General features: G+C 42.7%; 2 protein-coding genes across 2 annotated transcripts in view; both read left to right on the top strand.

The window, feature by feature from the left end:
- The first annotated feature begins 1,714 nt into the window (after positions 1-1,714).
- Positions 1,715-45,241, top strand: RLF (RLF zinc finger). The gene is made up of 8 exons (XM_033080669.1): positions 1,715-1,867; positions 6,933-7,087; positions 12,242-12,323; positions 22,227-22,359; positions 29,847-30,049; positions 34,743-34,879; positions 39,834-39,975; positions 40,146-45,241. The coding sequence occupies exons 1-8, from the start codon at positions 1,715-1,717 to the stop codon at positions 44,826-44,828; spliced, it is 5,688 nt and encodes a 1,895-aa protein (XP_032936560.1). The 3' UTR covers positions 44,829-45,241.
- A 2,236-nt stretch (positions 45,242-47,477) lies between these two features.
- The window catches only part of ZMPSTE24 (zinc metallopeptidase STE24), a 15,861-nt gene continuing 2,390 nt past the window's right edge, over positions 47,478-60,948 (top strand). The window contains exons 1-8 of the mRNA XM_033080913.1: positions 47,478-47,634; positions 48,891-49,037; positions 53,105-53,191; positions 53,758-53,874; positions 54,176-54,328; positions 56,250-56,391; positions 58,724-58,884; positions 60,254-60,358. Of these exons, the coding sequence (XP_032936804.1) occupies positions 47,518-47,634; positions 48,891-49,037; positions 53,105-53,191; positions 53,758-53,874; positions 54,176-54,328; positions 56,250-56,391; positions 58,724-58,884; positions 60,254-60,358 (1,029 nt within the window). The 5' untranslated portion in view covers positions 47,478-47,517. The remainder of the gene's footprint in view (positions 47,635-48,890; positions 49,038-53,104; positions 53,192-53,757; positions 53,875-54,175; positions 54,329-56,249; positions 56,392-58,723; positions 58,885-60,253; positions 60,359-60,948) is intronic.

The following is a 60,948-nucleotide window of genomic DNA, read 5'->3' as shown; positions in this document are numbered from 1 at the left end:
ATTAGTTCTGATGCATATATGATGATGTTATAATGACTTAGCAATATTAAGCAATCCTTACTGTATAAATAAACAATACATGACAAGGGTGGGTGGGTTAGATGGAGCTATTCCCCTCACACCAGCACTGCAATAAACAGATACCTGCTCTATAGGCACTGCTCTATGGGGGTTATTTCCAGCCTTTCTCAGGCATCACAGGGCAAGGCAAGGGAAGGGCAAGGGAAGGGAAGGCCAGGCAATGCAAGGGGGGTGTAGACTATTCCAGGCAAGGCAAGAAAGGGGTAGGCCAGGCAAAGAAAGGACATGTAAGGCTTAGTAAGGCAAGGTACATCAAAAAGGGGCAATTAGGCAAGGCCAAAAAAAAAAAGCAAGTAGGCAGCCCAAGCTGGAATATGGGCAGACAAAGCAAGGGAGGACTAGGCCATTTAGAGCAAGGAAATTCGGGGATACTCAAGGCAAGGCAAGGGAGAAAGAAGGAAAGGGGAGGAAGACAAAACTAGTCCTGGGAGGGGTAGGCAAGGCAAGGATAAAGAAGAGCAGGCAGAGCATGGCAAGGCAAGACTGGGAAAGGAAAGGATAGGCAACTCAAGGCAGTAGCATACCTGGGAGTGGTATGCAAGGCAAGGCAAGGCAAGGCAAGGCAAGGCAAAGGAGGGATAGGAAAGACAAGGCAAGGAAATTATAGACTACAGCAAGGCAAGGCAGTTGTACACAGGGCAAGGCAAGAAGGGGCAGTTAAGACAAAGGAAGAATCCTTGTATTGCTTTGCATAGTCCTGCCTTGCCTTGTCGTACCTGCAGCTTGCCTTGCCTTGGCCTTGCCTTTCCTGCCCCCCCTTTCTCTTCACTTGCCTTGCCCACACATGCATTTGCTTGCCTTGACTTGCACACGTTCCCTCGCCTGCCTTGCCTAGCACTTCACTGACCTGTCAAGCCATGCCTACGCCTTCCTTTCCATGTCTTGCCAAACAGTTCCTTGCCATACCTTGCCTGCCCCTGCCCTGACTTTGCTCACCCCCTCTTGCTTTCTCTTACCTGCCCCTCATTGCCGTGCCTTGCCTTCCCTTCCCACCTGTACTGGAGTGACCCAGCCTGGATACCAGGCTCCCACCAAAGCCTGTCCGTCACTCCCCTATAAATGTAAAGTGAAGAGAAAATATATCGTTCATGAGGTGAGGACAGATTACTGCGATCCACGGGCCCAGCATCTCACCTCACCAGACACACTGCAGATTCTTGCCAAATTTACCATCCCCGTTCCGTGTCTGCGCAACAGCCGCTCCAGGGCTATCCCAGAGACACGAACGTTCTGCTTTCAACAGCGTGTTGCTAAACGGGAAATTAAACCAACGGCAATCTAAGTCACAAAGCGGGCTGTGGCCGGCGCCCATGATCATCTCTCAGGTCCTTTAGCCCTGCAGTCAGTCCCCTTTGCGGCAGAGGGGCTCAGAGGGGCTCACACTGCCAGCCCGTGCCGCTGTCCCTGCCCCGGACCCGCCGAGCCCTCACGGCCCCGGGGGGGGCGGGGCTTCAGCGCCCTCCGGCCCCGCCCCCTCCGCGCTGAGGGCCGCGCGCGCCTCCGCCCGGTCACGTGGGGCTCGCGCGGGCACAGCGACCCGTCACGTGTGCGGATCACGTGACGCCGTCCCAGGCCGATGAGGTCAGCGCCTGGTCACGTGACCGGTGCCTACGCGCAGTAGGGCCGGGTGCAGATGGCGGACGCGGAGGCCGAGGCGGCGGCGCGGCCGGAGGTGTCGCGGGTGGTGCCGGCGCTCCGCGCTCGCCTCTGGCAGCTGCAGACGGAGCTGCGCGAGCAGGAGGTGTCGGAGGCCTCTTCCCGAGCCTACTGCCGGGGCTTCTGCCAGGTAGGAGCCGGGCGGGGCGGGCCGCGGCGCGGGTCGCGGGCCGGGTACGGGCAGCGAGGATGCGGCCGGGGCAGGCGCGGGGCTGCCGCTCTGGGCTCTCGCTCTCCCCAGGCTGGCGGCGCGCAGGGCTCGGGGCACCGTGCCCGAGTGCCGAGCAGGGCTGTGCACGCCCTGCCGGGGGCGCCCCGTGGGCTCTGCGCCGCCAGCCCGGAGCCGGGGCCGAGGGGGCTGCTCGCCTTTGGGCTCTGGCATTGCTTCGGCCCGGGACGTCCTGTGGCTCTCGGGTGGCTCTCTGGGGCAGGCGGCCCGCACCGCATTTTCTCGGTGCAGTCTTGGCTCGGTTCCGAGACCTCTGGCTGGCTGTGTTTCACCTCTCTCGGGATTAAACCTGCGTATTCCGCCTTGCTTGAGATCTGCCGTGGCGTGCAAGGAGTGCTTGCTGGCCTGTAAGGGCCTACAGTGCCCTTAAGACACGGAATGAACTGTGGTTTGGATATCTTGAATACTTGCTGACTGCAACGCAGAGGAACATCGCAATTTCTGAATCGGGGCCCTAATTTCTAGAAAAGCTGATCTTGATTAAAACTGTAGTGATGGAGATAAGTCATTCTTAAGTAAACTCTTCCAATGGCTAATTATTTTTTGCTACCCTCAGAGCATCATTTACTGTGAGCACTAAGGTTGAAAAATTTTTACGATGTTGGGTTGGAGAGCTGTCCCTGTTGACTCTGAAGAAATGGTGGGTTTTAAAGGAAGAAATAAAAAATCTGTTTTCTAAACTAGTTTACAACACCTCAGCTGATGAAGCTAGAGTATTTGAATGGCAAAATAAGAGAAAAAAGCTTAGTGTGTCACGAATTATATATAAGTGGTGTTACCCTTCACAGCCTTTCATTTTGCATCCACAGGTTGTGTGCTTTGCCCTACCATTCTGGGAGGCTGTTTAGCTCATCACTTACTGAAACAAGAGAATAAGTTTATTTGCTAGGTTTCAAAACTCTTCCCTCTCAAACTGCGGGGTGCAGCTGCATCCTGCTGTGTTTGTCCCAAGTTCAGTATATGGTGAAGATCAGTGACCTTGCATTGACATGGAGCCTGCAAAAAGTGGGACTCTGTCCATGGTCAGGTTTTGCTAAAATTATTTCCAGTGGCAGGCATTGTAGCAGAACATTGATACAAATATTCAGCTAGCACCTAGTAGTGATTGTCAAAATGGTCTCTCTATATACAGGTCCAGTTTCCCAGATTAGTTTGGTATAGAAGAAGCTTTAGAGAAACCTGATCAGTGGAATGTGGTGAAAGACCATTCTGCTACTAAAAAAATCCAAAAAACAAAGAAACCCAAAACCATGTCCCACAAATAACATAGTCCTCTAGGTCCTTATGCTGTTACTGTAGTCTGATTTTTAAAATACTGTGATAGCACAGATTAAAATGGAGAAGACTGGTTTTGAGTTGCCATTGGTCTGGGACCTTTTGGATTTTCTTGCCTGTACTTCAGGAGATGCCATGGGGGACATGGAACTGCTGGTGTGTCCTGCAGCAGCTTCAACAGAGGATGAATTTGTGATGTCGTTGTGCAGTCAGACACTGTGGGTGGGGTGTAATTTTATGTCTGGGTTTCTCCTGACAGGGGATGTTTGTGATAGCTTAAATAACTTAAGGTCTGCCTATAAGTGAAATTTAGGGAGCTCAATTTTGTAGTAATTACTTGGAAGGTGCCACTGATAGATGTCATAAAGTTATGAAGCTACAGCAGAATGTGTCTAGAAGGAAGCTGAATTTATCTGGGCTTAAGTTAGATTTTGGGAAGTAGCTGACATAAGGAGAGCTGAGATGTTTTTTATGTTTGCCATCCTGTGAGTTCAGCTGAGGTAGGGGCCTGGAAGATGTTCTGTTTTGCTGTGGAAATTACCATGGTTGTCAGGCAAACTTTGAACCACATAAGTGCATTTCCTATGCTTTGAGCTGTCTGAATGCTGTTTTACTGCTTGTAAACGTGTGCTGCTGTGTGCAGCTTTGCAGTAGCTCTTACAAGGAGTGATGCTGATGTTACCATTTCCTTGAAGATCTCTATTTTTAAGCAGAAAAACAGTACTATTGTCCAGGATAACAAAGAAACTGTTGATGCCTAAATAATGGGTTGACTCTGCGACTTTATATTGTATAGGCATAATTGCTTTGCACGTTCACCTTGGGAAAATCACATTTTTTGTGGAGAGCTGTGTGTACCCAAACAGCCAGATAGAATGACTAAGGGAAGTGTTTGAGGCTGTGCTGTCATGAGAAGGAAGAACAGTTATCAGTGAAGAGGAGGTTGTAGGATGTCAAAGCATCCCATCTGCCAGCAGCTGTTGGCTTTCTGCAATTTTTGAAGGTGATGTGCTGAGTGCAATCAGATGTGGTTCAGAAGACAAGGAAGTATTTCTCTTAAAGAGTCTCAAAGCTGTAACAATAGGTCAGGAAACTTTGAGATGTTTGTCTTTAAATTGAGTCTGAGCAAAAAAAAATGATGCTTCAGAGTTAGTGCAGGTGTTGTGTCATTGCAGAACATGAGAATCTGCAGTGTGGAGCCCTGGGCTGAGCTCTGTGTCACACATCAGGTGCATGTGGCCTCTGCACTTGCCCATGTGTAACTGGAATCAGAGAGGGTGGATGGAGTGTTAAGTGGGCACGTCCATGAATGCTCTGGTCAGGTAATTACTCTGTAAGGTGTTAATTGCTTCTACATTGTTGCTTGAGAATCCCTTAAACGTGTAGATTATCTAATTCTGTCAAGTTACTTTTCCGTAGTAGTTTTTGTAGTTTTGCCAAGAGAAATCTGTAGTGGACAACTAAACAACTATTACTAGTGAAATAGCACAAGGGCTTTGAAGAACTTCTTTCATACAATTATTACATTTGGCTTATTTGTCAGTATGCTAATACTAACAGCATCAAAATGATCACAACTACAGATCATTGAAGTTGGAGCTATTAATAAGTCTGTCACCTTGAATCTGTTTTTTACACTGAAACCATTGTTTATGTTTTGACAAGAAGTTTCTCATAAATGGTTACTCAGTGAATTCCTAATGCTAGCTTTAAGGCTTTGGTCCCAGTGCTCAAATTGCACTTGAGCAAGGGTGCAGTGTTTTCTAGAATATTCATTTAATCTTAGAAAGTATTCTGCTGTGTTTTATGGGTTACACAGAACAGGTAGTTTATGATGAAAGTGTCTGTCAAAATAATTGAGTACTAAATTTGGCTTTTAAAATAGATTAGTTTTAATGGATATGTGTTTAGAAATGTGTGGGGATTGGTGTGTTTGACCTGTTTCTGTAGTCACTGTAATGGCAGTGTCACTGCTGACTTTACTGAACAGCTGATTTATGATAGTCATCAGTTGACTCTCTAGGGATTGCATCTTGGCAGTCCTTGAATGTGATTTAATACTACAAAGCAATATATGATTTGAGTTATATTATCATATCCTTCATTAATCTGTTAAATAAGCTTGAAACTGGTATTACTCACCATTCACTACTGCAGCTAATGATCTCTGTGCTGTGCTTAAGGATGATTTCTTCAAACTTCCAATGCCCAGCCCCTCACTTTTGTCTTATAACTACTGATATTATGTGGGATTTTGGGAAAGTTTGTAACTTCCATTCACCCAGAAGTTCTATTAATGAATTGCTGGAGAATAATCTACACAACAGTGGATTATTGATTCTTAGACGGGTTTTTTTATAGATTGCTTAAACATAGCACATGATTTGCTGGTCTGCATTGTTTTTAGGCTAGGAGTAGTATACTATAGTTGTACAGTGATGTAACATTGGCTACTGGCCACTTATTTCTTGCTGTGATGGTTTTGTCTAAGAAATTTCTGGTCATTATTATGGCCGCATTTGGTTTTAGCAAGCTTGTTGTAGGGTTTGTTCCATAGTGTCCTCCTTCCATCCACCATCTGATAGCTTCATATGGGTTTTTTAAGTTACAAACTTTGAAATAAGTTTGTTCTGTCAGAGTCCCAACTTTAAGTGATTTGAAAAATGATACAGCATCACCATCCTTCTAGAACAATTTGACTTTTTTCCAATGGTAGGGTGAAGCACTCTGAACTTTTTATTTTTTCCCCTGTAGTCTTGGCTCTAAGGATTCCAAAAAGCACAGCCTCTTTCATTGGTTTTGTTGTCTTTGCAGCTGGCTTTAATCAAGATTGTTCCCTTGTTTAGTCTAGGGGGGTACCAGAAGGCAGAGGGAGCTGGGAAGTGTGCAAGTATCCCTGCTCTGGAGGTGCAGGAGGGTGTTCAGGGAAGGGTATTCTGAGTTGTCCTCAGCTCAGTGCCCTATTGCTCCCAAATTGCTCTTTATAGCTTATCAGGGCACAGCATGGTAGTGTAGGTATGTTTAAAAAAGTTTGGGATGTACTGGTGTTGTCCCTGTGTTGATGTGATTTCTATTAGAACTGGCTGAATTTCATATTGCTGCTTTAGTCCTGTGCCCAGGGAATGTGGGATTGTGGTCAAGGAGTGAATTTAGGGGAATTTTGCATTTGAAAAATACCTACCTAATGATTGGATCTGGGTTTTGTATCCCTTTCTGGTGGCTTCATGTTTGCTGTGTGGGTAATGCATGTATCTTTAAAACACTGCACCTGTAGTGATGTTCCTAATCTTGAGTTTCTTCCTATTTTTCCTGCATTCTCACTAGTAGTAAAGATTGCAGTGTTACATACATGGTTCTGTCTCCATGGTAGTTGTACAAAAGGAGCTAAGTGCAGGACTTCTGCCTGAATTTTCTGCTTAATAACTCCCATTTCTGCCAATTGCATTCTACCACCCTTCCCAGTTGAAATTCTGATAACTTTGTCAAAATAATAAAGTAAATAAAAATGTATTTCAATAAAAGGGAGCATTTCTGTTGAGGTGAAAAGCTGCCACTTCAAATTCTCCTTCAGAGTAAAAATTTCTCACTTCCAGAATTATTCCACTGTGTGTGTTTGGTATTGTATATTGATATTTGTTTTTAAGCAAAAGTGTGTTATGAGAACTTCTAATGATAACTCATTTTGTTTCAGACACTGCTCCAGTATGCTGGCAGTCGGGGTGCATCAGAACATATTTTACCTTTTTTGGAAGTGTATCGAATCTCCATCCAAAGCTTTGCTAATGCAAGACCTTACTTGACTACAGAATGCGAAGATGTTCTTTTGGTACTTGGCAGGCTAGTGCTGTAAGTTTTAAGTTGGTATATTAATTTTTTTTGTTTTGTTTTAAATAGAACCATGCTTTATAAATTAAAGTACAAGCTGTTGAAATAGTTTATTGCTTAATTTGACAACTGTATTTGCAATTTATCTAGCAAATGTCTTTAGTATCTTTTTAATCATACCACAAAAATGTGTTTGAGCATTTAATTAATGTGGACAAGTTTTAAGGCTTTGTTCTTCTGTATTTGGATAATCATGTAGGTATTAGGAAAGTTCTTTCTGTAAACATTCTGCAAGTATTATTTTCTGTAGAAGAAGCTTAGTGTAGTACTCATTAAACAGAGGCTTCAATATTTGACCTTGATGCATGGATTGATAAACCTGTATCCCTTGCTCTGCAGTTCCAGCTTTGTGTGTCCTGTCCCCTTCAGTGCAGGGGCATTCTGAATGTGTCCCTTGTTGGAAAGGACAAGCTGATTTGTGTTTGTGGCACCCTGAGTTGTGCTATAAGACTGCAAAGCAGCCTAGACATGATTTAAAGCACAGCAGTTCCTGGAACAGAATAGGGAACCATTTTACAGTCCATCAGCTGAATTGGGATATCTTGTAGTTCCTCAAAGTCTGTCCTCAGTGCAGAGCAGCTTTTTGGGTTTGAAGAGTAGCCTGAGAGCTTTAATGTGCAATGGGTACAATCAGTATAACCTGAAGTGATGTGCTGCTCATTCCTTGCTGGTGAGGTTTCATCTGAGGAGGGAGGATGAGGATCTAGAACCTTCAATATGAAGATCATTGGAGAATAAAAGTGGTTCTGTGAGAGATTTGGGGTTTTTTATCAGTCTCTTGTTTTGTGGTCTGAACTCAGGTATTCTCTTTAATATGGACTTTAGCAGTGAACTCCTTGGTCAAATGTTTATTTTGTAATGGACTGACTTGAAATATAAATGAACAACTCAGAACCAGATTATCTCCAAATGGTGCCTTGAATTACTTTCTTTTTAATTGTGAGAAATATGTGAACTAGGAGTGGTTTTGGGTTTTTTGAACACATGTGAAATCAGGAGAAGTGTGTCTTAGCTTGTCACTATGGAAACCTAAAACTTTACTGCTAAATCATTTACCTGGTACAGGATACACATTTTTGGCAGACTATTTTCATTGCTTTTGCAGACTGGCCCCTTAAGGATAAAGTATTACTGTTCTCATCACACTGTTGTTAATTAGCTTGTGTATTTTGTTTTTTCATATTTACAGTAATTTCACGAATACAAGCCGCACCAATTTGACTAAGATTTTGCTCCTAAACCGGAAATGCGGCTAATAATCAGGAGCGGCTAATACAACCTCAGAAGTGCCTGCCAGAGTGCTGAGCCGAGCAGCTGCAAAGTCGGCATTTTGCGATTGTTACAAATCGCTACTTTGTTGCACCGTGGGTGGAGCCTAGCTCCCTGTAGGCAGCACGGGGGGCGGGGAGAGAGGCGGGAGAGCTCTCTTTCCTCCTCTGCCACAGCCCAGGGGAGAGACGGGGGGGGGCCCGGCGCCGCCATTGCCGCAGCCCGGGGAGGAGAGGGGGGACCCGGGCCGCCCCTACCGCGGCCCAGGGAGGGGGGGGGGAAGCCGGCGCCGCCATTGCCGTGGCCCGGGGAGGGGGGGGGGAAGCCGGCGCCGCCATTGCCGCGGCTCGGGGAGCCGACGGGGTGCTTTGTCCCCGCCCGCCGCCGCCGCGGCAGGAGCGGGGAAACTCCGTCCCTGCCCGCCGCCGGCGCCACGGGCGCGGGAAAGCTCCATCCCCGCCCGCCGCCGCTGCCGTAGGAGCAGGGGAAGCTCCGTCCCTGCCTGCCACCGCGGGGCAGCGCCGACCCGGGGTGACCGAGCCCAGAGGCAGCGGCGGCCGGCCCCGAGCTGCAGCACCGTGCTGGACCACCTGGCCCTGTCAGCGGCCCCTAGCGGGCCGAGCCTGCACAGCCTTAGCTCAGCCAGTAAACCCCGCCCTCCCGCGGTTCTGTTACTAATTGCACGCAGGGTCCTCGCTGCGAACGACAAAGCGGCTTATATTCGTGTGCGGCTTATCTATGGACAAAAACCAAAATGTTTGCCAACACCCAGAGATGCGGCTTATATTCAGTGCGGCTTGTATTCGTGAATTTACTGTACATAATTTTAAAAGTTTGTCTTTTAGTGTCTGTTTGCTGTGTATCTCTACTTGGAGTTTTTTCTATATATTTTGCTACTGTTAGATATGTTGGGGTGTAAATCACAATTCTGTATCATAATTGCTTTTCTCTTGTTAAGAAATATCAGAATATTCTGCTTTTGCTAATATGTTTTTTTCCAGCTTTCAGTGTGAGAAGTTTGCTGTAGTTTGCAAATTCAGAAAACATTGTGTTAGAAAAGCTGACTTGTTGGATCTCCTCTTTCTTATAATGATCACTTTTGAAAGGAATCTAAAGAATGAGGAACAGAAAGGGTGAGGTAAATGGCATACCCAAGTTAACTCTCCCACGTTTTTTCTTTTTCATAAGTCTCCAAGGGAGTGAGAGGTTAGAGCAGGGAATTAGAGATAAAAGTTGAGGTTCCATGAGGGAAGAAGACTGTTTCCTAGTTAGGGACACAAAGACATGCTGTTCCCATGTAATTGTGATTTTTGGGGAGTCAGTTGGGTTACCCACAGCTGTCATACACCACATGTTTTCCGACTTGAACCCTGATTGGCAGTGAAATGAGTAAATTTGCTGTTTGAAAGCAGAAGTGCTCTACTTCCTACTGAAATCCTCCTTCCCTTTCAACATTTCTTCTGGAGAGAAGGAAAAGAACATCTTTCTCAGCAGGGTGAGCCAGGAACAACAAAACTCAGTATCTGTGCTCTTCCCTGCTGCCTGCTGAGGTCCCCTGTGCATTCACAGTACAGCTGACATGATCTAGGGGCTGTGCCTCCCATAAGGAACATGATGTTCATGCAGTGTGGGATATTGTAGGTGCACTGTCCAACCTCAGGAAACAAAAACAAAGCTTGGAGTGGTTGTTCTTGCAACCCAGCATCTTGCAATCTTGCTTCTAGATTGCAGATGTGACAATTGGTGTGTGTGGATGGGACACAGGAATGTTCTTTTTGGCTATGAAGTGGCTTAGCTGCTTTGCTCAGGTGGAACTTGGGCAGGTTATTCTCACAGCCCCAAAGCACAGTGCACTCCCCTCCCCCCAGTATTAATGTTTCAAAGGTACTGACTCTGCAGAAGAATTAATAAAGAATTAGCCAGATCAGAGATGTCTTTCACTGGCTATCAGTCCTGTGTTACTGTAACAGACAATAACTCTGGAGGCATAAATTAAATCCTGTTGTCTTCCTAGACTGTCTCACTCTGTGTATACAATTATTTAAAAACATAATTGCAGATTTTTTCACTGTCCAAGTAGCAACTTAATGCTTAACTTTAAAAAATCATGCTTAAAAGCTTGCTTTGTAATTTTCTTCAAGTCTGTTATATTACATAACCAATATCCTATACATGGAAAAGGAATCTTCTAGAAAAAGTAATTCTAGAAGTGGGAAGTGGACATAGGTAGGACTTTACAAAAGCACATTGACCTTGAAGTTTGCAAATGTGTTACTGGGTGCAGAGTCTGTGTGAAATGGATGAAAACAGAGCACATACCTAGGGATTTTCTTGGTTGGTTGGTTTGTTGTTGGTTTTGAGAAGTTTTTGTTGGTTTTCTTGTAGTTGTTTTGTTGGGTTTTTTATGTTAAAATAGGGTTCAGGTGTTTCTTAAAGTTGGTTTTGATAGTCTGTTAGTAACCACCTGGGTCTAAACATTTGGGCTGGTGAATTAACTTGTACTACCAAGCTGGAGTGCAAGGCAAAACAAAGTCCTGATTATTTTGTTAAACCTGTGACAGCTGGAATATCTGCTGCTCCTGTTGCCAGCTTTTTCATCATCTGCAGTCTTGTGCCTAATGCTGTGAATAATGATGGAATAACAGTAGTGAAGGCTGTTGTATTTTCTGCCAATCTAATGGAAGTGCTTAGAGCTTTTTTCATCCATTTCATCTTCTTGATGTATATGATGCTGAATCTGGATAAAAACTGAGTAGGCATAGCATTTGGTAGGTAACTTCAATGCATTTATCAGAAGTCAGGAGGAAAATGGACATTCTTTTTGAATACTAAGCAAATGTGAAACTTGTGCTTGCTTTATGGTCATCTTTTCCTTTTCCACTTCCCCAAGCTCAGTTCTTCTGTCTGTCTATCATAAGACTGAATATGTTGCCCTGTCATTCTTCTTTTTAATGTTTGAGAGAGAATGTTTTGAAGAAAAAATAGCAAGAGTTGGAATTATCTAACAGTGTAGATGTAGTTTCTAGCAGCGATTCAGTGCTTTTTTATAGGTGGTGTCCTAGATCTGTTTTCTTTCCTTGTATTGTCACCATTTATAAAAATGCTTCTGCTGTGTGTAAGTCTTGTGAATCTCCAGGCAGTGTCATGGTTAACACTTTGAGTGTGACTACATCTAATTGTTCAGTGGGGTTTTAGGCTATCCATGTGTTCTGTACAAGGTTGTATCTCTGTTTGAGAACAAGACAGGCAGCAGTGATGGCACCAAGGCAGGTTGCAGTGTGTGCTGTAGATATTGGAATGCTCCCCCCATGGGTATCAAAGGCTCATAAAGTGTCTCTAGGTGCTGATGCTCCTCGGGACATATTTGTCCAGATTTTTATGCTGATGCATGTGTCTTCTGTCAGGCTGTTTCTTGGGTTTTGTCCTTATGTATGTCAGGGCTGAAATGTTGAGTTTGGTGAAGCTGGCTTTCATTCTCCCCCTAGGCAGAGCGTGCTGGACTCCAGTGAGCTTTGTTTAGAATGGTTATTAGGTTTCCTTTGAGAAGAAAGAATAGAATTCTGTGATGCAATGTTCCTGAGCCGTGTTGAATGGACTATTTTATAAGAGTAGCTGTAATCTTTTATTAGAGAGATTGTGTGTAGTAAAAAGGAGCACTGTTTCCATATGATGAATCATGCCTGAAACAGCCTTTAATTGATTTTCACCATCTAACATGTTTCAGTGTTACTGTCATTGCTTATCTAATAAGCATTAGAATACTAAGTAGTGTGTGCCAGAAATGTTATTCAATGTAACAAGAGAATGTGTTCAGGTAGCTTGTTTACTTGCCTTTTGCTTTTCCAGGAGTTGTTTTGAGCTACTGCTTTCAATTCCTGAAAGTGAATTGCCACATGAGGTGTGGTTAGGATTCCACCAATCCATTCAGGTAAGTGTTCTGAATTTCTTTTTTGCAATTTACATATTTAAAATAATAAAAAACTGTAGTTGTATTCCTTCTCTTCTACCCTTCCCCTGAGTTCAATTTGTCCTGCATTGCTGTTACCTAGGCAGCAAAATTTCTGAGCAGCAGAAGTCTAACTGCAGCAAATGTATTGGGAGTCTTAAGGCCCAACAGCTTATTTATAGCCACATGGTTGATGTCAGCTAAAGCAAGAGAGCCTTAGTAAGTCTTGATTGAATGATTTCTGTGAGAGACAGAGTTAAATGAAGTGATTTACCAGCTCTGAAGCATTGCTTTGATGATAAAAGAGCTTTTGTGGAGGTCTTGAGTGGCAGGTTAGTGTCTGTACCTGATTTGAGAGGGATGGAAATGGTAGAACAGGTCTTTAGTTCATGTGGTTCCTGAAGTGTTTCTTTACAGTGGAGCTGAAATAAGCTCATACTACAACATTCCTACACTCAAATCAAGATGACTAATGTAGGCTGTGTAGGAAGAAGAGATGTTTTCTGAGTTCTGGTCTGGAGGTTGTGCCTAGCTGTCTGCAAGAACTGGTGTTCCTCATGGAGCTGAAAGACAGGAGTGGTATTACTGTGTTCATATTGATGGGCCCTTCCAGGAGCAGGGACTGCTCTGATTCTGCTGTTGCCTGTTCTGGCTTTAACTGGGTCTGGTGAAGCTGGAAGCCAATCTCACTTGTAAGTTACTGAAGTGAAGACCCTGGCAGGAAATAGTTGGAAGTGAGCTTAGACAATGCAGCTGTCTTTATCTCAAGACCTTATACCCCTTTGGGGATTTTCTCAGTCCCTGAGGCTTGGCTACTGCTGTACTAGCTCTGAAGATGCTGATACTGAGTTTCTGCATTTGTTTTCCCTGCAGTCAAGGAAACAGGAGGTGTGAAAACTTCAGTAGACTGAAGATGAGTAAACCTGTCACTTTGAGAGGAGCAGTCTAGCAGAGCTCTGTAGCCTGCTGGTATTAGAAGGGACAGAGATGGAATGTGCTTGAGTGATGCCAGGTGTAGAGAAACCTCATTTTCCTGAAATACCTGAATGTTGATTATCCTGGAAACTCTAGAAACAGTTTGGTGTGGCATGTACTTGCTACTAGAAAGAAATGCAGTAGGTACAGTTTAAATCCTGTGGCCTTAGTGGAGACAGGAGCTGTCCTTTATTTTGAGTGCAGAGGTCCTGCAACTCCCTTGGTGGCTGTAACAGAGCACAATGGACATTGCAGCACTCCAGAGCCAGGTTTGGAGGTGTAGCAGGTCATTTTGACAATGCCCAACTGTGACTTCCTTTTTGGTCCCTGGTAGTTGTTTTACCAGGACCTGAGAGTGCTGATATCCATCAGCCATCTCTCAGGAGCTCACATCAGCCAGCAGAGAAAGACCAGAGGCCTTGCTTGTGTTCCACAAGAATCTTTATTTCATGCCAAGGGTGGGCAAGCAGGATTCTCTCAGAGACAAAGGGCAGTCAGTCATGTTTATAGGTTCAGGGGGAATTCAAACTACAGCTAATAAAAATTTATACAAAGAACAGCATCCAATCTAAGTGAGAAGTTCTAAAGGTGAACTGACCAATTACACAAACTAATTTCTAACCAATTATCTTCCAAGGTGTTAGAGAGTGACCAAATTCTCAAAGAATTTGTCTCAACCTTGGTATCTAGGATACCTTATCTATTATAGCAAGTGCCAGGGGAAGATGGCTTTGGAGGAATTGTATCATCCACACCCAGCTATGCTGTCTGTTTGGCTCTTTGCCAAAGGCTGGGTCTGTGCTCCCAACCCCTTCATTTGTGGGGGTGCCACAGATGAGGGTGGTCAGCCACAGTTTAATCTTTTATGTTAGGCCTGATGTAAGATGTTGAAACTTAGTGTTTCCAAAGTAGCTCCTCTTTAATTTACTAATACAGTCATTTAGGGTAAAGAGGAGTGAATCAGAATCACAGTTCCAGGTTGAAAGCACCTCAAGGATCATCTGGTCCAACCTTTCTTGGACAAAAGAAGGGTCAAGACAAGATAGCCATCACCCTGCCCAGCTAAATTGTCCAGTGTTGGAGAATACACCACTTTCCTGGGGAGATTATTCCAGAGGCTGAATCTTCTCATTATGAAAAATTTTCCTTGGTTGTCTAATCAGAATTTCCCCAGGAGTAACTTGTACTCACTACCCCATGTCTTTTCCATGTGAGTTCTTGTAAAGGGGAGTATCTATTGATTGTTCTAGCTACCCACTAAATACTGGAAGATGGTGATTAGGTCTCCCCTAAGCCTTGTGATTTAACCCTAAACTAAAATGCAAGTGTGTTTGTAACTGAGATGGCCTAGACCTGAAACAAGATATTCTCTCATATTTGAAATATGGGAGAACATATCCAGGCTTTTGCTCATTGTAGCAGAGTTACAGTGCAGCTCTAAAAGTTGCTAGCTTGTAACTGGAGGGATCTGCAAGGAGAATTCTTGTTACCAAGTTTAGTAATTTATAATATGTAAATCTGTGCATTTGTAGGATTTTGAAACAAGTGATGGAACTTTGATACTTTTGTCAATAGAGAGCAGGTTTTTAGTTCAGTTAGATGCTCTGGTTATGCTGAATATGTTGGGAGGGAGCTCTTAAATTCCATTGGTAGAAGGGTGTGATGTCCCACTCTTAAGAGGGATGGAGCATCCAAGATTTGTAAATGCTTGTGGCCTTAAGAATCTACAGAAGAGGATATGCAAAAACTCACCAAGTTTTATTATTAGCAAATTACATGCTTGGTGTGGAAATTGGTATGTTGGTGCTTGACCTACTATGTAGGCACACAGCAGGGGAATTGGATAAAGGGGTAAGGTAAGAATGAGGAGAGAGAGCAAGAGAGAAAAAGAGATCACCAGTCTTGGTTCCAGTGTTGGTCCAGCTGATGGGATGTCTGGGATCCTGGAGCTAGCACTAAGGCTTATTGGAGGTGCTGTTCTATGGATAGATTTTCCTGCCCTGAAGACAGGTTTCTCACTTTTAATGCAAATTAGCTATGCAGTTAAGTGCAGTCCAGTTTTTCAGACCCTCTGGAAATGGGTCAGAGAGCTTTGGAGATCTTGGGTGGTCTTGATCACCCTGCTACCATCCATCCCCACTTCACAACCTCGTGCCTGAGCTTGTGCTGGGTTGTGCTGTGGTTATCTCCAGGAACAAGGATGTTTTTCACAGGAAAGTGCTGCCCTAGGTCCACATGGCCCCTTCTCCAGCCACATTTTGTTATTTCTCACAGTGTTATTACCAACAGTCCTTGGTTATTAGCAACAATCCTTGTGTGTTATTACCAGCAATCCTTGCTTGGGTCCTCAGCATCTCAGTGTTGGTGTTTGAGACACACATGTCAGCCCTTATCTTCTGGGGTTCTACAAAGGGTGGCACAAGCTCAGACCTCTCATGTCAACTTTTAGAAGCAAGGGAAAATTCAAGATGTGCTGCTGCCAGGAGTAGTAATACATACTTGGCTTTTATAGTGACTTTTTGAAGCTACAGTTTCCAAGTTCAACACTCACCTAATGTTCCCCATAGTTCAGACAGTGAATTGATAAACAAGGTGGTATTCTTAAAACTTGCTGAAGAGGTTTGTGGACTATTACAAACAGGTGTTTTTAAGAAGATTTTGAAGTAGCTCTCTGGCAACAGTATGAGAATGAGAATGCTTGTACCCTGCCTTGGAGTTCAGTAGGAAGCCACTTGTCACCACAGGAGGAGTATGTAAGTCATGAAGGACTACAGAGACCTTCAGACACGAATCACTTGTAGGCTGTCTTGTAGGTTTAAAGCCCCTGTGTGACTGTGTTGCTGTGCAGATCTCCAGTAGGAAAACCCCACAGAATATTAAGTTACCTCATGCCCAAGACTGATGGATGTAAATGTGCTTATTGCTTTCCTAACAAAACAGACCAGTGTGACTTCAGAGGGCTATAACTCCTAATATGGGAGATATTTTTCTGACCTGCCTGCAGTAATTGTTGCTCTGTGATAATCTAGGTGGGTAATGGGAGTCAGTGAAACCTCAAATAAATTTTCATTCCAGGAAGTGAAAGGTGAGTGAAGGTTTGCATTTCAAAGCATCAAGGTGGGGGAGTGTCCTAGACCTGAAAGTGGAGTGTCACTGATGTCCAGCTTATATACAAAATGCAGTCAACATCTTTATTTGGTGTCTGAACCTATTTGTTCTGATATCCTCACAGCAGTTATGTCCTGAGTCCAGTTTTCCTCATCCCTAAGCAAGATCAGAGGCAGCTTGGGCAAAATGAAAGCAAGGTGCAAGATTGTATGGCAGGAGTCTCAGCGTGGATTTATTCAGTGGCAGCAAGCAGAAGGATGCAGACAAGTGAGGAAGTGCTGTAAAACACAAGTTTAAGGATTGTGGCAGAGTCACAGCAGGGCTCTTGATACAAATAAACCCTGTTAATCTGGGGGAGGAACTCGGTGGAGAGGTACTGTGTGCATTGATATAATCCAGTCAGGTGAAGAAGGTAAAACCATGTGCTCCAAGACATCTTTAGTGGGAGTAGAGATGTGATGTTCTGGGTATTGGATATGGGTTGTGGAACAGGGTTCCCTTCAAGCCTTACAAAGAACATCAGTGCTTTATTTAGAAAAACTGAGTTGAGGGTGAGCATAAGACAAAAGCTTTTGTGGAGCTGTATCACTCTAAACTGCCAGGACTGAAAAATCCTGACATCTTCAGTAAGCTGTTCCAAGGCTTGTCTTTTCTTTGAACTTTGTCCATAGGCTCTTACTATGCTGTTCCTTCCTGACTTCATCTAGAATGAAATGTTTTATGTCCTGCTATTTAGAACCTGTTTATGGTGTTGTTCTAATTTAAGGAGATCTCTATACATGAATGTTGCATTAAGTTTCTTCAAAGACTTTTGATGTCTTCATAATATATTTTTTGCATCTATTCCCATTAATATTAGCTTTATATTCTTCAGCAGGTCCAATATGGTTCAGCTAAGCACTGTAGTGGAAGGGGAGTGTACTTACAGTAGTTAATAACTTATGCTACATATGTTGGTGAATTTTATATTTGGTATTTTGGTATTGATCCCCTGAATCTCAAACACAGTGCTGACTCAGCAAATCAGTTTTCTTGTATCAAAAGCCCCTTTCTCACCTTCTTAGTCCTTTCAGCCCTTAATCCAGAGGTGCTGAAATGTGATTGATCCCCATAATTGGACTGGGCTCTGCTGGCTCTGTACTGCATTCCAAACCCCTCAGATTAGGGAACAGTTGCTATTGGGAAGGCATTGTTTATGTTGGATGTCTGGATCATTGAATGTTATAATCTGAGAGACAGTGGTACCTCAGTACCTCACTTGTGTCCAGGTTGTGATTTTTAATTCTCTTTTTTGTCAGCCATGTCATTCCAATAGTGCTGGCAGATAAGTGGGCTGCTCTGGCTGTTTGAGGCTGTGGCTTCTAGCTCTTCAGTGCTTTGATTGATAGTTCCACTCCTTTCTGGGGCATAACTCCTGTGCTGAATGCCTTCACAGAGCTCAGTAAAGCTCACTGAGTTAATCTTCCAGGTGAAGTTTGAATGCATAGGCTCTTAAATGCTGATGGTGTTTTGGAGTTACTCTTTGACCTGACCTACACTTGAGACTCAGAGAGATTAATGCTCTAACATTAGTGTGAGGGAAGAGAATGCATCATGGATGTTCTGGCAACCTGTTGATTTGAAAAGATTTAATGCTGTGTAATGTGCAGCTGGAAAGTAGAGGTTGTTAGAATGGGATCCTGTTGATTCTTTAGGAAAGATCCAGTAGTTCTTCTACCTGCTCACCTGTAGCTGTTCTCTCAATCATCCTCAAGTTGATTGATGACTGAAGATAGAATAATGTACATAGACTTCCCATAGGAAGTAACTGCCAGCTACAGAAACTGGGCTGTGTTAGGTATTTCATGGATACAAATTTGGATCAGTTCGTTGTTTTCTAGTGATGTTCTTAAAGCTGTTCTGAGGCTACAACTTGAGCATCTTTTGGCAGTAGCATTGTGTGCCATTCACCTGGCTGATTCTGTTGGCATGCCATTTAGCTCAGTGTCAAGTGGGGATCATGCTTTAGTTTTAAAAAGAAAAACAAAAAAAACCCACTTTGTCCCTGAGGGTCTTTGTGGTGAGTTTTATTCAGTGTTCCAGCTTGCACTGGAAGCAAAGACTTGAGAGGAGGAGCAGGATCCTATGAGAGCCTAAAGATTGCTTAAGTGATGTTCTCAAATGCTCAAACACAGCTTGAAAGCTTTGTGTGTCAATCTCAATGCTGTTTGCTAAGAGCAGTTTGAGCTCTGGTCAAGAGCATGTTAAGTCCCTTGCATCTTTAGGGTCCACCTATGACACTCCAAAATTACTTTTAACTTTGTGAGTAGTGTTTCAAGCTCAAGGCCAGAAATCAGTCACTGCATGCATCCTACTTGGCTATCATTTCATCTGCCAATTAGCACCAACACCTGATTTTTGAGGTGGTCTTACCAATAACTCACTAGTTTTACCTCCTTTAAAATCATTTTTAGAAGTAGTGTGGTCTTCAGTGATTTTGTTTAGCAGGTTGCTATGAGCTAACAGTTGGAACATGATTGCAAGTTACTTAAAAATAAAATTATCTTTGGGGCAATATCTACAGAAAATCTTTGGTACTGTTGAAGAAGATGAGATTGTTGAAGTTATTAAAACTGCTTGGTTGTTCCATTCAGCTGTGAGACTTCTCATTTTATGGTCCTTAGAAAGTGGAAGTCTGCACTGTAGTTCTGCACACACTTCTAATGTGTGCTTTTGTGCTCTCTTCTGATGTTGGTTTGGTTTTGTTCTTGCAGTCAGAAAAATACTGGTGTAGGACAGAAGCCCTGAGTTCCACAAGGAGTGCTGTCAGACAGTTTCAGTTTGCTTTCTGACAGTTTGAAATTTTGGTGTGTTCAATCTGCAGCTCTCTGAAGGTTTCTGTTGTGCCAGAGTCATGAGTTGACTGGAAGAAAGCTCAGTTCCAGCTCTTCAGAGTAAGAGGGCTTTCTTAGATCAGGTTGCTTAGGGTCCTGCCCCACCAAATGTTGTCTCTAAGAAATGGAAAATGCTCAAACTTCAACTAGTCCTCTCAAAATGAGTGTTTTATATATGGAAACATTTCCTGCACACACACTTACAGAATTTCCTTTCACATGACTCCCTTGCTAGACAGCTCCAGCTGCCTTCTGGCAATGTAGTGAAGATAAAGACAGCTCTAAGATTTTCCTTTTCACCTTAAGACAGCTCTAAGATTTTCCTTTTCACTCTCTCTTGTGCTGGTGGTCTTTGCTGGATGTACACCACTATGGCAAATGAATTGTACAGGATGGTTGCACACTAGGTGTTGTGCTGCAGTGGAATTTCAGAAATGCCAAATGGGAATAAACACTTCAGGAATCTCTTGGTTATGCTCTGTTTGACACTGTTCAGCATGGCTAACCTTGTGTGCAGTAAGAACTCATTGCTGACCTACCCTTAAATTTCAGACCCTAGAGACCTGTGGAGCCAAACTGGAATGTAGCCAGCTGGTCAGCAACCTGTTCTGATTCTTGGGGTTGTACCATGTGCAGCACTTTCATTTGCCTGTGTTGAGCTTCACTGAGTCCTGTCAGTGATGTTCTGCAGCCTGTTGGATGTCCTCATGGCTGCCTGCCCAGCAGTGTCAGCTGCTCTCCTGGTTCTGTGTGAGCTGTGGGATGGCAGATAATGAATGTGCTTTGTCCCATGTTCAGACAATAAACGTGTTAAAAATACAGCTCACTGTTGACCCTGAGAAGTGCTACTGGGACACAGCTGCCAGTTGAGTTCTGTACAGTTTGTCACAAGCCTTTTAAAAAAGTCTGGCTGTTGAGCTGGTTTTTTAATCTGTATTTTGTCCACTTTTCCTTATTTTAACAATTTGGTTTTCAAGATTCTGTGGGAGGTTGTCAGAAGCCTTGCCAAGTATGACTAATGTCATCTGTAGCTGCTTACAGAAGGTAGTCAGATTGCTGGATGTAGTTTCCAGGAGAATTTGTCCCATGTTCTTTCTGGGGTCAGGCTATGCTGACTGGCCTGCAGCTCCCCAGGGTTTCTTACTCTTGGTGTATCTTCAAGTCACTGGAAGTGTTTCTCCAGTGGCTGAGACCTTACAGAGCCTAGTACAAGACTTGCAGTGACATCCATAATCACCCTTGGCTTCTGTTTGATATCAAGGATGCTAATGTAATTAAAATCTCCTCTGTCATGCTGATTCATGCCTCTTCCCCACCTTGCCAGGGACCAGGAAGGCCTGCAAGAATGTAATTTAGTGTGAATAAAGCCTCACTCCTTAGTGGGGAGATGCTTTGCCCAGAAGTTAAAATTCAATTTCTCTTGAGCAGAGATTTGTGCAGCACAGTTTGCTGCAGTACTAGAAAGGAAATGCTGTTGTATCCAAATAGTGAAGATGGTCTGAAATTACATCTGATATTGGATACTGAACATCAATATCTCATTTATTAAAATACATCTAATCATTAAATGCTAAGATGCCCTTCACTGTGAATGGTTAGTGGGAAAATCATGGTCATTTTCATAGCAGATTGCCTTGGCTGTAAAAGGTAACTCATGGATTTAAACATGTCCTGTGTGATGCACTGTGGAGAGCAGTTCATTGGTGCTTTTTGGTAGCCCATGTTACAAACTGCTTTGGTTACTCCCATATTTTAGTGGTCATAGCACCAGCTTTGTTTCATTCTGATAATTCAGAACATAGAATTGATTCCAGTTTATCTAAAGCATACAACACAGGCTATCAAAAGCAAACCTGAGGTTAAAGGTTTTGTTAAAAATACAAACAGCTCACCAGAACTAGGGGGCATTGCCATGTATTGAACTTCAGATCTGCTGTGAGAAGCATTTTTACTGAAGGTGTAGCCAGAAATTGCTTACATTTAGTTGGCTTTATTTGTCAGCATTAGGAAATTCTAAAAGGTGATATTTTAATTCTTTCAGTTCAAGGAACGCTTCATTTGGTTTTGTACCAGGGTCATGAAATGCCTGGAATTTGTTTCAAGTTGCTTTCTTTTCTATGTTAGACTCTAGCTTCTTCCTATGTGTAATGTCTTTTTTAAATTCCTCCTATCTTGGATTTCCAGAATTCAAAGCAGCAGGGCCCTGATCACAGCAATGTGCTATGTTTAGAGGTTCATGGGTGAGAGTGTCTGGGTCAGGCTCCACAGCATCAAAGCTGCTGGGATCAGAAATCCCTGGATCTTAGAGTAAATGCACTGGACATAAGGAAATTTCTAAGTTTCTAAAAAATTGCATCTTCATTTCCAGTAGAAGGATGTTTTCATCTTAATGATGAACTCTCCTGTGGCATTCTTCAATTAGTGACTGATGGCTTTCATGCTTCTCAAGGTGAATTGACTGGCTCATCTTTAGTGTTAACACTAAATGTACAGTTTTAGACTTAATATTTTGTTACTCATTTTGAAAACTATTTAGTCTTTCTTCTGAGTATTTCAATAGCATTCTATGCTTTGATACAAAATCATCTTTTGTCTTTTATACAATTCCTTTTATATTTTTTTATAAATACACATGTGCATGGAGAACCATAGAAATTGCAGAAGAGTTACAACTACAGAATAGGCTTTTTGATTTAAACCATTTTAGTAAACTCAGTAGTCTGAGACTGAAAAGTTTTGTGGTAGAATTAGAGAAGTTAAAGGACATTGGACTATTAAAATCCCAATGCAAACTTGTCAAAGCAGTAATGACTGAGAGGAATAGTGTGAAAGTATTAGAATGTAGTGAAATATTAGGATAGATAATGTAAAATTGCATTGGCTTAATTTTTAGCTAAGATTTTTAATGACTTTTTTTTACATTTTATAGGATTCACATGATGCTTTACTGGAATTTGGGAATAACAACCTCCAAATATTGGTGGATATCACAAGGGAAGGGGTATGGAAAAATCCAGTTCTTCTTAAAATTCTGTCCCAGCAACCTGTAGAAACTGAGGAAGGTAAGAGTGTGTTTTTAGAGTGATGTGTGATTGTTCAGAAATTACTTGGGGCAGTTTTGGTGGGTAAGCTGTGATTTGAAGACAGAAGAGAGTTGCATTTTAAGTTGTATTGTGCAGTAGTATTCACATGTGGTTAAATAATATTTATTATGAAACTGTCTCACTGGCATTTTGAATAATGTGTCCATCTCTGCTTGGACTGGACTGTCCATCAGTTTGAATATTCTGAAACTTCATTTTTAAAAAGAATTATTTCTTTTTCCATCACAAAAGTACAGAAATTTTTCTTCCTGAGGTGGTTGGTTTGTTATAACTCTGTGCTTTTAAGTGTTTTCCTGAACCCTTCACAGGGAGGAGTTGAGTATGTCTGTCCTTTTCAGAGGCATAAAAGATTCATGTGCCAGTGTGGAGTGCTATGAGCTCTAGGTTGGGAGGTGCTTTGTGTTTAGACTATGGAAATAAGATCTTGAATCAGAAACTGCTGAGAGGTGAGGAAAAGGAGTCACTTAAAAAAAGAGGTGTCATTTTTATGTAATATAGTCTTTCTAGTATGTTCTGTTAAATTCTTCCTTTAGTGGTACCATTAAGTACTTGTAGGTATTTTCTCTGTTTCATTAGCAGTGCACTAGACTGCAGTTTACCTCTGGTAGTCTAAAGTGAAAAATAATACAGAAGGGAAGAGTTTAAATTAAAGTCTTAAAAATTAAAGGAGAACAAAAATTTATTTTAATTTAAGTTTTCTTCCATAGCAGAATCCTTTGTTCTGACTTTGGGTAGGCTCTCTTTGAGTTGCAGTATGTCAGTATTTTTAATAATTAAATAAAAACATGTTATAGTTATTGAGACAGTATGTTGTTCTTTGTGCTAAAAAAAGAGCAGCCAAGTTGGACTGCAGTCTTCACTAGCCTTGATGGCAGGTATTAATAGCATGGCAGAAACATCTGAACTGTTGTGGTTAAACTCAGCTGGAAACATTAAGCCCCACTCAGCTGCTCCCTTTTCCCCCACCCCCTCTGGTGAGAGGGAGACAAAGACTGAGTTGAAATAGGAGCAGTTTACTTGAAAACAGCAATGAGATGTGTATGATACCATGTGTTAGTAAAATTTGGTTTTGTTGTGCTTCCTTTTCGTTGTTCAGTCCTGTCTTTTCTCTGTGCCGGGGAGTCAAATGCTGCTGGGATTTTATTTTGCTTGCAGAAACTGAGCAGCTGGAATTACTCTCTTGGCCTTGTGTAGGATATGGTTGTGGTTGGTATTGAGCAACTATCTCTAGATGTCTACTAAATAAATGTAATCATTTGTTACCTTCAGAATCATATCAAGTAAATCCTAGTTTCTGTAATGGGTTGTAAGTCACTGATGAGTTAAGAGGTTTGTTTTCCTTCTTTCACTTGTGTCACTCCCTCAGTCCATGTGTTGTTCTGTGCTAGCAGGCTCCAGTTGATGTAAGTAGGAGGAATTAAAATGTACTTCCTGCAGGTCCCAGAGGAGTTCTGCTTTTAGGCTTGGGAGTAGGGGCTGCAGAAGGAGCTTCAGTGCAATGGATTTTCAGTTGCCTTTAGTCAAACTGCCATTTTATCCTTCAGTACAACAACAGCTTCACAAAGTATCTCTTTCAGTCATCTAAAGCTTAGTTTCTTTGAATAGTTTGTATTTCATGCTTTTTGGGTTTTTGTGCTGAGTACCTGAAAAGAATTCCTAGTTTTTATGCTGTGAGCCACTGTAAGGCAGATGTGAGAGCAGCTCAGTGTGCCTGGCTGTGTTTTATCCACTGGTAGTTCATGTTAATGATCATCAGATACCTACCTGAGTGAACAGTCCTGATGGTGTGTCAAGTTCTTGCCTTTCTTGTTTAGAGGTTTTAATTTTAATTTTGTTTTTTAATGCACTGTCCTGGAAAAGGAACTGACATCAAATATAAATATGGTTTGCCTAATTTGTTCCAGCAGAAGTTTCATAGCAGCTTGGGTTCTGTCTGCTGCTTCCTATGGCTTTTAATAAATTGCACTGCATGTGCTAGGCTGGTAATTCCTAATTTTTACTGTCAGCTGGCGAGGATGGTTGTTTGGGGCATTAATATTTGCTTGGGGAAAGGGCTTTTAGGCCTTTTAGGTGACTAAACAGTACCAGCATCCTGATGGGACCATAATTGATGCTGTTCAGCAGTTGTGACATCCCATGTAGTTCTGTGCCTCAGGCACAGCTTTAATGCTGATTCCAAGACTTCCCCCCACACTTTTCCATTAAACATGCCCTGAGGAGCTTGGGGTGAGCTTGTTGCTGAGTGCAGCAGATGAATGCCAACAACTTGCTCTGTCTGTGTTGATGAGAGTTGGTTTGTAGGACAGCTGGGATCACCATCCAACACCCTGCTAGTGTATAATACACAGACCTCAGTGTCATTGTGGGTACTTAACATGTTCCTGCACTTCAGCACCTTGTCTTCTTGTCCTTTCCACAGGGATTTTCAGCAGGAATGCTCACCCAGTGCTGGTTCTCTGCAATGTGTTTCATAGTGACCACAGTCTTTTCATGCTCTAGTGCCATGCATGCTTTATAAAGGTTGTATTCACAATATTGTGGTGTAACTTAAATTATCTTTCACTGCAAGTGTTTTGGGTGAGAGAGGAATTTCTTACTGGTGCTTTGTGGTCCTGGCTTAAGAGAGCTCTTAAGATACATTCAGAGTTTAAAACTGCACTGCCCATTCAGCTAAAGGATTTGGAAGAGGGAGGGATTGCAGGGTGTATGTGCTGATTTTTATAGCGAGCTGTTTGATAGAACACTGTGACAGAAAACATAACAGCAGGAGATCTAGAAAGAGAAGGAACAAGAAAGTCTTATTCATGGACATGTATGGAAATGTAACAGATTTAGGACTGAGTACAAAATTAGTTTCTCTGAGGGAAAACAACTCTTCTCATTTTTTTGTCTGTTCCTCAGGTTTTGTTCCTTTTTCAGGAAAAGAGGAAACTTTCCACTTATAAGTAAAGCAAAGTGCTAAGATGGATGTCTGACTAGTGACTCATTTCTGAATTTTGCTCCTGCCATCATCACTTACATCTGCATGACAGAGGAGCTCAGTTTGTCTTTTGCCTCCTCTGCAAAGTTCACTAAGCACTCCCTTAGGTGTGAAAGGATTGGCCCCAGGGCACAGACCTGCCCCCCTTGGGGACCAGGTGCTTACTGACTACTCTCAAAGGCTGCAGTAAGCTGAGACGATCTTGTGCATCCACCTCCATCAAAGTTCCTCTCATTTATGCTGCAAGATAAAAATGTAACTGTTAAACTGAACGTGTTTAATTTGGCTGGCTGCAGGTAGTCTTAAAATACTTCCCATGTCTTGACTTGCTGGCTCTGACACGTTAGTAAAACTTCATTTAAGTTGCCAAGTGCATGTCTAGCTGTGTAAACAAGAGGAATCTACATTAGAGTATTTTTTTTCTAGTATGTCTTTTATTCCCCTTATGGACCTGAAAAAAGGATTTGCTGAGGCAAGAGGTGTAGAAATAGGGACTTAGAGAATTGCTTTGAATCTTTGAATTGCTTGTGGGCACTAAACCCATTCCTGCTAGGCCCAAGAATAGCTGTTCCACTTGGAGAGGTGACTGATCTGATGCTGGGTAAGCTTTCTTTTCCCTCAACAGTGATCTGGCCATCGTGTCATGGTAGCAGTCTCACATCAAATATCCATCTTGAAGCACTGTTAGCTCTCCTCCATAAGTATTCAAGCAGTGTCATACAGATGCAATTTTTAAGGAAGAGAGGAGGCTTGTTTCCTAGCAACTGGAGATCTTACTGCAAGCTGCCTCCTGGTCAGGCACTTTTTACTTAATCCATTGAAGTTCCTTTAATGTGAAGTGTCAGCTGGGTCAAGAGTTTAATGCTCAGTGGTTTTTCCTGTGAAAAACAGAAATCATTACCATAGACTTGAATCTAAAAATGATTCTCTAAAGGACCACTAAGCTGACTCCTGCAGAATACAAGAAAGTTTCACTACAGCATGTGGTCTGTACCTCACCTGAAATGAATTTTCTGTTCAGGTGCACATTGTGAGTTTTCTGCCAACTAGTGTAATGTCTGTTAGAGCACAGTTGTTTGTTTGGGCAGTATGTTAAGTGCAGCAAGCATGAAAACTTTGTGGTTCTGTGTTATGTACAGTACTCTCTGTGAGAAATTTATATACCATTGATTTCTAAACTACCCATCTTGCATAGCAATAAGATGCTAACATAGTGGAAGAGCCGTTGAACAGAAATATTTTTTAAGTTGTTAGTCTAAAGCAAGCATTCTTTTTTGACTTACCCAGAGTCTCTTACAGAAACCAGAAATAACTGATTGACTACAGTTGCTGCAGAACACCATTTTAATATCTTTTATCAGAATGTCTCATGCATTTCCATGATTCCTTCTACAGTTCACCAGCCAGTTTGTTCCTTGGCTCGTATGCATTACTACATGTAGTATTAGAATGTGATGAACCATCTCTCAATCCACAAGAGTCTTTTGAATGATGTGCAGATCATCAGAGACTCATATCAAGGCTTTGTGTGGATGTTTATGTTAAGCTGGAAATAGCACCACAGCTATTTTGAATCATATGATCTCATCATGTTGGTTTTGCACAGCCTGGTTTTTGATAGTGGGGCTGGAGGTGGCTTCTGTGAGAAGCTGCTGGAAGCTTCTGACATGTCCAGCAGAGCCAGTCCCTGATGGCTCTGAAGATGGACGTGCTGCTGGCCAAAGGCTGGGCCACTTAAAGATGATAATGTGGTAATATTTAAGAAGAAAATTGAAACAAGTGGGAGCAAATTGAATTTCTGCTAGAGGAGGAGGTGCGAACATGTGAGGGAAACAGCATGGAAACACCAAAGGCAGTGGAGAAGGAGGGGGAGGAGGTGCTGGAGCTGAGATTGCTCTGCAGGCTGTGGTGAAACAGCTGTGCCCCTGCAGCCCCTGGGGATCCATGGGACATGCAGAGATCCACCCACAGCCCTTGGAGATCTGCAGGGATCCACCCACAGCCCCTGGGGATCCATGGGACATGCAGAGATCCACTCAGCCCTTGGAGTTCCCCAGGGATGCAGAGATCCACCCACAGCCCCTGGGGATCCATGGGACATGCAGAGATCCACCCCCAGCCCCTGGGGAAGGTGCCCATGCCCGAGCATGCCTGGAGGAGGCTGTGATCCAGTGGAGACCCAGTGGAGAGTGGGACTCTTGCTTCCAGGCTGGAGCAGCCTGTCCTTGGAGGACTGCACCCTGTGCAAGAGTGACCCATGCTGCAGCAGTTTTGGCAGGACTGCTGGTCATGAGATTGGAGCCATTCTGGAGAAGTTAATGGAGAACTGTCTGTGGTGGGAGGGACCCAGCAGCCTCACAGGGGAAGGACTCCTCTCCCTGAGCAGCAGAAGAAAAACCTTGGGTTTTGAACTGACCAAAAGCACTGTTGGTGGGAAGGAGGGAGGAGTTGGGGGAAGAAAAGGTGTTTTAAAGGGCTCATTTTACTTCTCATTATCCTCCTCTGATTTTGTTAGTAATAAACTACTTTGTACCTCTAAGTTGAGCTTGTTTTGCCCTTGCAGTGTTTTCTTACAGTCCTTAAATAATGAAGCCTTCATTAAATTTTTCTCTCCTGTGTCTTGATGGAGCAGGGGAGTGAGAGTGAACAATTTTCCTGGGTACCTGGTGTTTGGCCAGTGTCACACCATGACAATCAGCCAAGGCAAAGTACATGTACTTTATCACAGCTTTTGATGCTGTCTCTCACAGCATCCCTGGATTAAATGCCCAGGACACAGCTTGCTAAGTCCATAGTAGGTTGGGTGAGAAGTGAGCTGATAGGTCAGGTGCAAAGAGTTACAGTGAATGGGATTGTCAGGCTGGTGAGCAGTCAGTGGTGGGGATTCTTTAATGGCTTTGTAAATTATGTTGGTGCAGAAGTTGAATGTAGATGAAATAAATTTGCTGATGGTACTATGTTGGGATCTGTGATCTTCTTTGAGAGCCTTAGAGAGAGACCCACATAGAGCTGAGCAGTCACCAACCATATGAACTTTAACAAGAGTAAGTCATGAATTCTCCACCAGGACATGGTAATCCTGTTTACATGGACAAACCAGGAGATGGAGGATTTGGGCTGATGTAAGCAGTGTGCCCTGGCAGCCAGAGGGGCCAGCTGTGTCTGGGGTGCACCAGGCACAGCATCCCCAGCCAGTCACGGGGAGGTGACTGTCCAGCTCCTTGCTGTGCTGAAGGGGCTTCACTTGAGTCTTGTTTTGGGTGCTCCAATGCAGAAAGGACATCAGACTACTAGGTTGTGACCAAGGTGGAGGGAGGTCTGGAGGCTCCTCACGAGGAGCAGCTGAGGCTGCTTGGCTTGTTGAGCCTGGAGAAGAGAATGCTGCAGGGTGACTCCATCACAGTCTGCACCTTGCTCAAGAAGGCCTGAGCAGCTGGTGCTGATCCCCTGTCTCTGGTGACAGCAGCAGGACAGGGGGACATGGGCTGAGGCTGTGTCAGGGTAAGCACAGGTTGGACATGAGGAAAATGTTCTTCACCCTAAGGGTGATTGGATACTGGAACTTGTTCCTAAAAAGTGGTCACAGCACCAAACCCACCAGAGTTCAGGGAGCATTTGGCCAATGCTCTTAGTCATACAGTTTAATTTGAGGTAGTCCTTTGAGGAGCAGGACTTGTGCATCCCTTCCAGCTGAATTCTGTTTCTGATAAACACCTGGGAAGAGAATGTAACTAAATCTGAGAGGTATTTAATCCAAATAAGTACAGTAATTTCACGATTATAAGCTGCGCCATTTTGACTAAAATTTTGGTCTGAACCCAAAGTGCAGCTTATAATAATGAAATTACTGTAAATTGTGCTTGCTATTTACAAAAATAATCTGAAGTGGCATTTTTACTATTGAATTAGTTCATCAAGTCTCATAATGATTAGGAGTATCTGCTTGTTGAAGAGCATAAACCTAACATGTCTTAAAGGCAATTCTGAAGTCCCACAAAGATATTTTCACCCTCAACTTCATTTTACATATTTTGGCATTACATGGGGTATTAGTGGCTTGAGTGGAAATCTTTACTGCTAAAATGTATCTAATGAATGGATTGAAATTTTTTAAATTTATTTTTGGAATATAAAGCTACAGTTGAAAGGTGATGATTCTGAAGCTCAGTAAAACTGCTGGTGTCTCTGGTGTGCTCAGTGTCCTTTAGCCATTGCTGTGGCATACCTGTTAATGGTGCTGGCTTTGGGGGGTGGCTGAGTGTGGGGATCTGTTTTCTGTAGCTCAGCATTCTCTTCCTGCAGAGTTTGGGAGAGGAGTCCATTCCTGTCACTTGTAATTATGCCTAGAGTTTCCTAAGAACTGTGTCCTTACACAGATTTGTGAAGAAGTGTGAATGCAGTGAGACAATTTCATTTGTGTCATCTGTGACTTGGTCTATTCTCAAAGGATTTTTTCTTTTCCTAGCTAATAAATTGATTACACGAGAAGGGCCTTCCTTTCTGCAGATGCGAATAAAACATTTGATGAAGTCCAACTGCATCCCCCAAGCCACTTCCTTGTCAAAACTGTGTGCAGATTCTCCAGAAATTGCAAATGTTTCATCGTTTCGCCAAGCCTACATCACATGTGTGTGTTCAATGCTGCCTAATGAAGACTCCATTAAGGAGGTTAGTAACCTATATTCCCTTTGAAATTAATATAATATTTATGATGCATTTTAGAATTTATTTATGTAATATTAAGAACTGAAGCTGAAGAGTGAAACTTGCAGCAGAGTTCCAAAAGAGGAATAATCTATTGCAGACTGCAGTAGGAAAGAACATTTGTGTGAACTGCTTCTGTGGATAAGTATGCCTGCATGTATGCTTGATTAGATGTATTTGAAAGTTTAAAAATTGTAACTTCAGTTCCAATAATAAGCAAAGTGTAATCAGAAAGCTGTCTTTTCTGACTCAAACACTGGTACCAGAGCAATTACTTTTCATCTAGTCATTCTGACCTAAGAAAAGTTTCAAGAAAAATAATTGCTAAACAAACAAAACACACTTTGGAGTTGTTCTTCCTGAACTCTAAACTGGTTTTTAGCAGTCTGCCTGTTACAGTAACAATCCTAGAACGGTTTGTGTTCACACATAACTGCTGTAACACAGCTGACTCTTGCCTCTGTTGCCTTTTGCTGTCACATACCTATGTGGGATCAGTCTCACTTGGCTGTGTCTGGTATGGTTACAAATGTGAGACTTGGACATTGTGAGTAAGCCTCAGTGAAACTGGGGGAAGCTTAAGATCCTAAAAACACCTCTCATGTCTGCACTTCCTGCGTAAGTGGCAGAGTGATCATGTTGTACAGATAAACTATTTTTCAAACCCTTCCTTTAAAAATACTTATTGTGCAAAATAAATATTTGTATGGGTGTCTCTGCAGTCTGCACTTTGAGCCAGATTGCCTTTAGTGTGCTGTAGGAGCAGGAATGTGTTTAACAGCTCACTGCAGATGTGATTGTGCTTTGGAGCTGATGGGCAGTTTACAGCATGTTCTCTGATTGGATTGGCTGCTAATGAGGAATGGTGGAGAAATCCCATTAAATTCTGCTCCTGTTTCAGTTTAATTTAAGGGCTATGAAGTATGGCTGTAGCTGTTTTACCTTGGTACTGGGAACAGTTTTTTCTTGCTAGTCAAGTATAAAAGGAACACAGATTGATGAATTGATTCAAGTTAATTGCTTAATTAAACTTTTAATGGGAAAACAAAGCCTCAAAACAGTGTCTTAAAGCAGTGCAGTTTATTGACTTAACTGGACCTGTGGCCCAGACTGTGAAAGTATAAAGTCAGTGGTGTTCCAGTGCCAGAGAGTTAACTTTAATAAGTGGCAGTATGAAGATTTGCATGGCATGTTTCTTTGCTTGCTTTGTCACAGGTATGGTATAATTGGCACTCTTACAGAATTGCTGAAGTCTGAGACTTCTAAAACACTTTCATTTACACCTTTGTTTTTAAGAGCCAAGAAATGTGTTGCATCATTATATTACCTATTATCTTCCTCAGGTGGAAAGTTGTCAGGTCTAATGAGAAGTGGGAAAAAGGGATGAGGAAAGATGAAAAACTAAGAATTCAAACAATGGCAGCTGTTGGGGAATGATAGGTGGCAATAACTGAAACCCCAGCAGGGGGAAGAGGGAATAAACTTTAATAAAAGGAGCAAGAGTTAGATGAAATTTGAAATTTAGAGTAGGATGGGGTAGGTAGAGGATAGCTTGGCTAAGAATGTAAATATTACAGAAAGCTTGAATAGGAATGAAGATAGCTGGGGAGGACTGAAGGAAAAGAATTGGTTTTGGAAGATGAGACAGTGTGTGGTCATCCCTTTCCAGGAATTGGATGTGGTTGGGCTGGCTGAGTCTGGTGTGGAAGTGAAATTGCTGAGCTTCTGCAAATTAAACTACTTGTATCTGTATCTATAAGCAATAGCATGTATATACACACACAAATGTACATGTGTATCTATAAGTGCACACTTCTCTAGGGGTATATAAGCACACATACATTATGTCTGTGTGTAACTCCGTGTACACACACACTGTTACCAAGTTGTCCCTTGCATTTCTGCTGCCTCCTGGTGCCTTGAGTTGATTGAGGCACACATGTAATAAGAACTGTGACTCTAGAGTTGTTTGTTCACTGCTGCTCTCTGTGATGTAGAAAGTGGAATTAAGGGTCACTGTCAGGCTTCCAATGTTTAGCTTGAATTTGCCAATTTATTAAAGTACTAATTAAAGCAGTTCTCCTACACAGTAATTAACTGCTGCAAAAGCATGAAGCCCCAAATGTTCTGTGATGTAAGACAGTTTTCTCTGAGACACTAGTGCCAGCCACATTTAACAACTGAAAAGGATTTTGAAATGCAACAACCAGTTACAATTAAAGCCATATTGAGTGCTTTAATCATAACTGGTTGTCCCTGCCAAATGTCAGTGTGACACATAGGAGCTTCATATACCCAACTCATAGTGTCAAAGTAGGTTTTGTTTAATTTGGAATTCCTTTGGGAAAGACTGATCCAAAGTCAGCAAGTAAAGCTCTTCAGGGAGTCAATTTAAGCAAATGCCCCTCATACCATTCATAAAAAATTCAGTTGTGAATCAAGCAGTCATCTTTTGGAGGCCTTCTCCAAATAAAGGGTATCAGCATGGTGTCCTACTAAAAATGATGGAAGCTAGGTTAGTGGTAGAATATTTTTATGATGCAATAAAAAATAAAGTATCACTGTAATGTTACAACTTTTTTTCCTTCAAAATAAAATACCATGGAAAACAAAGGCAAGTTAAGTCTTGCTTTATAACATACACTGATTGAAATTGTTACCTGTAAGGAATAGTTGAGTGAAGAGAGGTGGTAGAACACTGTGGGAAGGCTGGAGTTGCCCAGCTGTCAGACTGAGACTTCCCACCCAAGCTGCAGGGCCTGTGTAGCTGTAGGTGCCAATGACAATGTAAGAAAGGTGCTGCTGGCAGGGAGTATTGGGGAAGGTGGCACACAGCAGTGTCCTGTTACATACAGGAGCCCCTTTCCTGGGCAGTGAGCAGCATTTTCACAATGCTGTTGTGTGGTCATTGGTATGGGCTCTCTTCTCAACCCTCCCCAGCTGCTGGAGGAATTTGGTATTTACAGATACTCTGTGGGCTTGTTATCTTTGACATGCAAGGAACAATGATGTCTGCTCCCTTAGATAGCAAAGCACTGTCACCTAAATCATTTTCTGAGGTTTCTCTGTGGGTAGGGCTGAGTCAGTGTCGACTCCTTCCCTCCCCTTCCCCACCCCCCAAAACCTGCTTATTTTACTTTATCAAATGCAAAGCTGACATCTGCAAGGCCTTGTGGGTTATGAATTGCTCTGGAAATGTCTGCTGCAGGAGGTCAGTTCTGGGTCTCAAGTTGAGCACCAAAAGTCAGTGGAGCCTAGAAAATGTTGGCATTGCTCAATGGACTCCAGTGTCACGCCTGAACAGGAAACTGGGTTAATACTCCTGCTTCTGCTCTTCCTGCTGAATGAGATGTATGCAAAAATTAGTGAAACTTCCTGTTGTTTGTTCTCTCTCATTGTTATTAGTGATGAACAAGAAGTTTGAAATGTTTATAGTATCAACAGCTGTTTAAAGTACATATTGCTCGAACACTGTTTTGTGAAGTGGAATAGATCCAGTGGAAAAATGTATTAAAACCTAGTGTTGTATTCATAGTAAACACTCTTCATAAGTACTGTTTGTGGCTTGTATCCAAACTGATACCCTGGTTTGATACACAGCTGGGTACAACCTTAAGGAGACATTCCAGAACATCCTTGGGATTTGCCTCCTTGTTGTGATTTAACCCTGGCTAGACCCAGACCCTTCATGACTGCTTGCTCAAGTCCCCTACCAGTGGTAGCAGGGACATAAGTGGAAGGGTAGAAGTAAGAAAACTTGTAGGTAGAGGTGAAGAGAATATAATAGGTGAAGCAAAAGCCTTGCACACAAGCAAAGCAAAACCAGGAATTAATTCACTTTTCCCATGGGCAGGCACCTCCAGCAGAGCAAGGCACAGTCATGCATAACAGAGACTTGAGATGACAAATGCCATCTCAAAATTCTCTCAAAAGACAATCTCTCCCAACACACTCCCCTTTCTCCTTCCCCTCACTGTATATAAGGAGCATGATGTCATGGTCTGGAACATCTCTTTGGTCAGCTGGGGTCACCTGTCCTGGCTGTGTCAGCTTCCAACCTCCTGTGCACTCCCAGCTTCCTTTGCTTTGTGTAAGCACTGCTCAGCAATAACAAAAACATCTCTGTGTTATCAACCCTGTGTCCAGCAGAAATCCCAAACACAGCCCCATACCAGCCACAGGGAAGAAAATTAACCCTACCTCAGCTAAAAGCAGCACACTGCTCTATAAACACTCTTGTTTCTGTCATCATGCTTTGAAATGTGGTTGTTCAGTATCAGCACCGAAGGATGAAGAGATGAGTTGTGATTTTTCACAGCTCTTGATCTTTTTGGAGCTGGGTTCTAATTTTCAAAAGTAGCACAAGAATCCCTGTAAGTGCAGAGAGGCACAATGGGAAGTTTTAGATAGATGGTTGCAAGTATTTAGCTAAGCTGCCCAAAATGGAAGATTGTCCCAAAGAAAAGTAATATTGAGAAGGGGTCAGAACTAACAGGTGGACTTTTCATACCACACCTGTGAAAGGAGTGGCCTGATCTCTGGGTATGGCAGACACAGTGTTTTGTTTGTGAGGCTTTGATGCAGTAAATGTGCATTTCTTTTGTAAACGTACTGAGAATAAAGTGCCTTTTCTTTTTTAATTTTCCTTTTCTTTAAGATTGCAAAGGTGGATTGCAAAGAGGTACTAGACATCATATGTAACCTGGAATCTGAGGGACAAGAAAATACTGCATTTATTCTTTGTACAACATATCTTACCCATCAGCTTCAAACAGCAAATGTGTATTGCTCTTGGTAAGTATAAGCTGCTTCTGCTAACTGTTCCTCACTGGCTAGAGTGAATATAGTACAAAATATGTAGAGAAGGTGGATTTATCCTTTACATGACAAGTGCATCAGACTGAAGCACTTCCTAGATAATTGCTTATTTTGTCACAAGTTGTTTAGCTAATAGAACAGTTAGACCAAAGCAATGTTTAAACAATTTAAAACTGAAAGAACACTCACACTGTTGGCATGAACACTGATACTTCTGTGGGGTCAATGGATCTGTCAGTGGTGGTGGGTCAGTGTTCTCAGGGTTGGTGTTAAACCCTCAGCTTTGTGGTTCCACAAACTGTGTTGTCAACCTGTTCTTCCCTTGGGAGTACTTGGCCCCATGAAAGTCTGGTGCATTTTTTTCATCTATTCCACAGAGATGTCAGTGCTAGGAATGAGTGGAAGTTCTTTCCACTTCCCCCCCGAGAGCCTTTTTATATTTTTGTAATTTCTATAACTCCAAGAATTGTAGTACTGGACTGATAAATTACTGTGACTGTAAAACTCTGCCCTTTTAACTGTCTGGAGATGCAGAACCTTCTGCACCTCTGGTTGAGCAGTGGTAAACTTGTAGAGCCAAAGCAGAGGGGCTGGTTTCTGTCCTTCAGGAAATGGGTTTGTAGTTTTGACTTTCAAGGCATGGCTAAATATGTACTTTTCTCCCATTTAAATTTCCACCTGAATAAAGCTTTACATGGCCAGAGATATCAAGAACACGTTGGGAATTTGGATTCTGTGAGCTGTGGTATTGTTCAGTTAGTCCATATTTTAAAGCCATTTTAAAAAGCTTTTACAGCACTTCAGTGTCTGCAGAGTGATTGACAGTTCAGCCTAGTCCAGTCATGTGTACAAATAGACAGAAATGTCCTTTTGAGTGTGGAAAGAAATGAACCTTTTGGAAGACTCTGGAGGGGAGACTTCATCACAGTTAAAATTCTTGAGGATGTTTTTCACTGTAGAATTTTGTCATTAGAGATTAGAGTAGAATTAAGTCCAGAGAGACAAAAGGCTAGAGTCACCCCCACGTTCTCTTTTCAAAGAGAGAAACACAACAAAGATTCTTCTAGACTGAGTTATATTACTTGCTTTTGTCCAAGAAGACATGTTATTTTTTAAGAACTCTGTCCCTTGGGTGCAGATGAAAAGGGTCAGACTTTGTGTTGTTGGGACTGAGAACAAGCTTGAAGACGTAACATTTATTATTACAGAATAACATTTCTTTTTGTGACAGCAAATGTGGGTAGGTTTTTTGCTTATAGTATGAAGTCTGAACTGAAACTCTTTAGCATTGGAATGCAATTTTCAGGTCTTGCAGCTGTAATTCAGAGCTGTAGATTTCTCATCTCAGTGTCAGTCTGACTCCCTGGTGATACCCACAAAGCTAAGGCTCCACAAAACATGGTGCAGCTGTAACATGCAACTCAGCTTTAAACTTGGCTGCCCTAGCTGACAGGCAGTGATGGCTTGAAGATCCAAGTGGTAACACAGTCCAGCAACAGAAATATGTCCCTACTTAGAGAAGGTTTATGTCACATCATTGTGTCTACACTGGTTTTAGTCATGCTGAGGAGAGGTCTGGCTCAGACTGTGCTGCCCTGTCCATACATAGCACAGTTCCCTCTCTGCTGCTGTCCTGACAGACTTCTCAAATTCCAGCTGCCTCCCTGGGGATAAGATGGGAGAATGAAGCCTTCTGTCTGATGGCAGTGCTGGCATTGCAGAGATGTGTAAATTGAAATTCTAGTACTGTGCCTAGCAGCCCTTGTACACTGCACTAGACACAGCTAATACCCCCTGGACCCACTGAAGAGCAAAGGTTCTGGGATGCTGGGGCACAGATGGAAGTTCACTTTCTGATGGACTCCTGCCTGGTGAAGCTGGTGTAATTCTTGTTGACCATCAGACTGCTTTCTCACTTTGAGGCTGTATGAGTCTGTTTTAAAAAGTCAGGATGCCTGGCTGTTGGTGGAGTGGCCTTTTCACTGACCTCCACTGTGTTCCTGGGGACAGATGTGGATTGAACAATTATTTAGCCATGAAGCAGATGAATTTAAGTGACTGATATGACATAAAACTTCTAATGTGGAGGATTGCTTTTGTCAGCTCAGCCAGCTGGACTGATATTCCATGATATTTCATGTTACAGATGCAGTGGGATGCATTATGGCTAATGAAAATGAGGAGCTCTGCTCCATACAAACTGTGACACCCACTGAAATCATTGTAGGGCTGATTTTGAGCAGTTATCTGGAAAGGAGATTAGGTAATAGTCTCTGGTGTACTGAGCTCCACTGATAGTGTGACAGATGTTAGAGCTGACTAGAAAGGAAATGTGAAGATGGACTCACTGCAATATGGGTATTTGGTATCCTGCAGCTAAAGCTTCTGTAGAGGAATGACATGCTAGCAGGTGCTTGTGAGCCATTATATAGGCTTAAATACAACACAGTTAAAATAATGAGTTAAACTGGAAACATAAAGGGAGATATTCTTTCTGTGACCTGCTGGTTTTAAAGGGGCAGAAATTGCTTAATTCACTTTTGTCTTGGTTTAAGACAATTTAAGGGGTAGATGCTCCAAAATCTATTACCTGCCTTTTTAGTTTTAAAAACTTCCTTTTTCACCAATAAGGAAAGATGAATGCAAGAAGATAAAAGTGAAAAGAGTTTACTAAAAAAAATGAAACATCAACAAATACAGAAAGACAGTACATACCAAATAACAGTGAATAACAAAATAACAACAATCACTAGATTCAGAGTCACTGAATCTCAGAGTTCACTCTGAAACAAGTTTGGGTTGCAAAGTGCAACTTTGTGAGTTGGTACTGTTGTACTCAGAGACCTGAAGCAACTCCCTGCAAAGCCCAGAGAGAAACAAAGGAAGGATTCTGCCTTGTGCTGTCCCAGCTTCCCCACGAGAAGGAGAAGGAAGGAGAGTTTGTGTGAGTGACCCCAGCTTTAACACCCCTGACCTCTGCAGTTCCACTTCCAGATGCCAGGTCTTAGAGTAACAATTTGGGGCAGATTGGTGTAGCACAGATATGGAATAAAATACCTTTTTTGAGGGTTTCCCAGGACCACTTCAAAGAAGGTCCTCTCTGGTTCAAAAAGGATTGTAGTTGAACAGTTATTTTACTCTGCTTGATATGCTGATTTGGATTCTACTTCAATTTTTTCTGGCAATGTCATTAACACCTTTTGGATTTTGATTGCTGTAAGAAAATGTAACTTTTTTGTAGTTAATCATAAACCTGCATAATGGTGTTTCAAGTCAATAAATTATTTAAGCTTTAATCACCTTTCATAGTGTTCTACTGGTGTATTATGTAGTTAGATAGACCAGAACTGAGTGGTGGCTAAAACATTTACCTATCATTCAGAGGAGAGCAGAGAGTGAGAAAAGCTAAGACCATCTGGTACAAAGTCATTGCAGAGCAGCTGCCCTTTGTACTCTTATGGATTAGGGTCAACAGGCAAGCCCTAGCAATTCTGTTTAGTGGGAAATGTTCTGTTCACCTGGAGTATCCTTAAATTACTGCTTTCCTGCAATCATATCCCTCTTGATTTTTAGAGTAGCAGTGTGTTGGTGAAAGATTTCCTTGCTAACTCCTGGCTGGCCTGGGCAGTGCTGCTGGCTGCCAGCCAGTCCTCCCAGTCCCTTTGCTCTGCTCCATATCCTGCTTTATGCAGTGTCAGAGAGAACCAGGATAAATTATGCAAATTTGAAGTATTTTGGTGTAAACAAAGGAAAAGACCTGTTGAACAGCTGTGAACTGCAGATGAAAAAGAAAATGTGTTTAGCACTCTGTCCTTGTGGATTGCATAGTGATAAAGCTAAAGCTTTGGTACCATACTCCTACTTAACCCAATCCTGACACTTTGCTGCTGCTGGAAAACAGAAGGTCCATTCTTGTTGTGGTGCTTTGTTGTCCTGACTGACCCTTCTAACCTGCAGTAAGCACATTATCTTACCCAGCCAGAACTAGATAGCTTTCTGCAGATTAGTGTGATTACCCAGTGGTCAGACAAGTTCCAGGGAAAGTGCAACTCTGGGGTGTCTGGAAAATGTTAAACCTCTTCATCTGTAACATCACTTTTAATCTAGGAAGGGGAAATCTACCTCCCTTTGCTCCTGTCTTCAGTGCTCCACCATCTCCCTGATGGTTCTCAAAGTGTGGCTGACCTTGCAGTCAGAAGCCTCTGTGTGTAGTTGATATACACACAGTGGATATGTTAGCAAAAGTGAAGTTTACCAAAGGAATGGTAGAGTAAAACCTATGGCTCTGCTACTTTTGGGCAGTCCATGTGCTGGCAGAACAACAGCAAGTGACAGGTTGTATCCTTAAGTGACTGTGCTGCCTTGGGTACAATAAATCGCTCAATAGATGGCTTTGTGTTCTCATGGTGGGAGTGGAGAAGCAGAGACAGCAGCCAGCCTTCACCTTACAGATCTTACAGCATGCTGTGCAAAGGGTGGTTCTGTTCCCTTTAGTGGCAGCCACATCACCTGGCTGCAGGTGTCAGCAGCTGAGTTGCTTGCTTGTTGGAAGAGAAGTGGCAACTTTCCATTATCCATTATCATCTTACCCATTTTAAATTTCTGTGTGAGAGATAAAGACTCTGGAGGTGTGGGACCTAGAAAGAAAGTCTGTGCAGCTAGAGATGTGTGCATGAAGTGAGATGAATCCCAGTGCCAGTGTCTTTCCCCAGTAAGTATCAGGAGATACACTGGGGTTTGATGTGATGCTGGAGTGGGCTACAGGAACAGGTCTCTTCAGTGTCACTTGGAGATCAGGACCTAATTGAAGTGTCTGTTGTCCTTGAATAACACTTAAATTTTTCGTGGCATTAACTCTGAACTGACACACTGACTACACAAATTCTGTGTATCTGCAATGTTCTTACATTCTGCTTTCAACTCTTCACAGGGAATTGACACTTTTCTGGAGCAAACTGCAGAGGAGAATAGATCCTTCTTTAGACTCCTTTTTGGAGAGATGTCGTCAGTTTGGCATCATTGCTAAGACACTACAGCATCTATTTTTCTTGATAAGAGTCATACAATCTGAAGTAAGTAAGATACAATCCTGGATCTTTGGACACAGCTAGAGCTGTTTACATGAATTTATTATTTTCTTAATAATTCTATTGAACAGAAAAAAATATAGCTTATTTCATTAGTCATACTTTCTGATTAAGTGCCTAACAACATACTAATAAAAATCTGTTTCTTTAAACAGGCAGAGGAAGCAGGACTCGCTGTGTCTGTGTTGTTATGTGTGAGAGCCCTTCAGATCAGGACCAATGGAAGTGATGAGATGAAGACATCAGTGTGTAAAACAATTGCATGCCTTTTACCAGAAGACCTTGAAGTTAGAAGAGCCTGCCAGCTCACAGAATTCTTACTTGAACCAACTTTGGGTGGATTTAATGCCTTGGAAGAGCTCTATATGCAGCCAGACCAAAAATATGATGAAGAAAATGCACTGGTTCCAAATTCACTCCGCTGTGAACTGCTGTTAGCTTTGAAAGCATATTGGCCATTTGATCCTGAATTTTGGGACTGGAAGACTTTGAAGAGGCATTGTCATAAACTCTTAGGGAAGGCAGCTTCTGATTCTGAGGATGATGCAGGTTGTCATCTGTCACTCCATGAAACTGACCTGTTTGAAAATTCCTTTAGTGACTATGATGAGACAAAAGAACACAGATATTATGATGGGAAAGACACAATGAACCACCCTAAGGAAAAAGCAAGAGTAAAAAAACCAATTGGTTCTTCAGAAAGATACCAGAGATGGCTTCAATACAAGTTTTTTTGTGTGCTCTGCAAAAGGGAGTGTATAGAGGCCAGGATACTGCATCATTCTAAGATGCACATGGAAGATGGTATTTATACATGTCCTGTTTGCACAAAAAAGTTCAAGAGAAAGGAATTTTTTGTACCACATGTAATGGAACATGTTAAGATGCCACCTAGCAGAACACACAGACCTAAAAAGAAAATAATTCTGAAAAAAGACAGATCACCACAAAAGGCAACAGCTTCCAGCAGCCCACCCCCCACGTTTCCAGAAAGGCCTCACCAGGTACAGCTCCCTGAAAGCTTTGACGATGACACACAGGAATACGTCACGTTCAGCCAGCTGGAAAATTGCCAGTTGCAAGACAGAGACATCTACCCCTGCCCTGGGACAGATTGTTCTAGAGTATTTAAGCAGTTTAAGTACTTAAGCGTGCACCTGAAAGCTGAACACCAGAACAACGATGAGAACGCAAAACACTACTTGGATATGAAGAACAGGAGGGAGAAGTGCGCGTTCTGCCGCCGGCACTTCATGACGTCCTTCCACCTGCGGGAGCACGAGCGCGTGCACTGCGGGCCGCAGCCCTACATGTGTGTGTCCATGGACTGCTACGCCAGGTTTGGCTCAGTGAACGAGCTCCTCAACCACAAACAAACCCACGACGATCTTCGCTATAAATGTGAGCTAAATGGATGTAATATTGTTTTCAGTGACTTAGGGCAGCTTTACCATCACGAGGCGCAGCACTTCAGAGATGCGTCGTACACCTGCAACTACTTTGGTTGCAAGAAGTTTTATTATTCAAAAACTGAATTCCAGAATCACCTTGCAGCACATGATATCCAAGTGTCAAATGGGGAAGGGAAGCAAACGCTGAACCTCGAAGGGTTGGTTTCGGAAGAAAAATCCAGGTATCTCCCAGAGTCTCAGCTGCTTGAACAGTCTGAAAATTCCAATCTGAATGATAACTTGGATCCCTCAGGCTCTCAGGAAATTTCCCAGGTGAAGGAAGAATCTCTGTCTGACAGTGAAGATCTAATCAGTGAAAGGAATTGCAGCCTGCATTGTGGGGAGCACAGGGCAGTAAGCCCAGGTCAGACATCCCCACAGCTGCTTGGAACAGTGGCTCACAACCAGTCAGTTCCAGGTTTTGTTGTGTCCCAGGAAGGAGTCTTCCATCCAGCAAATATGAAACAACAGTGTTCCAATGTGGCAGTTTGCTTTGATGAAAAGAACCTTTCCTGTGGTTTTGAAGGCTGCTGTTCCACCCACAAAAATTCCAGAAGTATGCAAAAACACCTTCGAAGAGCCCATCCATACAATTTTAAAGGTAAAAGAAATATGGAAATGAAAACTAAATACTTTCTTGATCTGTTGAATGATGCTCAGGACAGTAAATCCCCTACAGATATGAGTCCAGGTCATAATTCTGATACAAATGCTGACTCTCCAGAAAGCCTGGGTGGTTCTGTAGATGCTAAAGGAAGTAGTGGCCTGAAGGAAGAAACTTATCCTTCTTCCCCAGAAACATCTTTTTATGACAGTTTTAGAGAACCAGATATTGAAGATAACATGTTGGAACTAATGTTAGGCTTGAAACATCTAAGCTTAAAAAATAGCATTCAGAATTCTTCAAGACAGAAGTCTTTCCTGGGTTATTCATCTAGGGATGCCAAGTGCCCTGAGTCAGTTGATGAAGCTACCTCAAAATTTCACCTTCAAGAGCAAGATGATAACTTACCCAGCCAGTACCTTACTCAACTGGCAGCTAAACCATTTTTCTGTGAGTGTCATGGATGTACATGTGAGTTTGTGACCAGAGAAGCTCTATTAATGCATTATGTTAAAAAGCATAACTATTCAAAGGAAATGGTTCTTCAACTAAATATGTTCCAGCATCGGTATTCACCGTTTAAGTGTCACATTTGCCAAAGATCATTTACAAGAAAAACACATCTTCGAATTCACTATAGAAACAAACATCAAATTGGCTGTGAGAGGGTGGCTCACAAGGTGTGTCCTAGTGAAAAATTTGATCACGTGGGTTTATGTACAGAAGACATGCACAAGAACAGCACTGCTGCAGTGCCTACAGACTCTGAACAGCTGTGTCACACAAAAAAGGAAGAGTGTTGTTCTGAGACTGATTTGGAGTCCAATGAAGAGACAGATAATGATGTAACAAGAAAAACATCTAATATAACTTCTCTGGACAGTCATAGGGAAGAACTGGAAGCAAGACAGGGAAGAGGAAGCAAAAGAACAGTTGCTAAAGGGAACTTATGTTACATATTGCATAAGTACCACAAACCATTTCATTGTATACATAAAAGCTGCAACTCGGCATTCACAAACCAGAAAGGTTTGATTCGCCATTACAGAACTGTTCACCAGTATAATAAGGAACAGCTCTGCTTAGAAAAAGACAAAGCAAGAACAAAAAGGGAACTTGTCAAATGTAAAAAAATATTTGCATGCAAACACAAAGAGTGTGGTAAGCGTTTTCTGTGTTCTAAAGCTCTTTCTAAACATTGTAGTGACTTCCACAATGAAATCTTAGAGGATCAAAAACTGCTTTCTGAAGCTGAGTCTGCCAGATTTGCTTGTAACCAAGCCCACTGCCATGCTGTATTTTGTACATTTAATAAGCTTAAACGGCACCTAATAGAAGAACATGCCAATGAAGAAAAATTAAACAAAGATTTTGAAATCCATTGTGACCTTAATGGCTGCAATCGAATTTTCGCAAATTACAGTCACTATTCTCAACATGTGTATTTCAGACACAGTGAATATTATGATAGCCTCTTTGGAAATCAGAGAGAGGAGGAAGATAATGAAGATAAAAATGAGGAAAATTATTTGAAAGACGGCTTTGACACAAGCAAGCAGAATGGGAAGCAATTAAAAGAAAAAGCTAAAGGAATTAACAAAAGCAAAGAAAAGCAATTGCTGAATTTCAGAACAAAAGAGGAAGCCCTACAAATGTGCAAAGAGAAGTGTAACCAGACCCAGTACCCCTGCATGGTGCAGGGGTGCCTGTCTGTTGTCAAACTGGAAAGCAGCATCGTGAGGCACTATAAGCGCACACACCAGATGACCAACGTGTACATCGAGCAGCACCTTCACAAACTCGTTCTTTGTGTTAAATGTGGCATCATGATTGAAAAGCAGGCTCAGTCTTGCTCTGACACAGCTTCAGACTTGGATAAAAAAGATGTAGAAGTTAACGAGGATAGATCAGCCGATTCTGAGCCTGTGCAGGAAGATGATGACAAACCCCTCGATCCAAAGCCTGCCTGTGATCCTCCAGATGTGAGCAATGAAGACCTGAAACAGTGCTCACCGAGTAGTGTGAATTGTGATGCCAGTGCCTTTGTGTGTTCAGGCACTTTAAAATATAACCACAATTCCAAGAACGCCTGTTTTGAAGAGCCTAACACCACGGAGACAGCTGTGTGTAAAACTGAAGATCTTTCTGAAAGCAGTGAAAGAGAGAATAGCTCTTCTTTCTCCACTTTACAGTTAGAGTTGCCCAGAGAGAAAGACCCAGAAGGATGTCAACAGAGTGCAGCTAATCAGAATGCAAAAAGAAATGTACTTTGTGCTACAAAAGACAAATTTCAAAAGCCTCCTGTGTCCAAACCGTTTGATTTAAAGACATATAAACCAATGGGATTTGAGTCTTCATTTTTAAAATTTATTCAGGAAAGTGAGGGAAAAGATGATGATGATGATGATGATTGTGATGAGGTAGTAGAATGGGAGTCTCCTGAGCAGTTGCCAGTAGACGAAACATTGCAAAATGAGGGAGACAGCCAAGGGGATACACCAGTAAATAACTTTGTAAGTGATGAAAATGTAATCATAACCCCAAATAATCCTGGGCAGCTAACAGAGATCCAGCCCTTGCTGTCAGAGTCCTCATCTGCCCCTTCTTTAGAAAATCTGAGGGCAATCTTGGACAAGGCCCTAACGGACTGTGGAGACCTTGCCTTAAAACAGCTGCATTACTTACGACCAGTAGTTGTTCTTGAAAGATCCAAGTTTTCCACACCTCTCATAGATTTATTTCCAACAAAAAAGGCAGATGAGCTGTGTGTAGGAAGTACATAAGTAGCTTTGCTTAGAGCAGTTAGCCTCCACTACTGCTGTACGGGGAGAACTTCAAATTAGAACAGTAATTGTTACAGTACACACTTTTTAGGTTAGTTTTGACTGTTTAATTCCATGAATGTATAATATCTGTCAAAAGTAATGGCCAAGTTAATTTAGCTCCCCATTTTTTTCAATGAACAGTGCTGATTTTGGTGCTATTTAACACATCAGAATACTGGGGGCTTCCTCTTGAAGAGTAAATGTGCATGATTGTATATGGAACAAGTACTGGGGTACCAGGGTTTGGGGGGCGATGGAGTTATTACTTGACTTGAATGTGCACCCCAGGGTGCTTTGTGTAACATATTGTACACTACAGCATCTTATATTTTTTGAGTTATGAGTTTCAATAAATTACAGTTTTTCACCCATTTGTTTACTGTACAGTAAATCTTTAATGTGCTTTACTTGTAATTGAGTTTGGGACCATTCTGAGTGCATTGGACAGTGTTGCTTAAGTTTTATGCATTTGTAGATAATTTATCAGACTGATAAAATAGATACAGAAAAGTAAAGTATTACATTTTATTTTACAACATTCTCTGTGCTTTTTTCAGACTTGAAAGAACTATAATTAGTACAGGCTTACTAATTATACTTATGCATGAGAAAGTCTTTGTTCCTTTAAAGGCAGAGGGTGCTTTCCCAGACTGTCTGGCACCACCTGAGTGTGTGAGGGGTGTTGCCAGACTTCCAGCAGGTTGTGTCACATGAAAGTACCAGTATACATTTAGGGTTCCCCAGTTAGCTCTTTTGACAATGAAACCTAGCTGGATGATTCACCAGAAGAGTCAGCTAATATTTTAAGTTCTGTTTCTTGTTCTGTATCACATTTCTTGCCACAGCTGGCTGCATCACAAGGCCCAGAATTGCTGTCCCCTGTAGGGGGCATTTCCCCATCTCCAGGGGGATTCTAATGAGCAATCACAGCTTCTTACTGACTGAGGGCTTGGGTGTGGCTGGGGCCTCTGGCTTTTTATACTGTGATCTGAAAAGCAGCAGTGGAAAGGAAATGGAAAATACCTTGGGAAATGTTTAAAACAAAGCATGAGTATTGGCTGGGTGCTGGAATGATGTCTAGTGAACTGTGGTATGATCAAAATTAGGCAGAAATGGCATCTTTGTACTTCGTTTAGGAAAAGAAAGTTATTTGGGCATCCTTAAAAGTTAGGTTAAAAATCATACACCAGGCAAGAGAACTGTAGCTTACTGCCTAGCATTTAATGTAATTTCCTCTCTAAACTATTAAGTGTCTTTTAATGAAAGAAATATGGTGCATCAATCTTCTCACAAAGTCCTAAAAATGGAAGTAAGTTGTGTCAGAAGGTTAAATACTGCAACAGCATCAGACAGCCTTCAATGTGTTCCAAAGTAATTTCTCTCTCTAAAATAACAAAGTACCTTTGAATGTCAAGTTTGAGTCATGTTTTAATATACTTGAATCTTTAAGATCTCAAAACAGGAGAAGAGTTTAATAGCAAACTTAATAGCCATGTGATGACTGCTTCAGGTATTGGGCCAGAGAGACCCCCTTACCTTCTCAGGGTTTGAGTATCCCACAGAGGAACCTGTCCCTTCGTGGTCAGCATGAATAGTAAATGCCTTCAGATTTGGAGACTTCAGTTTCAAGTCAATGAGAGACCTTCCAGACTTGCTTCTCTCTTCTCTCAGCAGAGCCAACAGCACTTCTTCATCTCCCCTGTTCTTCTGCAGGGATGTATTAGGTTACAGAAAACGCTGGGCTTCAATATGTTTGACAGGTCATTCTTTTACAGAGTTTAAAAAAAAGGTAACTGATAGATAACAAGAACATTAAGTTGGCATTGTTTTATTAAAAGTTAATGACTAAAAATCCACAGGCGTGTTCTGTTATACTTTAGAGTGGTAGAAATTAGATAAATGACTAAAACTCTCTATCTAGAAGTGACTAAACGTTAAAGCATGCCATGCTTGTCCCCAGTGCTGCCGGCGAGCTCTGGTTCAGCAGCACCGTGCTGTCTTCACGGAGCAGTACAGACACCAAAAATCGAGTGCGTGTTTCGGCTTTAAATGTATCAGCAAGTACTGCAGTAGTCAGTGTTAATTTTTGTACTTCTCTTACTGTTTCTGTAAGAGGTTTTTGAATAAGTACTAACGAGCCTTTATATGCATTACTGTACGCAGTCTCAGTAACTTATACTGAAGAAAAATAATTTAAACATCTGCCCCCATCCTTGCCGTGCTGTTCCCCACCTACACACGTGGCTGAGGGCTTGACTGGGGCGGCCGAGCCGTGCCGAGCGGAGCCGTGAGGGGCAGAGCAGACCCCGAGCCCGCCACGGCCCGGCCCTCACGGAGCCTGCCCCTCACGGCAGCCCTGCCGCGACCCGCCCCTCATGGAGCCCGCTACAGCAGCCCTGCAGGGAGCTCGCCCCTCACGGCTCCACCACAGCGGCCCGGCCCGTCACGGCCGCCCGCCCCTCAGGGTGCCCGGCCCCTTACGGAGCCCGGCCCGTCACGGAACTCGGCCCCTCACGGAGCCCGACCCGTCACGGTGCCCTCCCGTCACGGAACTCGGCCCCTCACGGAGCCCGGCCCCCACGGCCGCCCCGCCCTCTGTTCCTCCGGCCGCCAGGCGGCGCCGCAGCGTGCGGCGGGTGGAGCCGCCATGGCGCTGTCCGGCGACCTGTGGGCAGAGCTGCCGGCTGAGCGCCGCATCTTCTGCTCCGTCCTGCTTTTCTCATGGGCTGTCTACCTCTGGGAGGCTTTTCTGGCGCACCGGCAGGTCAGTGGGGCTCTGGCGGGGACGGTCGCTGGCGGGAACGGTCGCTGTTGGGCCGGGGCTGTGCCGGGCCCGGCCCGGCCTCACGTGGAGAGTGGCCGGGGATGGGCTGGATCCCGAGCTGGAGCCGGAGCGGAGGAACGCGGGGCCTGTCACCTCCCTGTGGAGGGCTCGAGCCGGAGCCGAGGGACACGGGGCCTGTCACTTCCCTGTGGAGGGCTCGGCCTGTCCCTCGCTCGGCCTCAGCGCGCTGTGGCGGATGGTGGGAGCGCTCACAGCCTGAGCTGGGTGAGTGCGGTGGGGTCACCGGCGGCTCAGCACCCCCAGAGCTCGGTGCTGCTCCCCGGGACGGCTGAGAGTGTGAGCAGAAATAAGGAAACGCGTGATTGAAATAACGACAGCGTAGCCGGTGAAGGAAGGAGGAAGGAAGCGCCGTAAGTGCTGCACAGGCCGTCGTTCAGCGCCTCCCCGAGCGGGCGATGCCTGGGCAGTGTCCGAGCGATTGCCACCCTGCAGGGCACTGCACATCCCAGCCCCCGCTCCTTACTGCACACCAACACAGCGGACGCAGTGTCCTTTTGGTCCTGGCTGTCACCTGCCAGCCGCATCTCCACCCCAGCCTGCCCACCTGGCAGCTTTAGCAGCACCCACGCACCGGAGTGTTTGAACCCTGGGGACAGGTGCAGCCTGATGCCCCGGACAGGGCAAAATGTGTGTTGAAGTGACAAAGTGACAGCTTTTCCTTAAAGAATGGGTAAGCATACTGAAAGGAGACAGCTGAGGGAAAAGACTTTTGGTCTTAAAGAAATTTAAAGTGGCAAGTTCTTTACTGAAAATGAAGAAGCATCTCGTGGTGCTATAGCAGCCCCTCTGTAGGTCTTTATTCTGGTGAAGTCACATGGTTTGCACAGGAGGATCTGGTGTTTAGTTTCAAAATCAGCTTGGTCGTTGACTGGTGCAGTAAGTAACATCCTGTGGAAAAATCAGTTTGTGATCTGTGTTTGAACTATTCTTAATAAGTTATTGAGCCAGCAGTTCGGTTCCTGGTTACAACATAATAATTATACTTCAGTTTTATATTTAGAACTTGATAGAAAACCAGAATTTAGGAATATTTATTCCTTTGTGTGTTGTTATTTCTTTTTTTTTTTTTAACTTTTGAGGTGGTCTGTGGATCATTTTATGTGTTACTTTTAAGTTTTATTTATTTCCTTTAAAATATCAGGTGTAGACTCTAAGTTTTGTCTTCAATTTTGCAGAGGCGGGTGTACAGAACAACAACACATGTACCACAGGAGCTGGGACAGATCATGGACTCGGAAACGTTTGAAAAATCTCGTCTCTATCAGCTGGACAAAAGTACTTTCAGCTTTTGGTCAGGCCTCTATTCAGAGGTTGAGGGCACTGTGAGTACCTTTTATTTGATATTTTTCATGTATTCAAACTGAAGTACTTTGGTTCTCAGTGATCCCATGCAGCTGCACCATTGGAATTCTGGTGTTGTATGGCAAACACTGACATTTATATGCTGGTTTTGTTTGTGGCTGGTTTTGCTACACAAAAAGAAGTAATTATTCAGAAAGCATGTAATTTCTGTCTGTAGTGCTGAGTCATACTGCACAACTACAGTGTTAGCTTACATTTTAATTATATTCTATAATAGTTTCAGTCGCAGAATAATTAAGCAGCATGAGAGTTATTTTAAATCGTTAAAATACAGACCTTTTCCTGTGTTTGGAGGAATGCAACTACTTTCATTTTTAGACCAAATTTAAGTAGAAGGTTAAAAAAAAAGGGAAGTGTACCAATGGACACTTTTGAAGAAAAATTACACTGGGCAAGTAACATTCATATATATGAAAAAACAGAACCATTAAGTTAGAACAAAATATTTATGTGTGTGATTTATGGTCTTGGGAGGAGAGAAACCTCTTCTAACTCACTGCTGAAATGCATTGCTTATCAGTAGCACAAAAAGGAATCGTGAAGTGCCTGGCATTGCAAAGTAAAATTGAAATATGATCCTACTCTGTGATGAACCTAAGGAAGCATAAATGTCAGTTATAAAAGAAAATGTAAATAGGATTGTAAAACAGAGTCACTCATGTACCTGTAGAATAATGATGCAAACCTAGTACTCAGAGATTTATGATACCTCTTAACTTCACATGTCCTGATCTCCTTTTTGCTACTTGACCTGTACTTCATTTCCTTTTGTATGAACTTGTAAGAAGGATGTTTTCTCTGTGCAATCTGTTATATTCCTCTTGTTGGGATTTTCAGTAGAACTCGAAACAATTTTTATATGAGTTTGAAAAGCTTTTATACTTCTGTCTGATTTTAGAGACAGTATTTAATTTGGAAATCAAAGCTGTTCTCTGGCAGTGGGTTGGTGGATAAGGTAGAACCACCTGGAAAGTGGCCCAGTGGGTAAGGAGCTCATGAGCATGAGCTGGCATGTGCCCAGGTGGCCAAGAAAACCAGGGGCATCCTGGCAAGTAGGGGGCCAGTTTATCTCCCATATAACAAGTGAGTGCACCAGAGTGAACAGCCTCAGATTGTGACAGGTTTAGAGGATATTACACAGGTTTAGATTGGATATTATATTTCTTAATTGAAAGGGTGGCCAAGCATTGGAACAAAGAGGAAATGGCCTCAAGTTAAGCCCTCCTCCAAGGGAGGTTTGTGGGATGAAAAATTTCTCCAGTCTGCCCAGGGCAGAGGTGGAGTCCTGGAGGCATTCAAAAGGCATGAGGCATGAGTTAGTGGAGGGCTTGGCAGTGCTTGGTTGGACTCAGTGATCTTAGAGTGATTTTCCAGCCTAAAAGTGTCTATGATTGTATTCTGCAAAGTGGAAATCCCCCCTGGTGTAGGGTACGTACAGCTTCTTCTCTCCATGTCTGTGATGATGAATTATTGCTCCTGTCTCTGATACTGAGGTGTGTCTTTCTCAGCATTTGTCCTGCATTTATCAGATTTCCTTTGAAGTGAAGTGGCCTTCACTGTCTGGGTTTGTTACTTTTTTAGAGCATAAAATACATGCTTTATTGGGTTTGGGAACTGCGTGAACTTGAAAGAGTCTAGAAGTATGATTCATTTACCCAGCAAGTTAATTGAAGGGAGATGCTGTGTTAGAATTACTAGAATGCTTTATTCCAACCATTAATTATTCTATTTTCTTTTTAACTAATTAGTATCAACAACATGCTAATAGCTATCTTTGTTCAGGGGTTGGTACTTTTGGGACTTCAGTTCTAAAATTTACAGGAAGTCTGTGTGGGAGGAACAAACTTGCTCTTACAGTTACAAAAAAGGGGAGTGGAGCTTCAGTGTTGAATATTCAATACCACCATGTCATGTTGGAAGAGGGGATGGTTTTCAGGAAAGATGAAGTGGAAAGGTTGTGGCTGGGCCTGGTGAGAGGAGAGGGTGCAGGGCCGGGGTTCCTTCAACACCTGCACAGCCGCTGCCATCGCTGCCAGCTCGGATACAGGGAGCCGCTTCGGACTGCGCTGGGGAGAGGGAGCTGCTGGTACTGCCCCCGCTACTGCCCTGTACTGCCCCTCAGTGCCGCCGATACTGCCGCCGGTACTGCCCGGTACTGCCCGGTATTGCCACCCAGTACTGCCCCCGGTACTGCCCTGTACTGCCCCTCAGTGCCGCCAGTACTGCTGCCGCTACTGCCTGGTACTGCCCCCGGTACTGCCCGGTACTGCCCCAGCACTGCCCCCGGTACTGCCCGGTACTGCCCCGCACTGCCGCCGGTACTGCCCCGGTACTGCCCGGTACTGCCCCCGGTACTGCCCGGTGCTGCCCCGCACTGCCGCCCGGTGCTGCCACCAGCACTGCCCTGGTTGTGCCCGGTACTGCCGCCCATGGAGAGGCGCAGCGGGACCCCCGCCCTGCTGAGTGGGGTGCAGTGAGCAGCGTGCCAGTGTGGTTCCCTATTAAAGCCAGCTCTCCAGCTTGTGTTCAGTCCGTGTCCCGGTGCTGGGGAGAGGTGGTCGGGCTGCAACATCCTCTCCAGCGTGCTGCCTTTGTTCTCCTGAGAGCCGCGTGGCAGTGCAGGGACAGGTGGGGTGTAGGGGACAGGCGGTCTGTAGGGGACGGGCGGTGTAGGGGACGGGCAGTGTAGGGACAGGCGGTGTGTAGGGGACGGGCGGTGTAGGACAGGCGGGGTGGGGGACGGGCGGGGTGTAGGGGACGGGCAGTGTAGGAGACGGTCACTGCAGGGGACAGGCGGTGTGTAGGGGACGGGCGGTGTCTAGGGGACGGTCACTGCAGGGGACGGTCACTGTAGGGACTGGCACCGTTATCCTGTCTCCAGGAAGCAGTTTGTTTATTTGGTGGTAAATACCGTTGTGGGTAAAGCATTCTCTCTTTTAGTGATACTGTTGTGTTTGTTCACATTATTTTTTGTTTTCTCAGCCTACAAGGTTCTCTACCACTTTGTTTTTGCCCTAGAGGGGACCAGCAATATCTTACCTTTGTTGATTAAACCAGTTCTCTCTTTTGTTCAGTTTTCTTTTTAGCTTTGTGTTTACTGCTGTTTTCTTTAGTAAATTGTGATTCTAATGTATAATCACTGAATTGGGTTTTTTGATTCTTCCCGTCCACTATTGAAAAGTTTAAGTGGCTTTAATTTCTCTGCTGAGCTTTTAAAACCACCACACTTGCTTTGGTCCTTTCCATCTCTTCCTGATATTGAAAATGTATGCTAAGGGTTAGGTTGTAAGAGTAAGCCTTTTCTAAATAAATAAAGAAATAAATAAACCCCTGGTATTATCAATATTGGAAGGCTGCTTGCTTGAAAACAGATTTTTATATATATAATGATGCATCACTTACTAAGAAAGCAAACATAGAATATGAGGAATGCTGCCAGGCCTGGCTGTGAGCTGCAGTGAGCACTGGTTTGGGCATTTCTGTGGTGGTGGTGTACCCCAAATGTTCACCCCCTGTTCCTTGGCAGCCAGTATGGCAGGAGATGTTGGGAGCAGACACAAGGAGGAGACCATGAAACACTCTTCAAAATGACTGTAGCAACTGCAGTAGTTAAAGTGAAATTTTGGGCAGGGAACACAGGTGAACCTCTGCTCGGGGAGAGGAGGGTGGCTGCAATGTGGGTGTGGTTATACAACCACAGGACACACAAGCTTTAAGGTCTTCTGAAAATGTACTTTATGTGCCAATACAGAGGCAAAGTCTGCAGAAAATAGGCTTGGAAATATGCTAGTATTTCACAGGAAAAGAAAATAATTATCTGCTCTCTACTTCTCTAAAGTAAAAAATTAATTATTGCCAGATATTCCAGGCTTGTTTTATCACTGTTAAGATCAGAGGGGTGGCAAAAAGCTAATTATAAAACTTGTCTTATTCACCCTTAAAAGGTTCTTATCGTGCTGAAATTTTAGTAGACTAAGATGACAGTGTGTTTCATAGTGCCTCTGTGGTATGTGGTTTTGTTTTTAAGATGATTCTCCTTTGTGGAGGAATTCCTTTTCTATGGAAACTCTCTGGTCAGATCTCTGGTCATGCTGGGTTTGGACCAGAATATGAGGTAAGTAGGCTTTACATTTCTGTGAAAATATTTATTACTGCAGTAATAATTTTTATTTTTAAATTGGTATTTAGTTAAAACTGAAATTTAACTAACCTGTAACACAGTAAAAATAACAGATATTTTCTGGTGCACACAATGACTGTGTGATTCTGAGAACGGGTAGCAGTAAATTAGCTTGCTTTTAAATTAACTTACTAATTAAAACAGCCTTATATGTTAAAAGCAAAGTCTGGTATCTGCTTGAGTCAAATGAGATGGTGGGCTGGGGTTTTGGAGCTCTTTATTTGGATGTTTTCTTTTTACTAATCCTAGAATTGATCTACCTGCACACTAAAAGGGTAAAAAATTGAGTCTACTGCTCATGTTACCTTTATGCTGTGGATGAGGCAGGTATCCAAATTTGTGTTCCAAATCTTAGTAAGCTATTACAGTGAGCAATAATTAGTCATCATGAACACGTTAATTCTGTGAATTTATCTAGCATCATCTTCTAAACCTGTTTCAGTTAAACCACTGACCTAAAAGCCATTTTTAGCACCCATTTGTTTTGTTTTGTTTTTCAGATTGTTCAGTCATTGGTATTTCTGCTGCTTGCAACCCTCTTCAGTGCAATGACTGGTCTCCCATGGAGTTTATATAATACATTTGTCATAGAAGAGAAACATGGCTTCAATCAACAGGTATTGCAGAGAGCACTTCTACCGACCAGATTGGTTCAGATTAGAGAGGCTGGTCCTTTAATGGATGTGCAACACAAAATAATGGTTTGGGTCAGGCCTTGCTAAGGAAGAGTGCATCTGCATGGCTTGAGTCCATGTAAGGAACTACTAGGAGAGCTCCTTTTTGTCTGACTGTGATTTTCTTATGACACTGACGTTGTTTTGCCATTTGTCTTTAACTAAAGGGATCATTCACTAACCAGAATGGAATATTAATATTTACATTGACATATCACTGATATAATTTATCCTTTCTTTGCAGACACTGGGATTTTTTTTTAAGGATGCCATCAAGAAGTTTGTTGTGACTCAGTGTATTCTGTTGCCAGTGACATCCCTTCTGCTTTACATTATTAAAATAGGGGGAGACTACTTTTTTATCTATGCCTGGCTCTTCACTTTAGTTGTTTCCTTGGTGAGTATGAGAAGAGTTTGGGTTTCTTCCAGACTTCAGCTTACTGGGCATGGCTTAGCATGCTCAACACAGCTGAAAGGAAATGAAGAAAAATCTAAATCTCCTGTGAATTTTAACGTCTACAAACTTTAACAGAGTGTCTTGCTCTCAGTGTACTTGTTCAGGAATAATAGCTCATATTAGTTGTCCACATTAATGTAATATAAGTGTAATCTGTTTAATACTGGAGTGTCTTCATCAATTGAAAGATAAGCACTGATAAAGCTTTAGAATAGGCATTGGAATTACAGCATGATGTGGTGATTGGTTTTCCTTTCTCCTAAATACAGAGGTGAGAACCAGAACATATGCAGCTGAATCTACATTCCTCTCTCTCACTTTCCTATCACAAACTAGTATTTTATTTTCACTCTGCCTGCACCTTCCTCTTGAGCTGTCCATGTAGATTTTGTCCTGTGCTACAAATACTTTAGAATGTGCTATAATAGAGGTTGGTCTGTCTTTTACACAACAAAAGTTAGAAAATAAAACATCTTGACAGAGCTGCAAACTTCTGTATTGAAAGAACACTTAGCATTCCTGGCTCACTCTCCTCTGGCCTCTCCACCTCTGAGGGTTAAGTGCATGCTTAGACAGTTGGTGTGTTGCCACCTCATTGCAGCTTTTAGGGGCTTCAGGCCTTAATGTGTTTGAACAGCCTTTGACATGCAAAATCATCCTAAGAGGTGTGAGATTTACCCTTTAGAGTCTGGTTTAGGGAAAAATTCCTGTTCCATAACTCTAATCAGTTAGAGTTGCATCCTCATACTAGTCTGTTCTGCCTGCTGATATCAAGGCATTACACAAAGATCTGAGATAAAACCTTAAAATTAGTCCCCACATGCTGTATGGTGTGAAACACCAGTCTAGACAGAAAAGCTGATTTCTACAATATGAAGTACCCTCTTGCACCTTCTGCAAAATATCTGCAGAGTGTTTGAGCCCCTAAAAATTACAAACCAAAAATAACTTATTTTTAGTGGTGCTTCGTATTGATGCCCTTACTTGCTGTGACTTTGCAAAAGTCAGTTTTCCTAATTTTCATTTTCATTTGACTTTTTCAACAGCACACATTGTCAAAAGTCCAGGGACTTGTTTTCAGTGAAATAAAACATACAAGTTAATTTTGAAGTTAATGTTGATGTCCATTTGCCTCTCATGTCCTGTTTCTTTTTTTGCTAACCAGAATTTAAACTTTTAAAATAAATAAATAAAAATAATTTTGTGGTGATCCAAAGTGTGAGGAAAGGGAGTTCAGCTTTCCTTTCCATCACATTATTCTAGTTCTGGCTTTCTTAGCCTGGCTGCAGCTGATGCTAGGTTGAACACATGCAGGTGCACTGTAGTGGTGTTTTTAGGTCAAGGCTGTTAGTCATTGTGGAGAGAGGCATCAGGCAAAAAACTGCCTTAGTCCTGCAGACAGCTGGAGACACAAAACAGGGGACATGACATTTTGTGCCACTTTTTAGGCAGTTGTTTGGCAAGTTAACAGGAATTAGTCCCACTCCTTCTATTTCCTGTGGTTCCTTCGTCCCTGCAGCTGAGTATGAAACACTTCAGAGCTTTCCAGGACTATGAAATGCATGGAAGTGTCAGCTTGTCACTGATGAGCCCCTGCTCCCAACTGCCCAGTGTATTCTGCACTGGTCACACCAGTTCTGCTCAGCTGTGTAGGTGGTTTGTGCTCAGTTTGCTGAACTGTGGACTGGCCACCAGACAAAGCAGCCCATAGAGAGCCTGGCTATAGCTCCCACTTCATACAGGACTCTGCTTTATCAAGTGTTTTTTTCTGAAATTATGCCCTCTTTTTGAACTTTTTGCTGTACCTTTAGTGCTAAACACATTTGCATGCCCTGTTCTTAATATCTGCATGTGTTTGCAGGTGCTTGTTACAATCTATGCAGACTACATTGCACCTTTGTTTGATAAATTCATTCCTCTTCCGGAGGGAGAGCTCAAGCAGCAAATTGAAACAATGGCAAAGAGCATTGACTTCCCATTGACTAAGGTGTATGTTGTTGAAGGTAAGGGTTTTTTTTTTTTTTTTTTTTAATAAAAAGGCTTTGTAATGTTAAATTTGTAGGGGTTTAGCATTGATTGTGGATGCTGTAGTAGGGCAGTTGCTTGCATTGCTCAGATACTGCAATACTTGCCAATGCCTGTAGCATTTTCCTGGTCTTTTTCCCTGAAGCCCAGTGCACTGCCTGAACTCATCCTCTGGTTGGAAGCATTTTCCTGGGTCTGTGGAATGGAAATCCACAGCTCAGTCAGCAGTGGAAGCACAAAAGTAGTCAAGATTGCAATTTTAGAACTGTGAAACAAAGGGAATAACTTTATAATTTTTCTAGTCTCAGTTTAGCCTTAACTGTCTCAAAGTCCTTGGTAAAACAATTGAAAAAGTATTGAAAATTAATAATACCTATTTTTTGAAATGTTCACAGGGATAGTTTCTTATACTGGGTGGGCTCACACCTTCTATTTGAGACTAATTTTTTTCACTTTATAATACTGAATTTCTCATCTTTTTTTCCTCTGGTCAGGGAATATAACATGGAGCATGCCAGCTGCCATGTCACTTCAATCCCATGTTCATGGAGTACTTTACTGTTTGGCATCTCCACTATTATTTATTTTGCTCCTGTCTGAACTTGATTTCAGGGGCTTTCCCAAATTTTGTTTTGGTTTTGTGTCCCACCTATGAGGCTCCAAGGTGTTTTTTATTGACTTTTTGAAAGCAGTATGAGATGGCATAAAGATCTGAAATGATGGAAGTTTGCTGTTGGAGAAGGTGGTAAAGGCTGTATCTAGCCTGGAAACAGTGACTCAAAACTTTGGACTGGTCAAATCCTGCCAGTGTTATGCCTCAGTGCTGCTCAGAACCATGGATACACTTGAGACACATGAAACTCTTCTCTTTTCAAGCTGAGCTAAAGCTTTTCTAGCTTGAGAGTCAGTGCAGAGGTTTGCCAAACAGCTCTAGTTTCCCCAAATGCATTGCTGGCTGTGTCCCAGCTTCTAACAGTGGGGAAAGTACCATGAACCAGTTGTTGGTACTGCAGCCCCTGTGCAGTGCCCTGCACTAACTGCACCATGCCTGCTGAAGTGGCAGGGAGCTGCAGTGGAGGCTGCCAAACCTCCAAACACTGCCCCTCCTCACTGCCCCCCACCTTTTTTTTTTTTTTTTGTAGTGTTCTTAAGTGTTGAGCCAGCACCATTCCCTTTTGACATGGGGGACTGAATGTGGGAACATCTTTTCACTTCTGTTTTTGTGGTTTCCTGCACTCTGTCTTGGCTCTTCCAGCTCCAGAACTGACTTCTTGGTAAAATGTGCAAACAAGTCCTTTACTTTCAGGGTCCATTCTGTAAGAGGCAGATTACAAAAGTTCCAACATTTAGTGAAGGATGAAGATTTTTGTTGCATACAGATGAAAGGAAGCCTTGCTATCCTGTGGCTATTCAGATTCTTTCACTGGTAAAGGACCAGATGCTGAGGTGCCATACTCTGACCAGTCTCTTCCTCTGTAATCTGTTGTGGTTTGGTGCTGAAGGTCACAAAGACCATCTACACATTGGCTTCCAATGGATATTTGTGCCCTAAGGGGTTTATGCAGTTCATACTTTTATACTGAGTGTTTTAAGGCAAGTGCCTTCCAACTTATCCTTTCCTGAAAAAAACCCAGGGGAATCCTCTTCTGCTCTCATAGAAACATCTTTCAGTCCTGATGTTGCAACAGCTTCTGTGCATAACCAAAGATAATCTTTTTAATCAACTGAATCTCTCCACATTCCATGGAAAGTGATGAGTTTCTTGGCCCTAGGTTCACTGACAGCAGAAACAGTCCATGATTAACCTGACCTAGATAAAGGTGGCTGTATAAAATGGCCTATTGCACACAAAAATAGTACTGAGGAACTGTGTTACCTGTAGTTCATCTCTTTTACCTACCTTTTCTCAAGTCTTCATATTTATCTGTTTGCATTTGTCTTTGCTGGCACATTTGAAAGAATTCTACATAATTTGGTTCTTTGCCTGGAGCAGTGCCAACGCAGAATGCTCTTTCTCACTCTAAACCTGAAATTGCAATAGAATTTGCTTTTCTCCTTGGACATTAGATGTTCATGACTGCTCTTATGGTTTTAGTGCTTTTAGTGATTACATGCTATATTTCTCTATTGGAGTCATCATTACTTAGATTTTAGAATATGCTTCAGCTGCCAAACAGATCTGCTTGAGTTTGTCTTCTGTTCATTTGAGGACTTGGAGAATTCCTCTGGAAGAATCTGGTCTGTGTCATGCTGTACAGGATTCAGTGCATGGGATTATTCACATCATGGTCTTTACATTTTCCCCATCAGGTTCTAAACGTTCTTCCCATAGCAATGCTTATTTCTATGGATTCTTCAAGAATAAGAGGATAGTGCTCTTTGACACACTCCTGGAAGAATATTCTGCTTTGAACAAAGAACCAGCAGAAGGAGAAGATGGTGAGAATGAAGAAACAAAGTCTAAAACCAAAGTGAGTTTGTCTTTCATTGTGTTGTTTATATTAACTTCTTGGTGAGATAATCCTTGTGTTCTCTAATGTATTTTAAAGGTCCTGGGTAAGTTACTAAAACCCAACCCCTAATGATTTCAACACCAAAGTATGCCTGGTTTGCTAATTGGAATTTCTGGGGCTGTGTGAGTTGTGCAGCTAGCACCAGAGACTGTAAAAATCCACAGAGGCTTTAGCAAAATATTAGTTCCCTGCATGCAAAAACTAGATCTTCCCTGTAATTCTTTGAATAAGGGACCTGTTCAGGGTTTTAGCTCATCTTCTTCTCTTGGGACTGCCATACCAAAGCTTCCCTTTGAAGGAAGTACTTTTAGTTCATAGTGTGTCATTTGTGTGCCTTTTACTGCATGCAGAGTTTTTGGTGCAGGGGGCACAGACATTTTTCATCCTGCCATGCCCTGGTCAAGAGCAGGATGGTGGCCTGGCACTGGCCTCTCTTCTGATGTGCAGCTGCACATGTGAGTCTGCTGGAACAGCTGTTACAGCCTCAGAAGAGTATGGAAATGACTAAAGCTAATAGAGTACTTTCTGAATAACCTGAAGGAGTTATTCTGAGAAAAACAAATGACTTTATGCAGCCTTAGGTTAGGCCAGTGTCTAGATTGTTGTTAGCCCAGCTTCTGTTCCTTGACACCATGTTAATGGTGCCCAGGGTTTTGTTTGGCAAATTCTGCAGGAGTGGGTGGTGGAGGAGGGGATGTTGAGCCCACCTGATCTAGTCATGATGAGAGTCAGCGTTCCATTTCAACAGGTTCTTCAGCCTTTGTGTTTGCATCTGATTTGCTAATGGGTCTTTGAAGGTGCAGATGTCCTTCATAATTACAGCTTAAAGGCACATCATAGGGCTTTTTGAAGAGAACAGTTCCTTTAAAAAGGAACTACTGCCTTGGGAGGAAGGCTGCATGTTGAGTGTTGAAGGAATGTAAGAACAGGGCTTTGCTCTCAATTCTCCTCTGCAAGTCTGCAGCTCTGAATACATGTTTCCAGTGTAATGCTTTGCTTGAGTAAAGAAACAGGATGAGGAGGGATAGGAGAGTGTTTGGAAGGCAAATCTTCAGTGTTCTTTCAGGTTTGCCTCAGCAGGTCTGCATACATAGAAATGAGAGCACCACTTCACAGCAGAAATCTTCTTAACGTTAAAAGCTTATATTTCTGTAAGTATCTTCATGGAAAAGGCCCAGCAAGAAATTATGTGTGTGTTTCTGATATTAGAAGAGAATGGCCAGATCTAGGGACACTTAAGTGATCAAGGGAAAAACAAATGAGTAAGAAATGTATTTGGTTGTGTTCAGACATACCTGGTAATACTTCTGCTTCGTTATTTCCTCAGAGTAAGAAACAAGGATGTAAAAATGAAGAAGTTCTGGCTGTACTTGGTCATGAATTGGGTCACTGGAAACTAGGTCATACTGTGAAAAATATAATCATCAGCCAGGTGAGTTATTTTAAACTGTTTCTTTTTCCTGGAGCATCTCTAATTATAGCTCTTTCCAAATGCCCTCTTCCAGATCTGTTAGTGTACATTCACTGATACACATGTGCTGTGTGACAGAAAGTTGGTCTGGATCACAGCCATCCTTCTTTTCTGTTCCATGTGTTTTAATAACAAACAATGTTCTGGCACCTTCTGTGTTACTCTGGAAAGACCAAACAACCACATGGATAGTTAATCACCCCCCTAGAAAACTTGGTAAGGCATGATCTGCCTCTTGGCTCTGCAAAGCCAGGCAGGCACAGTGCTTGTACATCACACTGCACAGCTTTGATGGAAGCACAGATTGTTTCCAGGGACAGAAGTACAAAACAGACACTTTTTGTTTGGTTTTAAACTTTTCAGAACCTGTGCTTAATTCCAAGGAGATGGGTTCTATCCTGTGCACCCTCCTGACTTCTCTTGCTGCTTTTTCATCTCTCTTCATTACTTGTTTTTTGCTCACAGAAAATAGTGGTTCTTCTACTGCTGCATTTTCAGAAAGCAGGTAAAGACTGTAAAGACCAACTGTTTGTTCCTCTCCGTATATCATG

This window comes from Catharus ustulatus, chromosome 26 (genome assembly GCF_009819885.2).
Source record: "Catharus ustulatus isolate bCatUst1 chromosome 26, bCatUst1.pri.v2, whole genome shotgun sequence".
NCBI classification, from domain to species: domain Eukaryota; kingdom Metazoa; phylum Chordata; class Aves; order Passeriformes; family Turdidae; genus Catharus; species Catharus ustulatus.
This window is presented reverse-complemented; position numbering and strand designations above follow the sequence as displayed.

Coding starts and splice junctions, on each gene's coding strand:
- RLF (XM_033080669.1), top strand. CDS start 1,715: ATGGCGGACGCGGAGGCCGAGGCGGCGGCGCGGCCGGAGGTGTCGCGG. Junction 1,868..6,932: donor ACTGCCGGGGCTTCTGCCAG/GTAGGAGCCGGG, acceptor ATTTTGTTTCAG/ACACTGCTCCAGTATGCTGG. Junction 39,976..40,145: donor TAAGAGTCATACAATCTGAA/GTAAGTAAGATA, acceptor TTCTTTAAACAG/GCAGAGGAAGCAGGACTCGC.